This window comes from Nelumbo nucifera, chromosome 1 (genome assembly GCF_055504915.1).
Source record: "Nelumbo nucifera cultivar China Antique chromosome 1, China Antique-T2T, whole genome shotgun sequence".
NCBI lineage: Eukaryota > Viridiplantae > Streptophyta > Magnoliopsida > Proteales > Nelumbonaceae > Nelumbo > Nelumbo nucifera.
In genome coordinates, this window is record NC_142649.1 from 177322707 (window position 1) to 177387670 (window position 64964).

Consider the following 64964-nt stretch of genomic DNA (forward strand, 5'->3'; position numbering starts at 1 on the left):
TTTAGAAAAAATATGGTACGTTCGTGTGATTTTCTCTTTTTTTTTTTACCTTTTTTTGGTGAAACAACTTCTTGAGGAGGAGAAGGTGCCAACTGGCTCAGTTGGTAAGGTCTCTAGGAGATGGGCTACCCTGTTGATCAGTAGCCCCAGGAGTCAAACTTTCTTGAGGGTCATTTTTGTCTCTGACAACCCCTCAACTTTGCGAAAAGGCCAATTTCAAATTTCAATCCTAATGAATAAAAAGGGTCATTTTTTACTCCCATACTTTGATAAAAAGGCCATTTGTAGGTAAAAACAGACAACACTACTAAAGTTTGAAAATGGGTCACCTTAATAAAGTTAATTAAGTAAATTACTTCAGGGTATAATTAAATGACCCTAAAGTATTTAATTTACTTAATTAAATTAACTAAGTAAATTAAAAAAATAAATTAATATAATTAAGTGAATTAAGCAACTAAATAAGTAAATTAAATTTATTAAGAAAACAAAGTTAATTAATTAAATTTGATAAAAAAAGTTAATTGATCTAAATAAGTAAATTAAGCCAATTAAGCAAGGTTTTAAAAACCAACCCAAAACGGAACCACTTTGGTCACTATTTTCTAGGTCAACAGTTCAATTTTTGGTCCAAATGGATCATCAACCCATGACATTTTGAAAAACAAAAAATAAAATATAATTAAAAAAATATAACCCCAAAACAATTTACTAAATCGAACAATTTAGCAATTCAACCATTTTGGTCAACAATTTGTCAACCAAGTTAAAAATCCCGAGCAGTCAAAGTGTTCAACCTAGGAATTGGTCAATTGTCTAGTTCCATTTTAAACCTAGGTGGTTGAACCATTCAACCCAAGAACCAATCAATTGCCCAATTACATTTTATAATTGGCTCAGAATTTTTCAAAAAAAAAAACATTGACTTGGTTAACAAACCATTGTTCTAGATGGTTGAACTGCTAAATTTTTCGAAGAATTAATGGTTTTTGAGTCATTTTTATTTTAATTATATTTTTTTAAATACCATGGGTTGATTCATTTAGACCGAACAACCCAACTATTGACCTAGAAACTTGTGACCAAAGTGGTTCCATTTTGGGTCATTTTTTAAATTACCTTGCTTAATTGGCTTAATTTACTTATTTAGATTAACTAGTAATTATGTACATGCATTGCACGTGAAATTTTTTCTTCATAATAATTAATTAAAATTTAGATATATCATAGTTAAGATAGAAATTGAAAATGAACAAAAGTAACAATATGATTAAAATAAACTTAAATGCTTATATTAAATTTTATATTTTATTTCCATTGTTGATAAAATTATCTCTTATGTATAATACTTATTTTTGTTTAATATAATGAATGTATAATATTAGAGGTGTACCCAATATTTTACGTTTTATAAATATATAACATTAGATAGGTACCCGAAATTTTCTCTATTTTTCTATTTTTTGTGATTCTTTCTGTTTTCTATTTAAAAAATTAGTATTTGACTATGACATCATTTCATTTTTAGGTTGATTTTAAATTTGGCATTTTTATTTTTATCCTTAATTAAAATACTTTTTACATTCCATACTTATTTTGTTTAGCATAATGAATATACAATATTAGAGATATGCCCAATTATTTTTTTGTATTATATATTTTATTAACCCGTTTAACCCCAAATAGTTGCATTGCTTACCCACCACCTAGAGCTAAGAAAATGGTTTGTTTTCAAAATATTTATGTTTATATTATTACAATCAATGTTGTGGATATAATTAGTAGAATTTAATGAAGAGAAAAATGTATCTTAAATATAGGATTTAATGAGAGAATATCTTTTATATATGGATTTAATGAGAGAGAATAAGAAAATAGTTTTATTTCCAATTGGTTTTCAATTTTATATTCAATTTCCATCATTAATAAAAACATTTCTTATTTATCATACTTATTATTGTTTAATATGTCAAATATATGATGTTAAAAATGTTCTCAATTTTTTTAATTTCTATATTTTTTGCATTTTATCTATTTTTGAATTTTATTATTTAATTCTAGCAAGATGGATTGGCCCATTTGACCCAAAATGGTTTAATTTCATACCACCACCTAGATGAAAATACTATTTTTTTCTAGACAGATTTTAAAAGTATAAGTTTTTATGTTATTAGAATTATTAATTTATTATGTATGGATTTAATTAATAGAATTTAATTGTGAGAAGAAACAAAAATGACTTAAATAAAGGTGAATGCAAGTTAATACCTTGAATATTGGATTTAAGGAGATGGAATCGAATGCATTAAATATCTTAAAATTACCAGTTTTCAACTTATTTAATATCAATAACCCATTACTCTATTTGCCCTCAATTTGTATCAACATTAAATATGGAGGAGTAATTTTTGTCCTAAAAAAATTCATAAATATTCTTAAGGTTGTTGGTGCTTTTTAAAGTAGTATTGATTAGCCTTGTTTATTTAATTTAATTAAATTAATTAACTTTATTTCTTTAATTCATTTAATTGCTTAATTTACTTAATTATATTAATTAATTAAATAAATTATATACTCTAAGGCCATTTAATTAATTAAGTAAATTAAACTTAATTATACTTTAGGATCATTTAATTAGACCCTAAAATAATTTGCTTAATTAACTTTATTAAAGTTGCTCATTTTTAAACTTTAGGGTCGAAAGTGGCTTTTTTCAAACTTTAGTAGTGCCACATAATGTTGCCTAAATGGATCTGTTCGTGTTGTTTCCAAATGTGGTATGATTTTGCTTACAAATGGTCTTTCTATCAAAGTCTACGGTCAAAATTGGCCCTTTCCAATCGTTAGGATTGAAATTGGCCTTTTTACAAAGTTGAGGGGTTCTTAGAGACAAAAATCCATGAAAAAAGTATTACCAACTCAATTCCATGCCCAAGAGATGGAGAAGTGAATATTCCTCACCATTAACTTGCAAAATGTAAGCAATTTAGGGGATTGAAAGGAAAATTAAATAAAAAATTGAGCCCATAGACAACAAAGAGACTACTTCCATCATTTTTTGATACAGATATGTTATATTGATGCTTATCCTTTTTTTCCTGCATAATACACCACATGTCTAGAATATTGTCAATTCATGTCAATCCACCCCTCATTTGTAAAGGGTGTCTACGATTCGATTAACCAAACTATGGGCATATTTTGTAAATTGAACCGGTGGTACTAGTTTTTTCATTTCTCTAATCCGAAACCAAATCAGTACCACCGGTTAAATGGCCCTTCTATTTTTTATATTTATAATATAATTATATAAATATATGTATAATATTATATTATAAATAATAAATGATGCATAATATATTATAAATATTTTAAAAATATATAATATATTTATAAATAGATTATTCTAAATATAATATAGAAAATATGTGACATATATTAAATATATATATATATATATACATATACTAGTCGGTTCAATTAACTGCCAATTTTTTTGTAGGTTAACAAAAAATAGAACTGGTCCTTCAATTTTTCAAAAATTCTAAACCAAAACTGAACTGATCGGTTCGGTTAACCGCATTTTGAGATTCAGTTTTTTTCGGTTTGGTTTGGTTTGGTTTTTTTATTTTTCATGGACATCCCTACTCCACTGAAATGGGTCTCAAACACAATGTTCTAGATATGTGGCTTAAGATTCACCTATAAAGAAATGTATCCATGGCATTTCTCAAGAAGAAAAACACATTTAATGTTAGTGATTTAGTGTATGTATATATAAAAACAAAGCCCTTGGATGGGAAGGCTCCCCTTTTACATGTAGTCAAGCCAGGGCTAAATTAGCTTGCTTTTGGATATGCATTAGGATTTGTGTTTTTAAAGCCCTAATTTCAGGTTTTGTGTTTTGGGGCTTTAAAGCATTTTAATTATAAATGGACCAAATCATGATTTGATTCGAATTCAAATCCGATGCTATTTTGACGGAGTTAGATAGCCTTCTTCCCTATTGGATTTTTGGACTGGATTAGATCAAATAATAAAATTCTCAAATTTCATTCCATTTTGTATAATTATATAAGAATATTGTAATTTTTATATTACTTAATTTTTATAAAAAAATATGCATATATATGATAAAAATAATTGAAAAAATAATTGTTTTTTTTTGTTTATTCTTTAAATCAGATCGGATCAAATTTGGATATCCAACATCCTTAATGGATTCAAATTCAAATTGACCTTTGTGAAAGATTGGATCTTCGAATCTGATCAGACATGAGATTTATATTTCCGATCGGATTTGAATATAATCCCTAAGAACACTTATGAAAAGCTTAAAACACTTCTCGTCACAATTTTGTTTACCACCACGCAAGCTCAGAAGATGATGAAGAAACCTATCCAAAGGCTAAGTTTTGTCTTTTTGTGCTAGGCAAGGCAAGTAAGTAGGTTATCTACTCTATCAAATTTGGTGAATTGGTGATTGTGATATGTGTTTCCATCAAATAGAAAACTCCACTCAAAGGCTTGCTAGGTACTGTTTGGATAGTGCATTTGGAACAAAATGTATTGAATTATATTGATTTTTTATCGTTATAATATAGTTTATTTACCTATCAAAAATAAATAAATAAATAAATAATCCTTTGATGTAGCCATATTATTTATGTTATAGGTATGTGTACATACCAACGCTGTCATCGGGACAGGGTAAAACTGTTCCGAACCGACTACTAAAATCGATAGTACCCAATCGATTCTATTATTTCACAACCGGTACCGAACTGATGGATAAGCAGGACAATTGGGCCTAACTCGATTAGACCCGACCCGATTAAATAAAAAACGATAAGAGACGTCCAGACAGTAAGAGGAGCAATCAGCAACTCAACATTCCTTGGGGTTTCACGTCTATGTGGTTTTGGCAGACACATCCAGAAAACCCTAATTTTTCATCAAGTGGGGGAAGCATTTGTATATTAATTACTTTTGAAGAATAACAAATTATTGCTAATTTTGAAAATGCACAGAATCAACTAAAAAAAAGCAAAAATTAATCTAGATATGGATGAACTATCAAGTTTCAAATATTGAAATACACCCCATCTAATTCTTTACCAAAAAAAAGAATGGGAGAACATGAAACATGAAACAAAAACCAAAAGCCAAAGTACAAAAGTTCACCTTTTTCTAACAGAGAAAGTGGCGAGGTGAGGTTAAAAACTAAGTCTTGAGCTGAGATAGAAAACCAAGTTGCTGCAATGCTGCTTTCTCCTCTCGTTTTCGTTCAATCTTCAAAGGATTTGAAGAATAGCCAAAGGCCCGAAGTGAAGTTCAAGTGTGGTCCAAAGTGGCGAAATCTCAATAGAGGAAGTTGAACTGAATAGTGAGGTCTGAGAGTCGGTGATTCTATGATTTGGTGGTTCCTGAGAAACTTTCTCCCAGAAAGTGACAACTGACGAGCTGAAGAGCCAAAAGAGTTTGAGGGTTTTAGCCTCTTAGGTTTTACATGTATCTCTATACAAAATTATAAAACATATAGTATATATATATATATATATATATATATTCAGTTCGGGACAGCCAAAACCGGTCCCATATTATTCATGACACAAAAATTAAAATCAGAACCGACCTATCGGAATGAACCACAGAACCAGAACTGTTATAAATGATTCAGACAGTTCAGGTCTGTCGAGTAGACCCAACGAATTGACAGCCCTAGTACATACACTGATGCACATAATGGATATCCATGCATGACCGATAACCTAATAGTTGAGAAAAAAAGGAGGTACGGGATCAAAGTTGCAGAACTGCAAGCTCTCTGTGGTATGGGCCGTTTGGTTTGGTTGCAAGCTGTTTGACTAATCAAACTGACTTAGTGAGGATTGAGGAATTGGCACCTAAAATCTGTCAACTCGAATTGTATCGGTTTGATTGATCAATTCAAAAGGCAGTTCAAAATTAATTTGTTAAACTATGAAACATGTTTCACTAGATAAAAATTTTAAAACAACAAAGTTAATTAATAATTACAGAGATATTATTAAAAATTAAATTTAAAATCTAAAGTATTTTAAACTATGAAATATGGGAATTTTCCACTTTCTTATATTGAAAAAATTGAATTTAAAATATTAATATATATCTATAGTTAGGTTGGGTCAATTTTGATTGATTTATACACAACCAAACTGAAACTGACCCAACCTCTCGGATTAAGATAATGCATGAACTGAAGCTGATCGAAAATAGTTGAAAACCAACCAACTTATATCAAGTTGGATCAGGTTGGTCAATTTGATCAGTCTTACGAACAGTTCTACAATGGAGTAGTACCCTCTAATGTGAGTTCAATTGGCACCTCACATGCACATCTCAGTGTGCATTGGGAATATCTCTCATACTTTTCATAAGGAAATGCTATCAATGAAAATTCCTATAATGTATATTGTGTAACCAAAAAGAGAAAAAAATGGGTATCCATTTATGCATACATAAGGACTTTAATAGATATACAACAATAGCCATAAGCTAGATCAACATATTCCTTGAACAATGATCGTTAGGTCTTAAGAATCCATTCTGTTCTAGAGTCCAATTTTTTTTTTCTTTATAACTAATAATTAAAAAACTTACATATACTTTGAGGCTTACACCTTGCCTCTCCGTCTCACCCGAGTCGGGATCTACTCCTTACAGAGCGCTCCTCACACCGATCTTACAACATGTATGCATCAGCCGCACATCGGAAAACATCTCCTATACTTGTATGTTATTATTCATAGGAGATGTTCCCAATACACTGTGGGATGTGACTGTAAGGTCCTTACAGAGTGCTCCTTACACCAATCTTACAACATGTATGCATCAGCCGCACATCGAAAAACATCTCATATACTTGTATGTTATTATTCATAAGAGATGTTCCCAATACACTGTCGGATGTGACTGTAAGGTCCATGGAGGAGCGCTCTATGAGGAGCGAATCCCAATTCCCTCACCCGGCCTTTAGCTTTTTATAAGACCTACTCTTTTATATTGAATATTTGTATGTTATAATTTTTTTGGTATTTTACATTAGGTTGAAGTGGAAATGACTTTTTCGACTTTAGGATCTGTTTGGACCAATATAATCTATAGATAATATAAATGGAAATGTCACTATTGCCCCTAGTAAAACATGGGCAACAATTCTTTTCGTTCAATTTTTTTCTCTATTTGAAGAAGGAAGACATGATGTTGCAAATTAACTAATAACTTGGTATGCATTGTTCTCTGTTCTTCATTCTATAGAAATCAAACATTGTGTGGTAGATCTAAAAATCCAAAAATCAAACAATGATTCATTTTAAGAGCTCAATATGATGTATTAGGGATAATTTTGAAATAAAATAATATAGGCCCATGCCCTTGAACATTTTTCACACTGGCCAAGCTATCATTTTTCAAGCATCAATATAAAGCTAAACTATAAGATAGGTTTTAGTAAATATGTGAAACTATAGAAGTGTTTTAGTAAGTATGTGAAACTATAAAATAGGCTTTAGTCAATATGTGAAACTATAGAGGCGTTTTAGTAAATGACCCATTTTTTCCTCACATTTCCTACACGCAACTCTACCCATTATCCACATCTACCCACATAACATCGCAGCTACACATGGGGAACATCCCCTCCTCTTACATATTATTGTGCATGGGGAGATGTTCCCAATGCAAAGGGATAGTATTTTGTAGGTAGGCGTGGGTAGAATTATTGTGGGCGAGCAATCCAGGGAAAATGTGAAGTAGAATGGGACTTGGTGCACCTCAGAGACCAACTTCTTAATATTGTGGTGGATTTTGATAATATATGTACTAATCATATTAGAAAAACAGCAAATACTGATGCTCATGAACATGCGTACAATGCATGTAAACACAACCGATCTCTAGGAGACGGTAGTAGCAGAACCCATATATGTAATGCTTCCGCTATATCTTAATGAATTTTCAGTTTCTTGAAAGAAAAATGTGGGCAGGACATCCGGAGTCGCTTATATTCCCATGTAAATGCATGAATTCTCTAGGCGCCCCACAATTAGGAATGCAAATGGATCAGATCGAATTTAAATTAAGGTATATTCGAATCCAATTTGACAATGTTCATGTCAGATCCAATCCAATCCGACTTATTTTCTTTAAAAATTAATAAATTATTAAAAGAAAATTAAAATATATTAATTTAAATAAAGTAAAAATAAAATTACAAGTATTTTTTAATTATTTTTATCATATATATATATATATGTTTTAAATAAAAAATAAATAAATTACATATATATATTATATTTATAAATATATAATATATCAGGTTGGATATTCTCGAATCAGATAGAGGTGATCCGAATCTGATCCAATTTTTGTTTGGGTCATAGGACCCGATCCATTTTAAAGATCCAAACAGAATGATCCGAATCCGACCAAATAAGATCGGATCTCGGATCAGTCCATTTGCACCCTACAGTCCCATTCTAGTCATGTATTGAGAACATCTCTCAATGACATTTCATCACTTTTTCAATGCACATCCACCATTCATTGAAAACATCTCTCGTGAATAAAATAAGTACGGAAGATGTTCGTAATGAATGATTGGATGTGCGTGTGAGGCGCCTGTGAGACGCAAGGTGTGAGAAACAGATACGATCTCTGTGAATTCATAGCACGCTGTACCGAATTCGGTGCCACTCACCAGTTTGGCAGAACTCAGACTACGCACCCATTCTTTTTTTTTTTTTTTTTTGGCTCTTCCCCATAAATCGCACACTAGAATGCATATTTTCTATTATGCGCAGGTACCACTCGATCTTTATCCTTCACCAACACTATTCAAAGGGCCCCCACCTGAGGACTCTTTCCCCTCATGTCAGACACACGACACCCTCCGTTCATTCATTTCCGTACGCAAGTCAATTTAGTATTTACTTCAAACCAACGACCCAGATCAATTAATTAATGAACACCAACGTCTGACGTGTCTATATACATACAAGTCTTCATAGACGGTAATTTCCGTTTACAAACTAGGACAACAATAATCAGCCGTCCGATACAAGACATCATAAAACGCACGGCCTATGATTATCGTAGTACAAAGAAATCGAAGCCACTACCTCCGTTGACCACGATGAACAACAAGATCATCGTCGTTCGGTGTCGTTGCTACTCCATTGACTTTTGACCTTAAAAAGATCTCTTAAGCTGGGCCCGAACGTGGTCCCAGGCTCTCCACAATTTGTTTTTAATTGTATCCCAACGATAGATTCTGGTTCAGTCATCTGAGGATTACTAAAAATATTCTTGGACGTAATACATTACCATAAATAGTTTTATACGATATAAACGTCCAATGCCAGTAGTTACTAGATGCGCACTATGGCGTAAGTTAGCTTGATGAACTTATTAGTAATTATATTATTCTTTAAATATATAAATGATAATATTTTATAGCTCTGTCTCTTTAAACTTGAAGGGTCCAAGAAAAAAGTACACAGAGGGAGTATTTCATGGCAGTAGAGACTACAGATATATGAATATATCTCTGCTCGCAAAACCATAGGGAAAAAGTAGCTTTTTTTATCCATCTTCCTCCACGCCCAACAAGTTGGAAAAGGGAGAAGAGCTGAAAATTTTACTAGAAAAAGAGTTTCTTTCTTCAATTCCTTATAATTAAGAGGAACTTCTCTCGTAGAGATCTTTCATCCTGTAAGTTTCTCTCTCCTCATCCCTCTTTCTTCTATTTCTTGTTTTGCTTTTTTCTGTGGTTGGAGAGTCTTCACTGCATGTTTGTTCTGAAGTTTCTATTTGATGGCTGAGCTTGGGCTGTTTCATCATGTGGATATCCGTTTTCTCTGGTAATTTCTAAAGTTTTTGTTGGTTTGATTCATGAAACAGATGGCGTATTTTGTTTTTCCGCCCTGATTTTGAGGGTTTTTAGTTGTTACTCACATGGGTTTTGTTTTTCTTCTCAGTTTATGGGTTTACTTTATGAAAATTTTGGGTTTTTTTTTTTTAATCTGCTATATCACTAATGCACTGTGTAGGGTTTGCATTTTACTGTAGTTTCATGGGTTTGTAGATCAAGTTGTATTTTTGGCTTCCAGTTGAAGCTGTTTGAGGAAAAGGCTCGTTAGCTACTAGAAAATTTGCTAAACTGTTTTTTATAGGTGTTTTCCCATTTTATGGTTTTATGTTAGTATTGAAAAGTTAGGAGCACTTTCTTGCTAAGTCTATGGCCAAACTGTAAAATCTTCTGCCCTGAAACGGTTCTGGAGGAGGGGGGTTTCACCGTTTCAGTTTCAGGCTTCCACTTTTGGAATTTGGTTCACGTGTTTCTCATGGATCTTTCTTTATAGTCCCTCTGAGTCTGAAGTGTTTTGACTAGTTACATTTTGCCTTCATGATTTACTTTAGGGGAAATTTGGAATTTTTATTTTCAGTTGCATTCGGTGACTTCTTTTGATTATATCGTTTTCAGGTTTAGGTGTCATAATGATTTATTTGCCACTAATTCGTAGTTGCTTTTTCCTTATATTTCTCTGTAATTTCTGATGTTTATTTGTCAATACATCAATGTCGCATACAGTTATTTTACAGTATGTGGGCATAATCTATTTCCCTGCACAAGAAGTACGTTGAGGGTTGTTTTATTGCCAGCCTACATGGATGAGAAAGGTGGACTGGGTATTAGGAATTGGGATTTCTCAGAACAGTCTGTAGGCGTAGATGCAGTACTGAAGCCTGTCTCAGGAGTCCCAGTCCCCAGTGGAACATCTGGACATCAAGCTGCCTTTTTGAAGATGGGGGCATATGCCAACAGAAACTCCATGGTTCCTCAAGCTGATACAGGAGCATCTACCATGGAGTATGGAGGGCACTGTTGGGTTCATCCAAGAAACTTCCTGCCTCCAAACAAAGCCAATCCAAGTCTACAAGCAACTCCACTGAACACAGAAACGGGACTTCCTGTTGTTCCCACTGGTTTGGGTGTTCCAACTGATGGACACAATAATGAGTTTGGTAGTAAATCCACAAAGATAAGAAAACAGCAACCTTCTGCAAAGAAGGCTAATCGTGTTGCCTCTAAAGCCCTGAGACCAAAGCAACCCAAAAAGAAGCCTTCTGTCTCTACAACTACAAAGAAAAAGAATAATTCTATGTCAACAGCAAAACATGAGAAGAAAAATTTGGATATTGTTATAGGTGGAGCCACCCTAGATTTTTCACGGATACCTGCTCCTATCTGTTCCTGCACTGGTGTAGCTCGGCAGTGCTACAGATGGGGTGCTGGTGGATGGCAGTCCTCCTGTTGTACAACAAACATATCTGAGTATCCTCTCCCAATGAGTTCCAAAAGGCCTGGAGCACGCATGGCTGGGAGGAAAATGAGTAATGGTGCATATGCAAAGCTTCTTCAGAGACTCGCAGCTGAAGGTCATGACCTCTCTCATCCAGTTGACTTGAAGGACCACTGGGCTAGACATGGTACCAATAAGTTTGTTACAATTAAATAGAGACTAAAACTAGTTTGTTCTACATTTCTTTTCTCTACTTTTAGAATTCAAGTGTTCTCTGTTTAGATATGGGCATATGGCTCTTGCTTATCCCCGAGACATCATGTAAGAGCAGTTTGTAAAGATGGTATTCTAGGTCATATCACAAGGACCAGGACTAGGTTCTTCTGATCTGAAATTAGTCAGGTTTTTAATCTATCAAGAAGTGATACTACTTACATTGGTTGTAAATGATTTCTCCTCTATTCCATTTGAATTTCTTCATGCTATGCCTTACTCTTTTGTGGGCAAAATGGTTGCTTCTTTTCTTTTCTCCAGGTTTTTGTGTGTGTGTTTAGTGTGGTGTAGGGTCCTCAATTCACCTAGTATTGACAATGAGATGTTCTTTTCAAATGTCAACTGGGTGATATTTGTTACATTCTGTGTATAGTGGATGTTCCATTTCTCCTCTCTGAGTTACAGTGATCGGTTGATTGTAAAATACACAATCCTTGGCATTGATAATCTTCAACAAGTCTGTTACTATATAACAAGATGTTCCCACTTCACCATCACTAAAAGTTGCTTATATGATCCCAGTTGCTACTTGAAACACTGGAACTTTTAGTATAATGTAGGGATCATGATCATCATTGGTTCTTATGTAGTCAAGAGGATGACTGTACTTCTCCATCTTCAGTGTTGTTGGGCAGCTAAATGCTGTTTACTTTCTTCACAACTTGAACCTTTCTCAGGTGCTTGGGTTCTCTTTTTTTTTTTTCATTCTCCTTAATACACTTCTTTTTTATCACTGTTATTTATAAGAAAATATGGATAGTGATGCAGCCTAACCTCTAGGTTTGTGGATAAGTTGATGCAAAAGTGGTAAAGTAAATCCAAGCAGACTGAGGGAAAAGGGAAGGTTTTTGAGCTCTATTTTCTCAGTTGTTGAGGAAACAGGCTGGTTGTCTCCAGTCAAGGTATGCTCTAGAAATGTTGAAGGTCCTCACACAAGAATGGTTCTAGGGAAGGAAATATCTATATTAGTAGATTAGGGATTACATCATGAGGGTCATAGAGGTTCTTGTGGATAGTAAAGAATCATGCAGGAATGGCTGTTGAGTAATTATAATTAACAGGAATCTAATGATGCTAACAAAGCACATCCAATGTTTCATTGTTTTTGGGTATGAGAGAAAGCTGTTGGATGGAATATTTTTAATGTATCAGTCTTGTGACAGTGAGAAAAGAGTCTATAGAGGACGTTTGTGATATCCAAATACTGGATCAACTTTTATTGCAAAGTAGTTTCATTCCTTGAGTTTGTCAGTTATTCAGCTTTTACAGTAGAGACAACTATTGAAATTAAGTTCTTGGAAGAGTGTATGTCTGACTTTCAGTCATATCTTAGGGGTAATGTGAGTCATGGGACAGAATCCAATGTGGTCCTTTTAATGAATGATAGCAGCACATTTCATAACAGGTTGTATAGGGTTATCCATTGGATTTAATGGAAGGCCAAGTTTTAAGAAATTGGGTCTTAGGTGTGGTGGTGTTGAAGTTTTGAAACTTGCAATTCCAAAACACATTAATGTGCACAATCTTTTTTCTTTTTTTTGAAAAAAAAAAGTTATAAAAGGGCAAGGATACATCAGAAAATTTACAAATAAATAGGTTAAAACAACAAAAAGCAGCCTATCAAGAAATAGTTAAAGCATTTCACTATACAAAATATCCCTTCCCAAGACAGATTCAGCTAAAGCATCTGCTGTTTCATTTAATTCCCTGGAGATCCATCTAAGGATGCAGTTTAAGGAAGCAGACAGTTCAAGATTTCATAGAGGAAGCGAGCAAGCCTCCACAGGCCAGTCCCTATATTATTGGACCAACCTATCTTATTCCTCAAATCACCCTCCACCAGAACAGAGGTAGCCTGTGTGGATTGAGCAATCCGGAGGTCAACATGAAGGAGATGGACCTTTCAGATGCATCAGAAGCTGAAATAGGACGAGACCCATTCCAAGTTCCCATCAGATTTTCAAAGTAACTCCCTTGATACCTTCTGTCCAAAGAGACTCAAGAGAACCTTTAAAGCTGCCATCAAACTGTAGAATAAAGTTACTTTCAGGTCTCAGAAAGAGAGGGGGGGGGTTTGAGCTGAGGAGCTGCCTAAGGATGGATGGGAGAAGAAGAATTTCCAATAGATTTCTGTCCATATCTCCATAACTGAAACCTGATAAAGCCTGATTTATCAGCGTCCAAGAAAAAATGTGAGCCACAGCATGCCTTTTCAGGCCCTTCAAGGAGGAAACCCTATTTTAAATATTCTTTTATTATGCTCTTCTCATATTCTCCCTGTAATGCCGCGAATCACAGCTCTCCAGAAAATGTTTCCTCTCTTCCCCATCATACTCCTTCCATTGGAAGATAAAATTTCTTACGGAGTTGGGGGGACCTAATGGAAATTGCAAATCGCACATCAGGTCCGGAATTGCCACAATTACGAGCCACCTTGCAGTTTATGAGAAGGTGACGAATTGGTTCACCATCCTGTCGTCATATAATACAAGCATGTAGAGTGATGCAAAGCTACCCTTTCCTCTTCCTTTGTTATGTTGTCATAGGTTTTATTTAACCATGAGCTGCTCCCATATGTGAAAGGAGATTCTTGGGAGGAGAACTGAAGCAACCCATATTCTTTTGTCTAGGAAGGAAGAGGAAGTGGAGCCAGCAACCAGCTGACAAAAGTAAGATTTAAAGGAGAAATTCCCATGTATAGTCCGGGACCAAATCAACTTATCCGGATTAAAGCTGTAAGAGGAGAGAAGAAATCCCTGACAATTCAGGTTTAGTTAGGGCTTTATGGAATTTGAAATTATGGGATTTCCTCTGACTAGGGTGATAGATGTACGGACCAGCCTGAAGATGTGCATAATCTACCCTCCCAACTGTGCAGGGATCATCTTGCAAGTTGCATGTGTGTGGCTCTTTACATAAGCACTATAAATTTGCTCCTAGTCTTGGCAAACCTGTTAGAGCAAACAGTTCACAAGACTCTTGAGTGTATTCCCTTGCTCTCACGTTTCCTTGTTGCACATGATAAAATTTGTCCTAGAACTCTTAACAGAACAGAATGATGAAACAGCATTCATCTGGCTGACCCCATATAGTTGGGACAAGGCTTAGATGGTGATGATGATAATGAACTCTTGTTCATGAATATATTTAATGAATATCTGATTTAATCATTTTTCATCTTTTTTATGGCTGACCCCATATATTTGCTTATTCCATTCTTAATCATTTTTTTTCTTTTTTCTTTTTTTATGGGTCTAGATTCTAGTATTCACCTACTCGTTCCGGATTTACTTTATCATCTCATGGGTCATTGCAGTGTCCTCCAGAGCTTAGGTTGTCCTGCGGCTAAAATTGTAGCCTGAAATTACCTATGTAAAAAATTGTTGGAATAGAAGCTCTCTTGTGACCACACGCTTGTAATCATGGACCTATGTACTACTACACACCTCTATTGCAATCCTTTTATCTTGCTTTAGATGTCATGCTACTGCAGTCCGACATAACTTTGGAAATTAAAGTTCCTAACCCAACATTTCTAGCCTGAGGACAGCTTGTTTTGTACTCCAGAGGACCAGTTACCTTAATTTACATTGGAAAGGTTGTTGCCATGGTGAAAACACAGCTTTCTGTGTTTACCTTAATTTACCTTAATTTACATTGGAAAGGTTGTTGCCATGGTGAAAACACAGCTTTCTGCTATTGGTGCATATATGCGTTGATTTTCTATCTGAAACCTTCTACAGGATGCTATTGTCCAACTTTCCTGTCTATGCTGTCATGTCAGGATGACACATTATATTCTTGAGAAAAGTTTTTCTGTTATATTATCTCCTGCCACCAAGTGTGGGAACACATGGTTTCATTATTGTAATCCTGATTGCGTTGACCTTTGATGTTGCTCATCCATTCGTCTTTCATTTCTTAGGCTTCTACCTCTCACTTGTTCTTTATTCCATGATTCCGTCCTCGAGTATTCATAGGATGTGAAGTTTTGTTTAAACTTCTACATTCACCCATACGTTCCTTCCTGCTAGACCACTCATAGGTGCTTAGGCCCTGTTTGGCAATGTTCCCATCTGTTCTTATTCTTTTAGAAATTCCTGTTCCAGAACAAGAATTTTATTTCTTGCTCTTCAAGAGTAATAGATATATTTGGCAAATTGTTCTTCGAGAACGATTTTTTTTGTTCTACAGGAACAGAAATAGCATTTGGATAATGAAACTATTTCTTAACATCAATTTTGCAAATCCACCCACATTAAGCCTAAAATTAACCATAAAAAAACACGTGTCATTGTCATAGCGATGTCTTCATGTTGTCACCACCTAATCCTTGATCACTTGAGGATTAAAACAAAACATACAAGCAATAAAACAAAAGCCTAACATGCCATGATGCAATAACACCTGCAAGCAGTAATGGCTACAAATTGATCCCTATTTCGTGCATGTCTGCCACCATCACAGGGTATGAATTGGTTTACCCAAATGAAATCATTTTCGTGTGTTTGCTTATAAAAAAACTCCTATTAAATATCTAAAATATTTATAACAAAAAACATATAACCAATAAGGGATGTGCCACAGTGAGTAAGCAGAAATTTTCATTGAGATACAATAACAAGGTTGCATCCACATTAGAGTCTAAAAATTTCTGTTTTCCTTGTTTTTATAAATTTTGGTTCATAGGAGTAACCGAGTCATTTTTACATCCTTGATGAGGGGTTTTGTCATTGTTAAAGTTCATTCAAAATTTTAAAGTCAATGGTCAATAAATTAGAAGCTGCAATTTATCAAAAATAAATAAATAAATAAATAAGTTAGAAGATGCAGTGGTTTTGGTTTCTCTTAATATGGTATGCAGTAGCAATTTCATAATTACGGCAAACATTAACCCAAACCATCATAGTTAAGCTAGGCATATTTTTTACAATCTCTCCCTGGGGAAAAAAAAAATGAAAAATAGAATTTTCCAAAGAGCATGTCTTGGTGTTCTCTTTGTAAATCCTAATTTTCTTCTATTTATCTCTAATCTACCACTATCTTCTACTCTCTTCTCCTCCAACAATATCAAATCTAGTGATGTAGGATGAACCCCATAGATACTTATAACCTTTTATCCCACCAAATCTCATCTCCTGATTTCATAATTTTTTATGTTACTTCACAACCTAGAATTTTCATCCTTATGCAAGACAGACTCGAAACTACACCAAACTTGGTCAAGCATTTACATCCATCTAGGGCAAATTACCTACAATGTTTCATTGAAAAATTCCAATCATAGATGGAATTTGATGCCCACATCACTACTATGGTCAAAAGCATTTACATCCATATGGAATTACTACTATATCCCATCAAATATGGAATCCAAGGCAACTCATTGTAAAAGATGTTGATCAATCAAACAGAGTATCAATGCTTCACTGAAAAAAAAAAGAACAGAATAACCAAGACAAGTCATCACCATCAAGCAATTCTGAACAGCCTAGGCATCAATCACCTCTTGGTAACAAACCAAACGTAACTTGTAATGATTGAGTTTGCGGTAAGAACTCGGGTTTGCAGTGGGAGCAAAAACATATATAAGAAATTCCAGATTCCAGAAAACATATATAAAAGAAAAATTATCTTCTTCCGCCTCCTCTTCCAAAATTTATTCCCCCTCCGATGCCCCCTGACGGTGTGCGAGCTTCATCAAACTGGACTCAGAGAGGAAACATTACATCAGCCAGGGAAGAAGAGAATCTCTTGAGCAAGAAAACCAGTCCAAATGGCAACATTAGTAAGCTGAGTGATGAGATTTCAATTTCATACGGAGGAGATAACATTAACGGTCGTAATAGACTTTGTCAATGCGGTGGGAGCAAAAACGATTTCAGAGGTGAATCTGGCCGAAGTTTAAAACAGATGCCAAAATCCATACCCGTTGACGCTCGCCGTCCGGTTGGAACCAAGCTGAGATCCTCCTTCCTTGGAGATTTGCAGCAACGAGTTTTGGAAGAGTTCACTGTTGAACAAAAGGTTAGTAGGGTTTTCTATTGTTTAGTGCAAAAAACACCCATTTTTATCACATGGACGTCCATCACACGTGTTCGTAAATATGGGTTAACGTAGTAGGAACCATGCGTTCCCAGGGAACACATTTTTGGGGGCATCGATTTTTCACTCCTTTGGGTGCTGTTCTCACACGTCTTTTTATTTGTTTGTACCAAATACGTTTCTTCTCCATCAAAACACCGAGAATTAATGAATCATTCTCAGGGGAACGTTACCAAACAGGGCCTTGGGTTGACTGTTTTGTGTACTCTAAATGAGTGTCATACCACAATATCTATTTCACATTTATCAGTGTATGTTAGGCTGTTATCTCAAGTCTTACAGAAGCCTATTGGAGTGAAGTGTAAACAACTCAACTTCAGCTTCAGCCATTAATGACCTCACAATCTCCTAGATACCCTATTCACTAAAAAACAACACCACCTTAACCCTATCAGACGGCCTTTTTAAGCTGCGTTTGGCATTTCTTATTTTAAGGATTTATCTTCTTTTTATAGTTAAAATGTTATAATAAACACTTTAACAGCAAAAAAGAGATAAATCTTTAAAATAAGAAATGCCAAATGCAACCTTAGTCTAAAGCCAGAACATAATTAATATAGTTGGGGGCCTTGCATGTACAATTTTCAGTTTAGGACCCTTACCACATTCCCTTTTAAGCCTTTCCGTTACCATTTAAAATAAAAAATATAAATTAAATTTAATATAAACCATGTGTATATATATATATTATGTAAATATTATTTAATTGTTGTACATATAATGCGCTGATGTATCACGGTTGAACTGCAAACTCCTTTTCACGTCCGAAACTTGATTCCAATCCACTGCTGTTGTTTGTTGTCTTTACGTATCTCCACTCCACAGTCTCCACCAGACCAGCCTCAACTGCTCAAGCAAACTCAAACTCAATACTCAATGCCTGCCAGCGTCAGGGGCCCTTGATTTACTATATGTAGTTTAATAAGACTAAAGTATTCATGCTAAAACTACTCCCCACCTGATTCTCCGACCACAAATTCAACTTGCAAAAGCATTGCACAAATCGATCAGAGCACTGTTAGTTTCCATCTTACAACCAAGTGACCAACATCCTGCTACCCAATCAATCTAAATTCTAAAATATATGATGTTGTTTAGGGCTGCAAATGGATTATATCTAAATTTGATTGGTTCATATTTAGTCAAATCAGATCCAATCCATTGGATTTATATTGGGTTGGAATTGAATTAAATTGCAATTGGGTATTGTACAGTGTTAACAAATTAAACTAAAAGTGATCAAAAATATCATACATAATTAATAGGGAAATTAACTAAAACTCACCATGAGTTTTCAACATTTCTCTTAAACTCACCACAACTTTTCAAAATGTCTAAAACTCGCCATGTCAGTAAGTTTTTATTTTCCAAAACTCACATTCCGTTAGTGCATCACTAATGTTTCTTAATAGAAGTGTGTCCATGTCAGCATAAATAACAATTTTCATGACCAAATTACCCTTGAATGGTGAGTTAGAGGAAAATCGGTCTTTTCAGTTTTCAATTTTTTGTTTTTTTTTTTGCATTTTTAGTGTTTTGCTATAATTTCCAATGTTTTTTTATAATTTCTGTTTTTTACATTTTTCTATTTTCTACAATCTATAACTTTTCCTGTATTTTTGTTATTTATTTACAATTTTTGTGTTTTTCTATAATTTTTGATGTTTTTTCTACAATTTTTATTTTCTGATTTTGTTTTTCAATTTCTATTGTTTCTATAATTTGAAAATAATTTTTTATTTTGTTTGCAATTTTTATAATTTTTTGTGATTTCTATGTTTTTATGTATTTTATATTTGAACTTTTTCCTTTTTCATGTCTAAATATTAAAATGGTAATATATTAACACCCGTTAATTTATTTTATATATATTTTATATTTTTTATGAAGGTTAAAATGTAGCCGTTAATAAAATGACTTTGATTTGATAGTTCATGAACCAAAATGAATAAAAAATAGCATGTATGAAATTTGAACTTATGCCCGTAAAAACACAATATTTAAAGCAATAGATATAATATAAATTTGAAGTGTGGAATTTTATCGGGTCAGATAGGTGTGGATGGATCTAATTACAAACGGATCAAATTCAAATCATCCTTAATGGGATTGAATTCGAATTTCAATAATGGATACCATTTACAGCCCTGATGTTGCCTATTTTCTCATGCTGCTGGAGTCTGGGGTGAAGGGAGGTTTAAATTGAATGGCAGAGCGGATGCCTCAGCATAGGCTAAGTTGTGTTGAGGCACAATCATGGCTAGGTATTACCATCAGGAACATCTGTCTTTTTCTGCTAATTCGCCATTGGCAAAGTAATAGAGGCTATCAGCTTGGGGATTACAAAGCATATCATTGAATTGGGGATTACAAAGCATATCATTGAATTTGATGGTGCATATCACTCAATTCAACCACCTCTGCCCTAATGAAGGATTAAAATTTCGATATGATATACTCCGTATCGGTTATATTATATTATATCTTTTGGGTCCTCGTTATTATAACTGAAATCGAAAGCAAAAAAAAAAAGGAAGAGTATTGTGCTATTGTTATAAGTACCAATACACAGATGTATCTATACTTTGAACCTTTGCCCTAACCAGTTCTCCCCTATTGCCAACAAAGCCTTGTCATTTGCCTTCCGAGCAACCCCTCCTGGGTTACTTCTCCCTTTCAAATTTCAATGACTCAGAAGATTTTATCTGGGGACCTTGTACAGCTGTACCTCCTTTTTCCTCTGATGATTAATGGAACTAAAACTCTGGGATTCTGGGTGCCAAATAATGGAATAGGGGAATGTTGAGGCTACAATTTGGTCAAAACAATGGGCCTAGTGGTTTGAAATAGTTTTATATGTCAGACCCAGAAAGATGTTCCTTGTATGATGTGTAATCCATGTAAAAGATTTACATTCAGAACTCCATTGGGAGTAATCCTTATTTTATAAAGAATTCTCATTGACAACCAGAAGAACAAGAGGAAAAAAAGGGAAAAAAAAGAGGAAATTTGTTTACTATTTTGACAGCAGAGTTGGTTGTCATCTTTGCACATCTGAGACAACGAATGATGATGAAAAGAGAGGGAAAAGAATTGAGTCATACAAGTAGACATTTGGCCCAAAGAGTCCAACAACACTTCCAAAAGAAATGTGTTTGATCTTTGAACAGCATTCCATATCTCCTATGCTGCTCTCTATATTACAAATCTCCACAGGGTTGCAACAAGAAAATACATATATTCTCGATGTAGGGAGAGCCCTAACTCAACGACAATGAAGATGAAGGAAAAAATAACTCTGAAGGATGATAGGAGATGAATCTGTCAAAGCCCATTATTAGGCTTTGGTTGCTTCTAATGAAACTGCTGCCTGGCTGGAGGTGATCTGCTCATAAAGGTCTCTTATCTTTAACCCAATTATGGTCTGGAAGAGACCCGTCCCATTGCTACTACCTGGGAAATCTGCGTGCTTTAACATTTGCTGTGTAACTTCACCATAGAATTTCGTAGAGAGGTTGCTCAGATGGCTCTCCACATAAACAAGCTCATCTAATCTGTCGAACTGCCCATCCATCTCCAACACAGACACCTAGAGAAACAAACAAAGCAAAACTGATCAGGTTTCAATCTTCTCCATAGAATTTCTGTTCTGTTTGATGAAATTAAAGCAGACCCAGATCAGAATGTTCATGTACTGAAAACCTAGAATGGTAACCAATCTGATATTACAATGGGACCAAACTGAATGAAGAAAACAAGAAAAGAAAAGATTGAGTTTGAGAAGTTGGGGTAAGTTACCTCATTGTCAAAGTATGTGTCTGGGCCATAGATGAATTTGATGCCAGGATACGAGCAGGTCAGTTTCCTGCCACAGGGTATCCATGAAATAGTGGAACCCTCATCGAATAAGTAAACTGGGCTGAAAAACTTAACCCCTTCTTTCATTATTAACCGAACCCTCAGAACCTTCCCTTCGTTATCATCAGGGATAAGTTGGGTGGGCAGGACTTCAATCACAGCATCTGCATATTGCTTCTGTGGGTCTGCATTTTGAAACCATAAAATGGGAGATTGAGATCAGCAGAGATGAAAAGAGTTAAGAGGTATAGAAACCAGACTCAGAGTGGCCATGGAACTTACCAATGTAGGTATCAAAATCTGGTTTTCGGGTTTCAATACTGGCTTTAATACTTTCAAGACTGTGCCCACGTTCTGCCATGTCCCTCTGCAACTCGATATGATCAGAACCAAGAAAATGAACACCAAAAGATAAGCTCTAACACTCCATTACTGGATGCTACATGTTAGACTGCTTACCTGAATTTTCCATGCAAACTTGACCTCATTGCTGATGTCCAAGTAGATGCTGAAGTCGAGGAGTTCCCTTACACGAGGATCGTACCTAACAACCAGAAATCCAACCAACAAGTTAACTCTGCAAATCGACTAAAACACAATGGACTAGTTAGTCTGGATTTTGAATTTGCTAATTAGGTGGAAATAGAGCTGTCATTGGTCGGGACATGGTCGACCATGTCTATAATTACCTATGCTTAACATCTATAATTACCTATAATATAACAATTTGAAACTTAATGTGCAGTTTTTGCAAGGTGGGAACTGGCTGGTTGGTAAGGTCTCTTGTTGGTTGTAGCGGAGGCTTGGAATTGAATCCCGCCCTGGTTTGGGGGCAAGTGGGTTATGGGTCTGGGGGATGGGATACCATGTTTGCACCTGTTTATGGGTCGGATAACCTAACAGGCTGGCCCAACCCAGCCCGTTCTAAATCAGGCTTAGACAAAATTTTAAGCCTATAGACTCAGGCTAGGGCTCTAAATATCGGGGACCAACTATTTTTGGGCTGGGTTCAGGGCCTAGCCCGATAATATTATATTTAATAAAAATATATTATATATTAATAATAAACATATATATTATATAATAATAAAATTAATAGCAAAAAAAAAAGATAAAGCCCAGCCCATGAACAAGTTTACCCCAGTTTTGTAGCCCCATAGAACAAAACCTTAAAAAAAAAAACAATTTGGAACTTCACTTATAAATAGTAAACTTTTATATGTTGATAAAATTAAGTGATTTAATTAAAATTATTTTATATTATTCATGAAATTTTCCCTTTTAAACATATAAGAAAAGTTACAAGGAAACGTTGAGACATTTATATATTACTAGTAAGTGTGCACATTCTTTGCACATAGCAATTCTAAATGATGATAATGATAGTAATAATGTATCCAAATTTTTATATAAACTTTATGTATTTTTTATATTTTTTTTCTTTTATTATTACTCAGATGTATATTGCAAAATCCAAATCTTATTACATAAATATCTCATCCAAATATGTGAAAATTAATTAAATGGAGTTGTAAAGTTTCAAAGATCATTGCTTGGTAGACTCTTATTTTTGTAATGTTTTATCTCTTTGGTTTATCTTTTTTTGTTCATTTATCAAAAAAATGTAAGATTTAAATAAAGAAAATTAAATGAGGTGAAAAATAGTAGTTTAATTTGCAATTTAAACCTCACAATTAAATAGGAATTAAATTAAAAATGAGTACTTTAATCAAATGAAAGCTCTACAATCTTATTCATAATGTTAATAATAGCATAAATATAGAATTATGGATGTATTCAATTTTTTCTTTTTTGTATTTCTTTGTAAAAAAATTCTAATATGTCACACTTACTTTTTGTCTAATATGATAAATATATGATATTATACATGTGTTTGAATGGTTTGTTTACAAAATTATTTTTTATTTTATCAAGTTTTATTATTTATCTATGACATTAAGTGTTAACACATTTGCTCAAAAGTTGAACTACTGATCTTTGCCAAATAGTAAAATAATTTCATTTTTGGTCATTTCAAAATTATGTATTTCATTTTCATTATCAATAAAAATAGTTTATTTATTACACTTATTTTTTAGTTTGATTAATAAAAATATCATAAATGTATCTAATTTTTCTATATTTTTGTAATTTTTATATTTATTTTTATTTTAAAAATTTTATTACCTAACTATGACTTCATCGGTTGATCAATTTGATTCAGATGGTTGAATTGCTTAGCCACCAATTGGATAAACAATAGTTTTGTTTTTTTAGTCAATTTTAAAATATATAGGTTTCTATTGTTAAAAATGTTGAGATAGATCTAATTAATATCATTTATTAGTGAAAAAATAGCTTAAATATGAGATTTAATATGAGAAAATGGAAGTTAATACCTTAAGTATAAGACTTAATGAGAAATGATTAATTGAGGTGAAAATTAATAATTAAGTTACATTTTCAACCCTTACAATTAGAAATTGATTAAATACACAAATATGGACATTTTAGTAGCCATTAAAGCTATAATTAAATGACTTTTATACAATTTTTCAAACAAAGAAATAGATGATAAATTTAATAAAAAAAATTCTACTCTACGTCCGCACTTTTATATAGTATAGCTATAGATTTAATTTATTACTTGATTGATTCAAGTCTTTGACGTCAGTTTGGAATGTACCCACCCAATTATAAATTTATAATTGATTATCAGGTGGACCCAACCCATTGACAACTTTGTTGAGAATTGAATGCTTCTTTAAATAATGAATGGAAGTAATTTAGAGAGAGAGATTATAAACTTGTAACAAATATGTGATTGTCAAGGACAAGCTGACAGCTAATTTCTATGGCAAGTTGGTGTAAAAGAGAAATTTCCTTTTCTGCAAAAGCAGCAAAACTACAAATATATAATAGGATCTTTAATAAAATAATATTGGCAATAGAGAAAGTGATTTAGCATAGCATGACAATGTGTCACACTCAGAATCTCAGACCACCCCACTTGGGCTAGTTATGGTCCAAAAATAATGCCATTAGAAGAGTTATAACCATCTCAATAAAACCTCCTTTTTTCCTTCCGGTATTAATAGATCAACTTCAAATCATTTTAAATGTCTAAAATGGATGGCTGTGATTGACCAACCCAGGCACTCTTTGGGACCCACAAACCCCAATAGTTCCACATTTCTTGGTGAACCCAAATTCTAAAACTGCCAGCTTATCAATGCCTGATAGCCACTGGATTTGAGTTCTTTTTTCTGTTTTTTTTTTCACCATAGGTCCATAAGTGAGTCTGGACCAAACGCTGCTTGTTCCAAAACCAGGTCCAACATGGACCGGTTCCAAAACTAGGTTCTGTCAGTCCAGGACATTGTTAAAAAGAGGCGGAAAGAGATAGTTGTCCAACAGCCAAGGATCATGAGTTCACCTGATTTTGTAGGGTGTGGGTTGACAAGAGAAGCAGAAAAGGGTATCTGGGTCCCGCTAGTCCAACTACATGGTCAAACCCAGATCAAATCCGAGGGCTAAGAATCAATATTTACATAACTTTGGTTTTGTAAGTTTAACAATGTGCTGGCGAAAAGTTCAGCCGTCAGCATGCGGCGTGGCACCAACCCAATTGTTGAAGTACTCATCCTATCTACTTAGATGAAGGTCTTTCTTTGTGTGGTCGAGAGAAACCTGAGAGAGAGAGAGAGAAGGGGATCTCATAATTGAAGGCGACAGAAAACCCAAGATAGAGATAGAATTCTGTTGAATCTCTTCAACAAGATCTCCAAAAGAATAGTATCTAATGCTGCAAAGTGCAAAATGTAAGGTGCAAACTGATGAGATTCAAAGGCACCCCTTCAAAATGAAGACAGAAAGAAGGAAAGTGCAATTGTCATCAACAAAGAACTGAATGCAAATCCTTACACAACATATGTAGGAAAGGATCAAAAGACAACATTTCTGATATGCCATGAAAAACAAAAAATGAAGAGAGAGAAAAATAAATGTGGGATGTGAAGTAAAATAGAACTTGTGAAGGAATTTTAGAGACTCACATTGGGTGCAGTCCTTCAATGACCAGGATCTTGGGAGGTTTGATAAGCTCAGGAGGATCCAAGAGACCAGTAACATGATTGTAAATAGGCTTATCAACAGCAATTCCTTCCTTGAGAGCCTTGACCTGCTCATACATGAGATCGAAGTTGTTTGCTCTTGGGTCAAGTGCAGTAACTCCCTTCTCCTTCCTCCCTGTCCTATCAAGTGAGTGGTAATCATCCAAGCAAATTACAGTGGTCATGTCACTGATCAAGGTGTTTGAATCTGGGTTTCCACCCTTGGGTGGTTCTGCTGCACCACCAAACACACTTGTCAATCTCCTCATGAAAGTACTCTTCCCACATCCAGAATCTGCTGCCAACCCAATCACAACTGTCTTTGATTCTACTGAGCACGTGATCTCTGACGAGTTGGCGCTGCCCCTCCTGCTGGTTTTCTTGCTTGTGCTGTAGAAGAATACTTGTCTCTGGTGAAAACCCAAGTTAGTCTTGGTTGGGGTGGAGATTGAACAGGTCGAATTCAGAGAATGGGTTGTGTAGACTGTACAAATTGCCATTGTTTCTGTACAGACCTCTTAGAATCTTCTGAGAGGAAAGGATCTGAAATCGGTGCTAAGCTATCAATTCTGCTGCTTTTGTGAAATACAAGAAATGGGTTCTGCTTCTTTTCCTTTGAAATCAAAAGAGAAGTGAAGAAAATAGAAAGAAAACAAGAATATGGAACTGGGGAGAGGTATACACAGAGAAGGAATAGAAACTAGTTGTGAAATGGGTTCTGCTTCTTTTCCTTTGAAATCAAAGGAGAAGTGAAGAAAATAGAAAGAAAACAAGAATATGGAACTGGGGAGAGGTATACACAGAGAAGGAATAGAAACTAGTTGTGAAGGAGAAAAAATGGTTAGTTTTGATGGAGTGCTGAGTTGCCGAGGTTTGTTTTTATATGTGCTTGTGACTGCCCCTGGTTTTGGGCAAAATTGGAGGAGATCTTAAAGTGGGAAGAGAAGACATGGTGAGTAAACAAAGGGCGCTGTGAGTAAAGTTGTCATTTTAATTATTTATTTCTTTTACGCTCCCAACTCTATATCTTAATATTTTGTTTGCTCTGTGTTGTCTTTCTTTCGTCTGCAAGTAAAAGTGTAAAACTATTGATTAGGTGACGTTTGTGATTACCAAAGAACGCGCATGGAGAAGAGTGGTCGTAAATTCCTCCACATAGGATATGAGTATGACACGTGGCAGAGGATGGTTGGTTGGAGATGAGATGGGAAGGGATGAGAAGTGAAAGAGATATGGGACCATAGATTTCAGTCCACTAACTTTTCTTGCTTGGGTTGGACTATGGAATTCTCCTCCTTATGTTGTGTGTGAGGTTTTGCTTCTGGAACCACCAAAGTCCACAGAGCCACAGAAAAGATGGGAAAATAAAAGACACCGTCAAAATTGACAAGAATGTTTTATTTTCTGGGTCTGAGTCCAAGGCTCGCTTCACTGGGGTCTGAGTCCAAGGCTTGCTTCACTTGTACAAATCAATCTTAACAGTGGAAGTTAACTGAATTCGACATAAACTTCTACAGTCGGTCTCAAAGAATTAAGAATGTCTAGATGCAGTTGTTCTGCGCATCGTAAGCTTGAACTTAAAACCCTTCACAAGAAATGGATGTTCCTTTATAGGAACACAACCATGAACGTTCGTCGCAACCCGCAACTCGCGCGTTTAATAGTCAAAAGTTTCAGGTGCCATCTACATTATTAATTACAATGACCGATCCAAGTACGACTCTAACATCGTTACGTGCAGTCTCGGAAGCAGTTCGAAATGTTTTTTTCTTTTCATTTCCGAATCGAGGCTTTCTGTAACACAGATTAATGTTTTTTCTTATGACATTTTTTAAACCAGGTTGACCAGGAACAATGTAGCTCCAACCTCCAAAATCCAACAACAGAAGCAAGTCAGGAACCCCAGAAAACAGGAAAAACGAGATATATATCCAACTTGTAATGACGCAGAGTCGTCAACAGGCTCGAGGGCCAAACAAGAGGAGTCCATTCTCGTTAACCTAAACGAGACTAAAGCTAAACTTGTAACTTGGGTGTGCCAGGAATGCTCCACTTGAATAAGAACCCTTTTCCTTGATTCCATGTATTATGTGAATAGTAGTAATCAGTACAGAAAAAGTAGACATGTGCATTTCCTGTTTCTCCTTCCACTCTCCGCAGACTAGGAAAAAAAAAACCAAGATGAGAAAACAAACACTATGGGCTGCTACCAACATTCTCCGGTTTTGGATATAGGGCGGGAGTTGGGACGTCTACATTCCCCTGCTTTATTCATGTGACTGCATTTTGCATGCACATGCTATAAACATCAGATCCTAGACATGTATCTGGAGTTACGAAGTTGGAAATTAACGGGGGATAGGATACCTATGGCTATGAGACAAACTGCCTCACACTCAGTGCCCCAGAAGTCAAATCGGATCTATAGCGAACCAGACAATCCAGGCTGCACCTGCACTGCTCCACTTTTGAGGGGCCCTTTATGGTCTATGAATTGACAGGGGAAAGGAAGCATGAAACCTCAATTTTAAGATATTTTGCCTTCAAAGCTACCAACCCAGTTGCGACTTGCGAGGAAGCCCACCGATTGGGCAGCCCCAAACCACCTAGCTCTTATTAATCTAGGGGAACCCACGTAGATTCCATAAAGAAAATTTTCAAACTGACTGCTTCCCGATGCAAAGACAAGAGGTCAAGTGATACCAGTGAAGGGATCATACATCATACCAGATGGATTGTGGACGCGTCGAAGTGGAACCACCCATGTTTAACGTGTCAATGGGGGCTTTAGCCTTGGACGCTTTAGTAGTTGGTACGTAGCGCGCATGCTTTACAGCTTTAGTTGCTTGTTTATCATTCTGTTTCAAATTTCAATCAAGTGGAGATTAGAAGTTAGAACCACCCAATTCCTCTGACCTTAAACCCAGTTCCATCCGGATGATGATCATTAAGCTCACTGTGAAACCATCGGCCAGCTCGAGATCATCCATCCAATCGCAATGTGTTTGGTCTTTGGGGTAGGGAGAATGGCAGTGGAAAGTGGACACACATTTGAATTGCAGTATCCCTACAATGAGCTTACCCTGTGCGCTAAATGCTTAGTAAATGAATTGTACAAGATAAACCCATAAGAGAAACAAGTTCTTATACATAGATGGATGCTTAAAAGAACAAATGACCCACAAAAAATATAGCCTACCCATTAAAACATGCCACTCGTGCACCATTTGCCAATATCCATGTTCATCAAAGAACCAAAAAACAAACAAGGGGAAAAAAACATGCCAGGAAACCACAAGCAGTAGCAGCAGCAGCAACACTGAAACTTTCATGTGTTCGTGGATCGCAGCATCAGGTTTCACTTGTGCCCTCTGAAGTACATGTAAACTTTCTGTACAAACCAGGGAAAAAATGTTCCTTAACAACTAAAAGCTAGTGAGGAAAAGAGAAGGCATTGGCTGTCACATAGTTCATTAAAAGTACAAATATGCACTACATATCTGGCTTTCCATAACCTCATGTGGAAATAGTGTTTTAATATTGTTAGGTTTTGGCCCAACATAAAATAGACTTTCAGACATGATCTAAACTATCTTTTTGTACGAGTATTCAAGCAAAACGGTGTGTGCATGTACTATTGATTTGTGCTCGAAGTGTGTTATTTTCCAAGCATTCTGTAAAAGTGTAAAGTTGATTTGCAAAGCCTATGTAGACTATGACTCGTGCATCATCATCTGCTGTCATTTTGTGGTTCCAAAATTTAAATTTAACAAGCTCTCTAAAGGTGCCAGATGGATCATCTGATCAAGTCAGTGGATGTAGTTCCCCCATCAAATAGAAAAAAAAAAAAAAAAAAAAAAAAAGAGATTATTTTTTGATGAATAAAAAAAAAAAAAAGAGATTATTCAAAGACAAGGAACAACAACCTGAAATTTTGATAGAGCTAATTCAGGTGAAAGCTGCTCACTGGGTGATGGTAACTAAGAATTTAAAGGGAGGGATCCCAGCATGCGACATATTGAGGGGGTGGAACTTATGGTGGTAACTTCTAACAGTAAGAAAGAGGATGGTACAATGGAATCCACCAAGAACAAGCTTGTTAAAGTTAAATTTTGATGGATGCAATGTGGGTAATTGAGGTGCCTCTGGAATTGGTGGTTTAGTGAGGAACGAAGAAGGAAATATTATGCTAACTTGGGTTCAGTGGAAATGGGTATCTCTAAGGGTTGAACTGCTAGCAGTGTTAAAAGACATTCATCTTGCAGCTGAGAGCAGGTTGGGTGATTTGGTGATTGAAGGGGATGTTTAGTTGTCATTTCTTGGATAAATACTGAAAAAGAAGCTCCCTGGGCATTCAGATTCTTGATCTGTGAGGTCCTGTCCTTGGGAAGACAACTGGACTACTCATCCAATTAGGTTCCAAGTGCAAATGAAGTTGCAGATAGATTAGCCAATCAGGAGGCAGGAGCTTCAAGATCTGAATTCATTTAGGGTTGCTTAATGTCAAGGGTCTTTGTTGTAATAAGGTCATAGAATTCATAATGTGTTTGCTGGTCAGCTAAGGCTGCTGTGTTCATAATTCTATTTTATTTTTTGAATGAAATTCATCTCTTTAAACTATCATAAATAAATAAATTTCATCAAAATCAATTACCTGAAAGTATGCCAAACGATACATTAATCTCTATAAGAAATTTCATAGCACATCTAGTAAATTGTTTTTCTTGGTTTTAGTGGGAGATAGAAGGTAAAGCCCTGATATTTCTGTCTATAACGTGCAATAGCATCCTCAGACTCATTTCCATTAATAATAAATTCCCAACCATCTCTTCCATAACTAATAAGCTAATTCACAAGCAACAAGGAACTGCTTATCACAACCTATCACAACCTGTCACTTACTAAACCTATCTCACACATCCTTTAGGAAGAAAACCTCCCTCTTGACCATCACTCATTTAGAAGGAAGGAAGAAAGAAAGAAAGAGAAAAGGATCATGATCTAAAAAAAGGCCATTACCCAATGTTGGCCCTAGCTAGCTTGGGTCTTGTGAGGGGTGGACTCACCTTTGGCTCTTTTTCATTTTTTTTTTTTTTTTGATGATAATAGGTATAACCTTTGCCATTTTGTGCACAAAGTTACCATTGGCAAATCAGTCATTTTTGCACAAAAAAGGTAAAAATCTATGCCTACAATGTTTCTCAGGCTCTTTCAAACAATGAAAATAAGGGTCTATTTTCATCATTCTCATTCAGCTGAATGACCTAACTTGTCCTGTGAGGACCTCTCTGAGTCCGACTCTTCCTGGGGAACTACTACAGTTGCACTTCTAAGGCTAAGGCTGTAAAAGGATCACACTCACCTAAATCCGCATCCAATCCAATTATAGAACCATTGGATCTGAATCCAATTCGAAATCTGATATGTCAAACTCGGATCAGATTCAGATATAATCCACATTCGACTTATTGTGTTTAAAATAACAAAAAAATTAAAAAGTTTTTTTTGAAGAATAAAATAGAAATTTTATTAAAAGAAAAAGATCAGTTACATGTAGTAGGTGACAAGATGGCACCAAACTAACAAAACAGAACAAAACTGCACTAGGTACAGCCCAACACTACGATTGGTACAGATACATCATTGAATCTCAAGCAAACTCCAGAAATTTTCCCCCAAATCTGGTCTGTTTACTTGATCAAAGTCTGGTAACACCCAAACCCAATCTGCAATTAACTTCCCAACCAGAGCCACCAGAACTTCTGTGTTCTTGAGTTTGTCTTCAAAGATCCTTCTGTTCCTTTCGTTCCATAGTGTCCAGCACACAGCAAATGGGATGCAGCTCCAAACTATCCCTGCTTTCCTACCTCCCCCAATTCTTGGCCAGGTGGAGAAAACTTTCTGCTGCTGATCTTGGCTGAATCGCACTTTTCCCAAATAAAGAAGTGTAATAACTCCAAATTATTCTTGCAGTCTTGCAGGTGGAAAATAAGTGCAGAACAGATTCTTCATCTGCACTACACATGACACAAAAGTTTGCCATATGAAACCCTCTGCTCTTCAGATGATCAGATGTTAAGATGTTGTCCATGGCAACCAGCCAAGCAAAAGCTTCCACTCTAGGTGGAATGGGGTTCCCCCAGATTCCACCCTTGTAATCTGATCCCCGCCGGTCCTCTAACATAGCTAGATAGAAAGATTTCACTGAGAAAACCCCATTCTTGCACTCCTTCCACCACAAACCATCCCTCAAGGAAGTGGATACCTCCACTTTCTGAAGCAAGTTCAACAACTGAACACATTCTTCTATTTCCTGGTCTAGCAAGGGTCTTCTGAATTTGGGACACCATACAATCTTTTCTCTGCACACTTCAAAGCATTGATCAATTCTAATCTAGTGTTCAGACAGCCTATAAAGTTCCGGGCACACTTCGCACAGCTTCCCTACTTCACACCACTCATCTTCCCAGAATCTAATTCTTGCCCCATCTCCCACCTTAAATCTGACTACATCTTTAAACTCTTGATTGAACAACATGATCCCCTTCCAAACACTCACTCCGTAAGAGTTGGAAACCTCCCTTGACTCCCACCCAAACCTCACCAGCCCATATTTTCCTGCTACAACCCTTCTCCATAGGGACTCCCTCTCCTTTTCCAACCCAAACCTCCACAGCCACTTTCTCAGCAAGGCCTTATTGAAAGTTTTAACTCTTCTAAGTACCCAAGCCACCATGCTTTTTTGGCCTACACACCTTATCCCATTTCACCAAATGAGACTTCCTTGCACCACCAACTCCTTCCCACATAAAGTCCCTCTGAATCATTTCAATTTTTTCCCCCACCTAGGCTGGAACCTTCAGAAGAGATGGATAATAAGTCGGCAGACTTGAGAGAACACTTCTCACCAGTGTGATTCTGCCCCCTAGAGATAGGTATTTGCCTTTTCATCTCTCTAGCCTTTTCTCTACTCGTTCAATCACTGGCCTCCAAATCCCTGCTTCATTAGTTCTGGATCCTACCGGAAGTCCTAAATATAGGAAAGGTAGATCACCTGTTTGGCATTCAAAAACTGCATCAAATATATAAAATTGTATATTAGATAAAAATTAGTTCTTAGAAACTAATTATTTTTAACTTATACATGTATAAAAATGTCTAAATATTAAACATTAAATTTATTAGTTGTAAACTCTATATAATTGTATATTGTATATATAGACATAATTATACTACAAATATATAAAATAATAAATTTTTTATCAGACTCAGATTTTAATTGGATCGGATGGGGTTAAATCCACATCCAAACTGATTATTAACCAGATGCAACTTCTAACATCCAAATCTGGGATAATCAGATTCAGAATCAAATCAGGTACCGAACTTTTGGAGTCCATTGACAGCCCTACCCACTCGCACCCTTTTTGATCAATAATTCACTCCCACCCTCACCACAATAACCTTAAGTTCTAAGATCAAGAATATCCTCACAATATCCTGTAGCTACAGGTATCAGTTAAAAGTATACCCAATGCCATCAACTACCTCAAAACAAAACAACCAAGGCAAACTTTTCACAACTAAAAGAGGAAAGCTAATTTCCATGTGTATGAAATTAACAATAAATGCAGCATAGAGTGAAACCAGCATCACAAACATATGACCAAATACACCAGATCCTGCTCATTTCATACTGAAAACTTGACAACACAGTACTATAAAAGTAGCAGGAACCTCTAAAAACACGTGAAAAAACAAGATCAAGAAGTCAAAACAAAGTTATGCAATTAATGAGCATAACCCTCCAGAAAGGCCATTTAGAAAATATATAATTTGACTGATTGAAAAGAAAAGATCAAAGGTGTTAGAAATTAAAGAATATAAGTAACAAAAATAGCAATGCTTTATAGAACTGACCTGAAGTACCCACAAGCTTAGAAGAGACTCTAAACAGAAGAACCCAAAGCCAATCAAGTAGAATATCTGCAAGAAAGAAAAACATCAACTGTATGCTAATCTTCCATGTAACAACCTCCATGATCAGAAAAAAGATATCACCATGGCGTTTCTTTTTAATGGGTAATTCAAGCTCCTTATTAATGATAAAGAGTATATAGACAATCATGAAGTTCAAGTAAAAGTATAGAATGACAAACAACATAGGACATCCCCCCAGTCTTTACATAAGAATACAAAACACCTCCATTAAACACAACCACTTGCATTTTCTTTTCACAATTCTCAATTGCAATGCCCAAGGAATGGATGCCCCCTCCCCCAACATAACACTTCTCTTTGAATACCCGACCTGGCTAAGCCAGCCAACATACTAGCAGATCTCTTTATCACAAATGAGATGTTAAACCTAGAAGAAAGGTTGTGTCTAAAAAAAGTGTGGCATCTACCACAATCCTTCTTTACTATTTCTTCAACTAATAGAAACTTGAGAACCCCCTTCCATTTTTCAATTTTTGAAATTCCTAAGAATACAATAACCTCAATCCTAGCAATAGCCAATCTAATGGCAGTCTCAAATCCAGTCATATCTGAATAGACATAACTCCATTTTAATTTCTAACACCAGCAGTATCTGAAATCCATGGGTTTCCAAAAGAGAAACCATCAAAGTTTAACTTAATTTCTCCCTGAGGAAACCATACTTCCACTTGAATGTGTATTTCAATAGAATATTTAGAGATTTGAATCCATGCTTCCATTGCATCATCCACTGAATATTTGGTGAACACTTCTCTATATAGGAGTATAGGACAAGATATGAAACCCTCAGATGTATCATCCTCATCATCATTATAAGCTCAGTTCCAACTATATAGAACTGGCTACACAATCCTGTTTCAACGTTCTATTCTGTCCAGTGCCATATCCATCATTTAACTATAGACTCTTAAATAATTTATTACTACTTCCACCCAAGTCCTTTTCAGTGGTATTATGTACAACAACATTTTAGCTAATTCTTCTTCGGTTGAAAAACTACGGCATCCAAACAGTATCTGCTCCAGTACACCTCCACATGATTTTCCCTCATTTAGTTCAAGGAAAAAATATAACAAAATGGGTCAGGATATCAGCTGGAATACCACAAAGCATGTGAAATTATTAGCCCTCTTTTTTGTAAAGATATAGTTTGAAGGAATCTTCTCTCAGAACGCTTAATTTTGGAGTAGGGGCTAACAGCCCTAACCAAACAGTTTGTACAGGAAAATACGAATTTGATAGAAGCAAAGGATATACAACCATGAGGGTCAGCAGACCAACCCTATCCTCACCCATAGGAGAGAAAAACACCCAAATTCAATCCAATAATTCAGAAAGCTGTTGCATTTCATGATCCTTTAACCCACAAAACTAAAAATTGCAAAGGAAAACCATAAGTGGCCAATCATGTAAAAAGAAAGAGGAAACTTTAAACTGCAACAAAACCTATAAATCAGGGAAACAAGAGGCCAAAGAAGCATCACCCTGCCACATGTCATCCCAAAAGTTGACTTTGGACAAACTCAAAGGATCACATTTGATGAACTCAGAAAAGATTGAATAATAGAATTAATAGCTTTCCAAATAAAAACTAATGTAATTATTTCTCCTTTTGCTTATTGTTCATGTCTTTACTGGTTTCTCCTGGCCCACATTTCCATAAAGGTATAAATATGAAACAGAACATACTTCTCTCTCCAGGGTTAAGCCCATATTTTCAGTATATAATGCTGATATTTTAATTGGCCTCACATCCAACCATCCTAAAATTTTAGTCAACTTGGTAGTAAGACTCAACTAGTATAAAGATTATGAGAAGCACCAACTTAGTCTTTACTACAAATTCAACTATAGTTCAGAAACACACCAAAACCATTTAGGTAATTTCTATGCTACAAAATCCATAGGTACATGATTCATCAAAAAAAAAAAAAAATCCATAGGTACATGGCTTCAAATGAATCAATTGTGCCGAACATGTTTTCCAGTGCTAGATAGTGAATAAAAAAGAAGCATACTTTTAGTACTGATATTTTCCTTCATAGTCTGTAATCTTAAAACATTTACTGAATGCTGATATCTCCAACAAAGTTTCCCATTTGAAGTTATCTCAGTATATACTTTTTATCAGTAACAAGATGAAATGAAATTCATCGAAGTGATATGAACAATGAAGTAACCCTCAATATCTATCAAAGGAATTTCAAGAATTACAAAATCCAATGAAATATTAGTGATATTCCATTAGTCAATAGTTATCAAAAAAATCAGGAAATATAACAAAAAAGTTGAGAATTTGGATTGTAAAATTTTCAGTTGAAAGTTGAAACGAGATGCATTTTAACTGAAAATCATATATACATGTTTGGAGGATGAAAAGATGTTTAAGCATTAAAGAACTCACCCCCACAAATACATGGTCTGAGAAGACATCAATTGCAGCAAGGATACCCCTAAGATAGATAAGAAAATCTTACTTCAGTTTCACATGAATTAAACGTTCTGTTGTACAAATGATAAACAGATAATATAGCATAAGAACAACCTACAACCTTAGCCACCTGCACAAGGACAGAAGAAATTTGCTTTTTTCTTTTTTTTTTTTGAGGGGGGGGAGGAGGTTGCTCACAGAATCATCAATATGTTCATCTACAGCAAAATTATTATATAGGAGAATAGATGCCAATAACAATACAATTAAAATCATCACAAAAGAAATGGCCTTCTTTTCTTTACCAAGCATCACAAAATACCATAATGAGCATACGATGGCTATTTCTTGGAAGAAGCAACACTCTCATCTCCAAAAATGTCATCATTTTCCTCCTAAATGCTCCAAGGACAAAGGTTTTGCATAGTTATCCAGAAAAAGGGGGAAAGGTTTTACATTATTGCACACGATACTTTTGTCGATGAGTTCAGGTACATCCTAACCCACCAAGCTTTGATGAGTTCATACACGGTTATATAGAAATTAACAACAAATATGGCAGGCCAACTGGAAACAACATTTTGGTCACTTGTCATCAATTTCCCCAAGCTATGACAGTAAAACCACGTGTTTTCTTGAATCTAGATTTATTTGATTAAATCTAATTTTAAGTACTTAGGAATGAAAAAAGAAAGGAGACAGAGAAGTAGAGATAGAAGAGGTGTGCACCCCCTCTCTTTTATTTATATTGATCACCAATTTGCACTTTTTTTATAAATAATTGCACTAAAATTTTTTCATCAATCAAATTGCACGCAAAATGAAAATAAGACCCCCAGCCATCTAGCTCAAAGAAGCAGAAAAGGACAATGGGAAGAAAAATAAGAATAGAAAATAAACCAAGAAAAAAATACACCTCTCACTTCTCCCCCTCAAGATGAGCAAATCAATCACACCCACCTTTCATAAATCTGCCTCTAGGTTAGACTTTACTACTACTTTCATGAAAAAATCAGCTAGATTTATTTTAGAAGTGACAGAAAGCAAACAAATTTTATCAGAAAACACCCTTTCATGAATGGTGCCTCTCCACCTCAACATGTTTAGTACTTTAGTTCTATCGTGTTGTATTGGATTGTGTGCAATACTGTTTTTTTTTTTGATAATTGAAATAATTTTATTAATCAGCAATAGACAATAGTACAAAGTCCCCAAGGCACGAGTTGCAACCTCTCCGGGCTAGTTAAGTACAGATTTCCAAACTAATAACAACTTACAAAGAAGCACAAAAAAGATCTTCCCTAGAAACCCCCTGTTTGGCTAAAGCATCAGCCAAAGAATTAGCAGACCTACTAACCCATTTTACCTCAACCCTCATATTGTTGGTTAACCACTTTACTTTTTTTATGAGATCTTTGTAGCCCCAAATGGTGGTATCCAAGTTTAGGAGCCACCTTGTTACCACCTGAGAGTCCCCTTCAACTAGGAGATGCTCCACCCCAAGCTGATTGGCGATCTGAATTCCTTGTACTGCAGCAAGGATTTCTGCCCTTGTGGAATCCCCACTCCCACCGGTCCTAAGAATAGGGAAATTATGTTGCTGTCCTTATTTCTCAAGATACCCCCTATACCTGAAGGCCCGGGGTTGCCTTGGCTGCTTCCATCAAAGTTCAGCTTGATGACACCTTCCAAAGGCGGAACCCATTCTGACAGAATTCTATCCTTCTTTGTTGAAGTGTTAGCTATTACTAGCCAATTCCTCCACAAGTCATCAAAGGAGAAGTCATCAAAGGAGAAGCCATCAAAGATATCCACAGTTTTCAGCCAATGGATTGCTCTTGTTAGGATACAATCCTTCATTTCATCTAACCCTCTTTCCTTCTCTAAGAAAATTCTTGCATTTCTTTCCTCCCAAAGAGTCCACAGAGTGGATGCCCCGACACATTTCCACATGACCTTACCTCTTCTAGTGTGCCAAACAAAGACAGATGGGTTGAATAACAAGCTTAAATCAGAAGGCATAGACCACCTACCTCCAAATAAACAAAGGCTCCACCTCCATATAGCTGTAGCAAAGGAACAGGAGATCAGCAAATGGAAACAGTCCTCATTCTCGGCCTTACACAAGGAACACCAATTTGGGGAAAGACAAAGCGAGGGTCTCTTTTTCTGTAAGTTTTCCAAAGTATTGATTTTCCCATAGAAGACTTCTCGGCAGAATACAACAATTTTTGGGGGAATAGGTCGCGCCCAGACTTCTTTGACAAAGAATCCTTGGGAGATGGGGTTAGAACTGAGGGATTTTAGAAAAGAAGAGCAAGTAAAAGTACCTTTTGGAAGAGGAGTCCAAACCCTTTGATCAGAAGAAGTGGGGTCCAAGCAAACAGATTCTAGTAAATGAATTAGCTCAATAATACAACTCGACTCACCATCCCTTAACCCTCTACGAAACCCAAAGTCCCAGTTTAATGATAAGGGGTTTAACGGGCTCGGGAGAAAAGTTGCAATTGGCTCATGTTTGTGAATGGAAAGGGAATAGAGCGAGGGGAAACAATCTTTGAGGGGTTGAGTACCCACCCAAATATCCTCCCATAACAGAATAGCATTACCAGAACAAGCATCATACCTGATGAATCTGAGGAAGCGAGGGAGAATACCATGTATAGCCTTCCAAGGTGTAGTAAGGGTAGCTCGGCGAGATATCCTGGAATCCCAATCATTTCCTACACAACCATGAATGCTTGCCACCACCTCATGCCATAATCTCCCTCTCTCAGGGCCATTTCCATAGCCACTTCCCTAGAAGGGCTACATTCCTTAGCACTAAGTTCCCTATCCCTAAACCCCCTTCTTCCTTTGGTTTGTTAACTATCTCCCATCTGATCAAGTGATCCTTTTTCACCTCTCCTGGTTCCCATAGAAAGTCCCTCATTCTCTTCTCCAGTTTCTTAGCCTCCCTTGAAGGAATCCTGAACATTGAAAGGAAGTAGGTTGGAAGGTTGGCAAGTGTAGCCTTAATTAAAGTCAGCCTACCCCCTATTGAAATGTAATTCTTTTTCCAAGCCACCAAGCACTTATCAAATTTCTCCACAATAGGGGCCCAGAAACTACTTTCTTTAGGGTTGGCTCCTAAGGGTAGCCCTAAGTATGTCAAAGGCCAAGAAGAAATATTGCAACCTAAGCATTCTGCAATGGATTCAATCTCCCTATTCTCCAAGTTTACTCCAGCCACACAACTTTTATCAAAATTTACCTTCAAGCTGGAGACCCTCTCAACAGTACTTATTAAAATCTTAAGGTTCTCCACTTTGCTCAACTCATTCCCTTCACAGAAAATAACAATATCATCAGCAAACTGAAGGTGAGTTACTGGAATGCCTCTGCTCCCTATTCTCCATCCCTTTATTTGGCCCTCCTCAACTGCTTTGGAGATCATCCTACTAAAGACATCAACAACAAGTGTAAAGAGGAAAGGGGATCCCCTTGTCTTAAACCTCTATTGGCTGGAAAAAAGTCCTTAACCACCCCATTCACCAACACTGAATAACGACAAGAGTTTAAGCATCCTCTTTTCCAATTACACCATTTATCCCCAAATCCACGTCTTCTTGACATCTCCAACAGGAAACTCCAATCCACTAAGTCATAGGCTTTCTCCAAGTCCAGTTTGCAAACAAATCCTTTCCTGCTCGATCTCCTTATCTCTTCCACACTCTCATTTGCAATAAGGATCTGATATGTAATTTGTCTATCCTGTATAAAGGCTCCTTGTGCTTGGCTAACGAGAGAGGGGAGAACTGCTTTGATCCTCCTAGAGAGCACTTTTGCCAGAATCTTATAGATGCTCGTCACTAGGCTAATTGGTCGAAAATCTTTGGGGTGTCTGGCATCATTCTTTTTGAGAATTAAGGCTATAAAGGTGGCATTGATTCCAGGACTCACAAAATGTTTATCCTCAAATTCTCTAAATACTCCAATTAGGTCTTCTTTGACTATGTCCAAACAGTCCTGATAAAATGCCATTGTAAATCCGTCAGGACCCGGTGCCTTAGCCCTATCCATAGAAAAAACAGCTTGTTTAATTCCCTCTTCCTCAATCATTCACTCCAGCCATCCTCATCTGTTTGGTTCAAAGTGGGCCAATTCTCCTCCCCTACTATTAACTGATTCTCTAAGGGTCTTTGAAAGATGGATTTGAAGTGATCCACAATCCTACTGGCAATCTCCTCTTGAGAAGTTATCCCCACACCATCAACCTCAAGCTTTAGTATCAAATTTTTCCTCCTCCCATTAGCCAAAGCATGAAAGAATTTGGTATTCCCATCCCCTTCCTTGATCCACTTATGTATGGATTTTTGTCTCCAAGAGATCTACTCCCTCAACAAAGTCTCCTCTAACTCCTTTTTCAGTTTCCTCCTCATTTCTCTGTCTTGCTCATCCATCATCCCTTGGGATTCTTTTGCATCTAACTCCTCAATCTGAACCAATAATCTAGCTTTTACCTCCTCCACTCTTCCAAACTGATCCTAATTCCATTTTTTTATTTTGCCTCTCAACCTTTTTAATTTTTTGTGGAATCTAACCCCATCCCATTTCACTTCTCTCATCTCTTCACTCCACCATTCCTTAACCTTAGGCAAGAAGTCTGGGTGTGTCAGCCACATATTTTCAAACCTGAATGGTCTAGGTCCATCACCAAGAGGTTCTTGTCCTACTTCTATAAAATAGTGATCAGAGGTTATCCTAGGTAGGGCCTTAGCCACCAAACCTCTCCAATGGCTCTCCCAACCCTCATTAAATAGGAATCTATCAAGCTTTGAGTAGGTTGGGTTTTCTTGGAAGTTGGACCAAGTGTAGGTAGCCTGTAGTAAAGGAAGCTCCCATAACTTACAGGAATTTATGAAGTCATTCAACTTCCTCATACTAGTTGAATTGGCCTGCCTAGGATTATTTGACTCATTTGTGAATCTTATTGCATTAAAATCCCCCCCAAACACCAAGGACCTTCCCACAAACCTTGAATTCCATGAAGCTCCTCCCATAACTCATTCCTCTCTCTGTGATTATTTGGACCATACACATTTGTTAGCACCCAAATAAATCCATCTTCCACCATTCTGAATCTTAGGGATACAGTGAAGTTTCCTATTAGCTCCTCTACTGGTTCTACGAAGTCCTCCCTCCACAAAGTTATTATTCCCCCTGAGGCTCCCCACGACGGAGCTGAGCACCATCTTACCCCTCTTATTTTCCAGATCTCCCTGACCCACCTTCTATCCAGTTCAACTAATTTTGTCTCCTGCAACGTCACAATATCAGGTCTTTCTCTCCTAAGTAGCTCTTTAATCGATCTCCTTTTTTCTGGCACTACCCAAACCCCTTACATTCCAACTTATTATCTTCATTACCTTTCAAGAATTTAGCCCTCCGATATAGTGTTCCTTCATTTAGAACCCTTCTTTCTTTCCCCTCTGCCACTGAACTCGATATCCCCTTCAATGTCCATTATTAGTCTCTCTACTTCAGACTTTTTCTTCTTTTTCCTACCCTTATTTCCCACTGACTTCCTATTCTGCCCTTTATTTCCTAATTTCTGCCCCAATCTATTGGTTCTTGCCTCTGATTCAGGGTTTTTTGGAGCCACCTCTATCATTTCCTCCTCCTGTTTATATTCCTCCAGCAGGGCACAAATCTGCTCCCAAATCCATTCTAACTCCTCTTGTTTCCCTTCTAACAACCCAACTCCCTTCTCTGATTGGATTCCACCATTATCAAACGCCACTTCCCTGCTACTAGTTGGTTGGTCTGGTTGGGATTCCAGGACATCTGTTACAAGCAGAGAACCCAAGTTAGTATCTAAAACCAAATGGACAGGCTTACCTGGAATTAGCATAGATGGCTGCATGTGGACCGGCTGTTGGGTATCAATTCTTTGGGTTAGGACTAGGCCCTTCCCCTTTTCCGGACTCAGCCGTGGAGGCGGACTAGGTACAACCAATACTTCCTCACCCTCTACAATCATAGAAACTTCACTTCTCTTTCCCTCTGCATGAACCCTTAGGTAAGGCTCCAAGTCTGATTCCTGTCTCTCTGGCCCGATGTCCTGACTAGACTGCACATATGGAATGGCCTCGTTTATTGGTCGGGATGCACTCTGCCTTCCCTCTTTAAGTGTTCCCAACTCCACCTGTCTTTTGTATAGCATACCCAGTTTGGGAAAGATTTGTTCTCCACTGCTAAGGCTCACTCTTCTTTGCGTTTTGATATTACCAGAATCTTGCGAATCCGTCTCCTACTCTAGGAATAACAGTTCAGTGTTTAGGCTACCCTCTTCCAGTATATCTCTTGGATTTTGGAGGTCGATACTTCCCAAGCTAATGGTTTCTTCCAAATCTGAATCGGAATCAGAAAGTTCTTCATCGTCTGTCAATCTTTCCAAATCAGAGTCAAAAACCTCACTCTCTTCACACTCTTGGGGTTACGGCGTTCCTGTTCCTTATGCGGCATCTTCTTCGAGGGTCTCCATTGTAACAAGCTGGAGACTTTCGCTGAACTGTTCAAACGGGAGAAAGGGCTTGAGGAAGACGATGGTATACAGATTTTACTGTCTACCTGAGGAGCCAACCTTGTCACGTGCTCCTTTAAGTTGTCACGCACCCCCCTCACTCTTGGGTCTTTTAAGCATAGCCCACTTAACTTTTCAGGCCTACTGGGCCCAAAATTACAATTTAGAGATGGGCTTGCTGGTTGGACCCCCATGCATATTCCTGAGGCTACCAATACCTCTGCTTGACCCGATGAATCACCTCCCTCCTCCCGTATTGCACTCGGACCAATTCTCTCCACTGGAGTAAATTGCTTAGGTCCACAAGCAACTGCTTAAGCAAAAGAAACTTTGGTTTTCCCACCGTTGCCTTGTGTAACACGTCTAACACTTCTAATGGTTTCCTGATCTCAGTCTTTTGGCCTGCCTAAAGGTTGTGCTTCCATTCTTGTGAAAACTCCTTGTTTCTTTTTTACAGCCACTTTCAGACCGCCACGTAGCTGCAGCTCCTCCACCACTTCGTCTTCCTCCTGCCTTGCTTCTCTCCACAGGGTAGCTTCAATGGAGGACAGTAACCACACTGGGAAGAACAAACCCTCCACAGCTACATTCACCTTCCTTGGTATATCTTCTGGTTTTACACCACCTAGTAGAATGGCTGCACTTCGCAGGTCTCCCCAAAAAACACCATCAAGGCGAGCTCCACACAACAAAGTAATTGAGTTTGCTGTTTTTTTATTCCAAAGATGGAATGGCAACCCAAGCACTCAAACAATTACATTATCTTCCACTGAGAACACTTTTGAATTTGATGAAAACGACCATTTAAAAACCGAGAAGGTTCCCAGATCATCTTGGATACTCGGGGCTCTAACATTTACCTGGTTTTCAAGAGGGTCCAACACTGCCTTAGCAGGATCGAACGGGGTCATAATAAAGGTGCTTCTTAGCTCCATCTTGCTCTTCAACATTTCTGCAACTTTCCACCAGTCTGTCACCACCCCTCCAGCTTCAACCACTAGCATTCTATCCCATTTTCCTTTTGTCCCCTCTGCTACCAATGAAGGGTCCCTCCTACTATTTGCCACGGCAACAAACTTTTTGTTTGTATCCTCTTTTTTACACAAAAACTGGCTTCTGATTTTTGGTCGTTGTCCCCTCTCATCAACTTTCATATTCTCTTTATTCTCCATTCTCCTTCTATTTAGAAAATTTGTTAGTGTCCCAGCAATCCTTCTCCACCCTTGATCATTCTTCCCTTGAGGAAGACAAATCATTTGTTTCCTTCCTTTAGAGAAATATTCAGTTAAAGAAATAAATGCACCTTTTGCATTCTTCTTGTTCTCCAGCACATACCTCCTACCCGATCCTGAGAAATTTTCTTTCCAATATTTCTGCTTCCCTTTAGCAGCTGCATCAGAGACAAACTCTTTCACCCACTCAATCATTTCTGAGCCTTCCACAAGGATCGTGGCTCTCTTCTGTTCTCTTACTTTCAAACCCATTCTTCCTTTGATCCGTATCTCTTCAAAGAGAAACTCTTTGGCCTCTATCCTCAAAGCTGACCTCCATCTTACTTTCTCCACGAAACCTCCCTCAACTTTCTCCACGAAGCCTCCCATGGAAAGAAGTCAAAAGTGTTCTGTTGCACTAATGTTGATACATCTGTGCAATACTGTTGGAAGCTTAATTATCACAGTATAGCACCAATGGCTTCCCATAAGCCATCCCCAGCTCTCCAAATAAAGAATCAACCCACAAAACCTCAGACACACCATATGCCATCCTTGATTATGCTTTTGCACTAGAGCTAACTAAAACAAACTGCTTTTTACTCTTCTAATAAACCGAGTTACCACCTACTAAAGTGGAATAGCTTAAAGTAGAAGGCCGATCATAAATGGAACTAGCCCAATCTACACCTATAAAATATTCTATTTTCATATGACCATGATTGGCAATATAATATACCTTTTCCGATATGTTTCTTCAGGTAGGCCAAAATCCTTTCTAATAGCACCTTGATGAATACTACTTGGTACATGTATTGACTGACTATGTTAACCACAAGTCATGCACAAACACAAGAATCTATTAACCAATCTCTGATACACCCCTCTATCCTTCATAGGCTTTCCATCTGTGGCACTCAACTTGTGGTTCTAATCAATCAATATGTCCTACCAGTTTAACTTCCATTTTCTATGTCTAAATCAAGTACATATTTTCTCTATGATATAAAAATGCCATGTTTAGACCTAGTAACTTCAATGTGCCTATGAAGAACCAAATTATCTTATCAAAAAAATAAAATTTTATGAAAGTCCTTTATTTCGAGTTCCTTGATTAAAACCAATTAAGTCAAACATAATACCCAAATCTCTTTTGCTGATTTCATCCACAAATAGTTTCTGCTAATATGAGGAAGCATGGAACTACATAACCAGGTCATGACCATGTAGTTCTCCTAAACTCAGCCAACATGTGTGGGATTTATAGGATCTGACTCATTCACTATGCTAGTTAGATAACCAAGTTTACCTCTTCCACCAATGGGCATCTGTAAAGACTACACTCACTCCAAGTATTTTGTATCATTGAGTTTCACAATGGTTATCTATAATATTGGGATTCTCTCCAACACTACTTGAAACCATAGTTGTCAGGGCACCACCTAGGTGACTAGGCACCCTTGGTTGGACACTTCATCTAAACACCTTGACTTGTAGCAATAAGGCACCCACCTAGACAACAGAAATGAATATCATTCATAGTGCTAAATCTTACTAATATGTATGTGTTAATACATTCTATTATATATATATATAAAGTGCAGCCCTGTGCATGAGGAGGTGTGCACCTAGATAGATAGATAGATAGATAGATATAGATATTATTTACACTTTGTTTGAAGTTTGACTATTGAAATTTAAAAGATCAAAGGTTTATCAGAAGAGGTAAGGAAATAAAGAATAGCAAAAAGGTTGCTTATTTTTTGTTTTTTCTCTATTCTCTCTACCCTTGTTCCTTTTCTTTTTTACCTTCTATCTTAAAATTTTCTTATATATAAAATCATAGCCTTCTTTAGTTGCTATATGATATGAAATTGCTCTATTAACACATATTATATTGGTATCTTTTGAAAATATTGAATGTAGTATATGTAAAATGGCTTTCAAAATAAAGAAACTAACATATTTAAGACTTTTTATCTTTCAGATATGATGTTTTGAGAGGTAATTTAATGTTCTTAATAAACAGAATCGCTATTCTTTATGCTGAATGGTATATATAAAACTAAGGAACTAGCCAAGTGTTAGTTTTTTTTATTTTATAAATTCTTAATGCCTGAAGGACTAGGCACCCCAGATGCCTTGACAATCATGCTTGTAGCCATCCCTCACTTAATGCCTACTTTAAAATCATTTCCAATAGGATCCATAACAAACAAAAAGCATAAAGCCTTCAAAATCATAACAAAAAAAACAAAAAAAAAAGATAGGAAATCAAATTATAAGTTCAATCTGGACTGCACCCTAGGAGAGAAACCTCTACTAGTAGAAACAAGATTACCTATGCACTCTCTCCAGGGGCCCCAAAAATCAACAAAGTCAAAACCACCCACTATATATATATACTTGCAAAGTAATTCCAAATATACCTAATAGCCATTTCAATCAAGACTAACAAGTCTCCAAAAAAATCCCTCACTTTTGGGAAGAAAAGTCCAAGACTACTCCTTGGGCAGCAATCAGTCTTCTATTTATTCTCCAAAAATCATCTAAAACTAAGCAACTTACAACAAATCAACCAGCACCTTCACTTTTCCATGCAGTTCACTAATCTAAAGCTGCATGAGCTTCATCAGATAAGAAGAGAAATTGAGAGAATAAGAGAAGAGAAATCAATTATGAGAAAAACCATAAAGTAAGAGGTGTATGGCTTCTCGCAACAAAAGTAACTATTATAAATACACAAGTAGATGTTTGCCATTTCACATTAATCATTTATTCACAATGGGAAATTTTTGCAAGAATATCTTCCTTTTTTTCACTTGATATCTAACAGTTGCATATTTAAATTGACAATTCTAGACTAGAAGGTTGTGGGGATTGACCACCTCCATATTTAATTTCCTTTAAGTTGAAGAAAGGAAAAGGAGATAAGAATGTTAACAAAGCTTACGTTAATGATTTTCCATGGAAGACAATTGGAGGGGCTATTGCAGCAAATATACAAAAACCAATATGGAGCTGCACCATGCCCACAACATAAGCATAAAAAACTTGTTAGAAAGGAAATGATTAATTGGATGTATTATGTATATATAAACATGTAGAAGAGAAGTATTAAGTTAGTTGTTGAACATGTAAAACTCACCAAATAGAATAGGAAAAACCAACTAAACTTCAGGGCGCTATCTGTCCTGTAAATCAGAAACAAATAGCGATCATGAACAACTTAGATTCATTCCAGCCATATCATACCGCAGAAAATGTCAATATGTCATACAGATGAGTCTCCCATTTCTCCGTACATATAGAATATTCTTTGTATTAATTACTAGAAGTTAAAACCAACCCTATGACATTATATGATTTCTCATCCATTCTGTATTATCATATGAAAGAACTGGCCCCACAAGATTCTCATCATCTTCTGAAACTAGAAGGTTCTGACTTCTGACAATTTGGGATCAACCAACCAGAGAAGTTCTAACTTACTGATAATCTATGATACCCAGATACCTTACAAGGGTGCTGTATCATATCGGATACTTGAATTTTTAGTGCAAATTCCATATCCAATACTGTATCCAGCCATCTCCTTGCTGTATATGGGTAAATCAAAATAGCTTATAAGGAACTCCTAAAAATAAAATGTACTGGACCTATGGGTTATCAAGAAGTGACGGTTTACAGTTTACTAGCTCTGTAGATGTATATAACATCAACTGGCATTGATAAGAAAAGGATCCAGAAAATATGGGTGTGATTAATTGGAAAATTACCTCATTGCACGATATAGAGGCCTGTACCACAGGACATATGAAAGAGGACATCCAAGCAGAGCATAGATTGTTGCAAGGAAAAAGATTTTGACACCTGCAGATTGCAAACCCTAATCTCAGAAACTTCAAATTGAACAGAGTTTAACAAATAGTTCTATCTGAAATGTAATAAGTGCAAGTTGTCAAGTACAAGAACTTACCTCCGCCTTTAATCCAACAGACAACAATTGCAAGAACATTGAATACAAGACAAAGAACTATACCTGCAACAAAACCATTAGCAATTACTTCTCCCAAAAAATGGAAGAAATATTACAGAGGCTGAAAATGAGCCCGAGATATTTGATCTCCTTTGCCTAAAAAACTCAGATGAATGATGCATCACTTGTCAACATGAAACAAAATTAAAAAAAAAAAAAACAGATAGCATGTTACAGCATGCAGTTATTTTGTCCTATGGTGTTATCCATTGGGCGTATTGTATCGTTCTGACAGGTCACTGAAACACCTATCTTAAGGCTTTTTGAAAAAAAAAATGGTGTTCATTTAATGTTAAATAACAATATTATAAGCCCCTATAAAATATGAAGCTAAAAGATTTAAAAAAAAAATAACTCGCCTGATACACATGTTCATGCGTATCGGGTGTATTGATACTTTGAACCTTGCCTATCAGTTAGGTTTTGAAGTCTTCAAAGGGTTCAAGAAAGCAGACACCAACATGTGTGTCAACTAATTCCTAACAAATAAGAAAACAATAAAAAGAAACTGGTACAAAAACCCACAAAATTATTAATTTAGTTTATAATGTCTATTTTATTATTATGATCTCAAAAATAGAATACCAAAAATAGTTTATAGCACCATGTACAAATAGCTAAGTGCTTAAGCAAGGCAACCCTCCATGAGCGCCTTGTCAATGCTTCACAGCTACGGCTTTATATTCCAGTTCATTGGGTTGGAGAAAAAGGAGGTCTAACTTGGCTGAAGGAAAACTAAAATGGCTACTTAAAGCAAAAATTACAACACGCCTTGTCAATGCTTCACAGCTATGGCTTTATATTCCAGTTCATTGGGTTGGAGAAAAAGGGCTCTAACTTGGCTGAAGGAAAACTAAAGTGGCTACTTAAAGCAAAAATTACAACCTCTAGTGCCAGTAGGAACCAAGGTATGGAACAAGTAGGCATTGCAAGTCTCCAAGAACAAAACTCACCCAAAAATAATCAGGGTCCTTTGATAAGTGTAGAGGGTGATGGGTGAATACTTCAAACCAAAGGTTTCCAGAAATAAAGATAACTTCCTCAACAATGAGAAGATGGAACAAATTTAAATTACATACCTAACCAACTTGCAAAAGCCAGATACTGCAATCTTTGAGCATGAATTGGTATTTCATTTGCTATGTCATGATGAATAATAGGAAAGAACGGGGGCCAGTTTCTATCATCTGTAGGAACGCCAGCTGTGTTGATAAAACCAAAAGGCATGCATTAACTACTAACAGCAATATCAAGCAAGTACGTGTGTATAACAGCATCTTAGGGTGTAACTTGAAATCCTACCTCTGGCAACAGCATCTTCTCTCCGTTTTATGTCCTAATATAGACAAGTAAGATTGTTAAGAGAACCAGAATAAAAATTGAAAAAAAATATATCCTAAAGAAAGCATATTTTGAGTGATTTCTATTAAAAGAACTGTATAGTTGCAAACAATCATTTAAAAGATTAGCTTGCCAAGGATAACCTGTTCCCTCCTTTTCAAATCTGCTTCCCAGGCTGCAATCTCTTTCTGTCTTTTCTTGATATCCTGTTAATATCAAACTACCTTCTTGTAAACAACTTAGCTCTCCCAGGAGTAACTTGAAGATATAATTAACTAATTATCTACAGTTGATGTTCTTACATTTGTTGTATCTAGTGGTATGTCCACTGTTGCATCATGTTTGTGGCCAAAACCCAAGGATTCAGGTATCAGTGAAGTAAGGCGTGACTTTGAAGCAGGTGCAGCACCTTTCTGTAAGGGATCATAAAGTGGCATCAAGAAGAGCAATAAAAATCAATAGATAATACAGAAGCCCATTATCCATGAGGCACAATTGAAACATGTAAGAGTATAAAATGGACTGAGAAGCAATGCAATAGATTGGTTTACCAGCTCGAAAGCCAAGATAGAAATTTCGGATGCCACACCATGGTGCATTGCATGCTTGCAACACCAACTGATAGGTCCTTATGTACGTATGCAGCCCTAAAAGTAAGTATCCTGTTTTCTAATTTTTCAAAAGGTAACTCATTTTCAGAGAATAACTCTTTCTGCCTATTGGAAAAGCTAACTCTTTCTTCCATAAAAGAATAACTCTTTCTGCGCAAGGTGCCAACCAGCTGGTTGGTAAGGTCTCCTGCTGGTCGTAGCAGAGACTTGGGATCGAATCCCGCCTACACCTATGATGTGGACAGAAAAACAAATTACATGCAACACTTCAAGTATACAGCAATAAGCACAAGAAATACCAAGCTGAAACAACAAACAAGTTGGATTTTTAGGGATTTCAAATCTGAACCTGAAGTAAAACTCCTCCTGGAACAGTTCTACTATAGTAACAATGGTAGCAAGCTGGCCTCCCACGCAGAGGCGCAGCGATGGAGGGATTGGAAGGTGCCAAAATGGATCGACTCCTCAAAACCCAAGCTCCCAATACTTGAAAACCCTAGATGAGGCTGAGCTACAGCTCAAACAAGAGAGAAAGAACCAAAAAGACCCCCTATAGAAACAGCCCCCATCTCTTTTATATGACCCACTGGCTTGCTGGACAAGCCAGTTAAAATATTTACACATGAGCCCCTAGAATGTTTCCCTCTCACAAGCAACTCCTTGAGAACAAAACTAACTTCAAATGAACCCCCAAAAGATATTTTTTGTTACAAAAAGACCCAAGAGACCAAAACCCAACAGATATGCACCCAACTGCCCCTGACTAGATTGCCATAATCTGACTTATAAAATGACGAGAATACCCCTGGTCCCAAACTGTCAACAAAGCTACCCAAAAACAGAAATTTGGGATCCTACTACAAAAAAATATGCAAAACAAAATACATTCACATTTTTTTCATTCTTTTTTTTTCTTCGTTTTTTGCCTCATCATTCCCACCAGGTTAAAAAGAGCTCAACCCCTTGCGAGCAACAATTTTAGCAGCCTTGCACATTTCTCCATCTAGCCTCATAAACTCCCTTCACTAATCAAAGAGTCCTCAATTGATGGATTCCCTTTCCACTTGACCAAGAACCTAAAATAGGCCCCATTTCGAGTGTTGGTGACTCGAACATCTTCTACACCCTCTACTTGTTCAAACTCATTAGAACTACTGACCCTTTGTGCTTGTCTTTGCCCAACCTTTGTTGCTGGTTTTAGATCCTCATGGTAATCAAAGGCCCGCTACATTAAAAATGGGTGAAATGGAAAAATCAACTAGTAGCTCAATTTCATATGCATTGTCACCAAACTGTCACATGGACCAATCTTTTTCTGCTTCAACTTATGGTAAGTCCTAACGGGAAACCTCTCAGGCCACAAATAAACCATGACTAGATCACCCTCATGAAACTCTTTCATCCAACAATGCTTATCCTTAGCTTCTTTATACCTTTGAATGCTTTCTTTCGGCTTCCATCACACATTCTCTTGAATCGCTCGAATGGATTAAGCTAAAGCTTCGACATCATCACTCACTCACTCACCGCAACCCTATTATAGGAGCTAGATCAACAATACCTTTAGGTGACCGACCTTACACAACCTCAAAAGGAGTCTCCCCTGTAGATCTATTAACTAAATCATTGAAGGAAAACTTAGCTTGTGGTAGGATAAGGCCTCATTGCTTTAAGTAATCTCCAATAAGGCTCCTCAACAAGTTGCCTAAGCTTCGGTTAACCACTTCAATTTGTCCATCTGTTTGTGGGTGAAATGTACTACTATATTGTATGGTTGTACCCATACGCTTCCATAAAGTTCTCTAGAAGTGGCTAAGGAATCTTGTGTCACGATCTGATGTGATAGATCTTGGCAATCCACACAACCGAACAACTTCTTTGAAAAATAAGCTAGCTACATGAGAAACATCAAAAGTCTTTTAGCAACCAATGAAGTGGGCCATTTTAGAGAAGCAATCAACCACAACAAAAATAGAGTCATTACCCCTAGTTGTTCTTGACAACCCCAACACAAAATCCATAGTAATATCAGTCCATAGTGCTTCTGGTATGGGTAAGGGAAGATACAAACCTGTACTTTGATGTTGCCCTTTACATGTTTGGCACTTGTGACATCTATCAACATAGTAAAACACATCCTTTTGTAGCCTTAGCCAAAAGTACCTTTTGGAGACCATTTCAAGTGTCTTCTTGTGACCAAAATGTCCCTTACGATGCAAATCAGCAATGAGTAATGCCCTCAAAAATCCCGGTGGAATACATAATCTATTGGCCATGAATAAGTAACCATCGTTCCACACAAACTTGGCTCGAATGTCCTTGTCACCTGCTGCATAGCTTATACAAACAGGACCAAAATAAGGGTCATCTTGGTATTGGTCTTTGATGGAGTTGAATCCCACAACATTAGTAGACATTGTGGTCACCAAGTGAACTCTCCAACTAAGTGCATCGGCTACCTGGTTTTGTTGCCCAGCCTAATGCTTCAAAACAAAGTTGTATACTTGTAGAAAATCAACCCATTTAGCATGTCTTCCCTTTATCTTCTGTTGGGAGTTAAGGTGTTTCAATGCTTCATGGTCTGAATACAACACAAACTCCCGTTGGATAAGGTAATGCCTCCAAAACTTCAAGGCCTATACAATGGCATAAACTCAACATCATAGATGGAATACCTCCTTCTGGCATTATTGAGTTTCTCACTAAAGTAAGCAACTGAACGGCCTTCTTGACTAAGGACAGCTCCAATCCCAACATGGGATGCATCACATTCAACATCAAAGAGCTTGTTAAAATCAGGTGTGAAGTTAGTAAACTCACCTCCTTTCAAGCATTCAATAGTGGATGCCACAATAGTGTTGAAATTCTTTATAAATCGGCGATAAAATGTTGCTAGCCCATGGAAACTACGAATTCCAGTTAAGGTTCTTGGTGTTGGCCACTCTTGAATAGCTTGAACCTTTTCTTGGTCCACTTCAATCCCCTTGGCTGAAACAGCATACCCCAAAAGCACCAACATATCTATAATAAAATTACACTTTTTCAAATTTATATATAGCTAATTTTGTCTCAAAACTTGTAGAACTGCTCTCAAGTGTTCTAAGTGATAGTCATGATCTTTGTTGTGGATGAGTATGTCATTAAAATAAACTACCACAAACTTCCCCATTAATGGTCTTAGACAACCCAAATGGCATAACCAACCATTCATATAGACCTTCCTTAGTCTTGAATACAGTCTTCCACTCATCCCCCTCTCGGATACAAATTTGATGGTACCCACTCTTCAAATCTATCTTTGAAAAAACTTGTGAGCCAGCCAATGTGTCTAACATGTCATCAAGGCGAGATATGAGAAACCTGCATTTAGCAGTAATCTTGTTAATGGCACGATTGTCAACACACATACGCCAACTACCATCTTTCTTTGGTGTGAGCAAAGCTGGTACAGCACATGGGCTTAAGCTCTCACAGATCAGCCCCTTCTTCAACAACTTTGTTACTTGTCTTTGGAGCTTCTCATGCTCCTTAGGACTCATTCTATAGTGGGGTAAGTTAGGCAATGCTGCTCCTGGCACTAAATCTATATGATGTTGTACATCTCTTAGGGGAGGAAGGCCATTTGGTAATTCCTTAGGCATCACATCAACATACTCATGAAGTAGCTTCTTCACCATCTCTAGAATAGGTGTTTCTTTGCTAGCTTCTTTTGCAACCAGCACGTAAACAACATCCAAATTTCCTTCTTCTTGAGCCAATTTGTTTGAGGTGAACGGAGTAGTGGTTGGCTTGGTTTCCCTCTTTGAAAATGAATCAAGTTGCATTGGTTTAAGAGTTATCTTCTTGTTGTTTTTCATAATATTGTATGTGTTCTTGTCCTCATGGTGAATAGTCTTACGGTCATATTTCCATGGGCGTCCCAAAAGAATATGGCATGCATCCATTGGGACAACATCACACCATACTGATTCTTCAAATGTATTACCAATAGAGAAATTAACTAAGCATTTAGAAAAAACTCTTACCTCATTCCCTTTGTTGAACCATAAAATACGATATGGTTGGGGTGGTGAATAGTTTTGAGCTGTAATTTATCCACCATCTCTTGAGAAACAAGATTCTCACTACTTCCACTGCCAATAATCAGGTTACACAACTCTCCACCAGTTGTAAAACGTGTTCCAAAGATATTCTTTCTCAACCAATCCCCTGGTAGTGATTCTTTAGGTGCAACCATGGAGTGCCACATCACTAGAGCTTTACCCTCAATGTCCCCATCCAAGTTTTCTTCCTCTAAAGCATTAGCTTCAGTAGCTTCAGCCGCTTTTCCATCCTCAACATGGCCTATATCATCTTGTTGTTCATCAATGACTTCATCACCAAATGTGTTTGCCATTCAATTCTTTTCTTAGGACATTCATTGGAACGATGTCCCAACTCCATACACCTAAAACATCTAACAGTAGGCTGCCCTTGATTGCTCTTGGTTACATTTGGAGTCCCTTGGATTGTAAGTCGTGTTTGGTTGACCACACGACCCTTACCAACCCCAACACTTCGGCCTACTGAAGAAGATGTACCTTGGACAGCACTTAGTTTTCACCCCAAGCTCCAACTCAATTGAGCTTCAACTTTCAAAGCTAGCTGATATGCATCCTTTACTTTATATGGGCAATATAAGCTGACTTGATCCTGTATTGGTAACCCCACACTATTGATATATCTACTAACTTTTTGCTGTTCAGTTTCTGTCATAGAGTTAATCTACTAAACTTTTTTGTGTACTCATTTATACTATTTTCCCGTTGCCTTAAATTTTGCACCCTTTGGTAAAGAATTTGCTCATAATCTGGTGGTAAGAAGTGGGATTTCAGCTTCTCTTTCATTCTTCCCCAGGAATTAACCTTTCTTTTCCCCTTCCTTCCTCTACCCCTTTGGTAATTTTTCCACCAATCCAAGGTTGTCCCACGCATCTTTGCTGTTACAAGTTTCACTTTTCTTTCTTCATCCATTTCTTTCCAATCAAAATAATTTTCAATGCTGTCCAACCAATCCAAAAACTCTTTAGGTTCTAACTCACCATCAAACTCGTTAATATGAAGTTGAACACCATGACCTTGATTGGATTGTAAAGCTTGCACTATTCGGTCTTCCCACCACTGGTTGTTATTCCTTTCATGTTGATCACCTTCAGGTTCTCAATGTCTTCACTTGATTCTTCACTAATAACGTCAGTGAGCTGTTGAATCACCCCATCCCCATCCCCGTTGTTCATCAACTCTAGGAGCTTGTCTTCTTCTTCCTAGCCCCAAATCACTTGCTACGTCACCATCCCTAGCAGCATTTTGAGCTGCATGTTGAGAAAGACTCTCAATCTGTTTGCAGCCCTCTTATAGCCTCCTAGAAATCCTCTACGGTGACATGTTGTGGTCTTCTACCACCCCAAACACGTCCACCCCTTGCAGCTAAGGGTGTCAATGGACCGGTTTTGGATTGGACCCTGTCCAGTCCAAAATCAATTTGGACGGATTGGACAAACCAACAAGACATATTGGATTAGACCAATTCGGTCCAAAATATTTATTAGATTGGATTGGACCTGGTCCTTCCATAACAAATTTTTATTGGATTTGATTGGATTAAGTCAATATCTGGTCCATTGGTATAAGATAAGAATATATGTGTCAATGGACCGGGTTTGGGTTGAAATCAATCTAAATCAAAATGAATTTGAATAGATTAGATGGTCCAGACATTGAATTGGACCGGTCCAAATTGGTCCAAAACATTCATTGGATTGAATTGGATCTGGTCTATTTATAATGGACTCACATTGGACTAGATCGGATTGGACCAAATCCAATCCAATTGACACCCCTACTTGCAGCCATAATAATATAGCAAAACACAACAAGGAGATGAACTTTGAAGCAAACCCAAGGAAAGAACTTGCTCTGATACCATTTGATGTGGACAGAAAAACAAATTACATGCAATACTTCAACTTCAAGTATACAGCAATAAGCACAAGAAATACCAAGTTGAAACAACAAACAAGTTGGATTTTTAGGGATTTCAGACCCGAACCTGAAGTAAAACTCTTCCTGGAACAGTTTCACTACAGTAACAATGGCAGCAAGCTGGCCTCTCGCGTGGACACGCAGTGATGGAGGGATTGGAAGGTGCCAAAATGGGTCAACTCCTCAAAACCCAAGCTCCCAATGCTTGAAAACCCTAGCTGGGGTTGAGCTACAGCTCAAACAAGAGAGAAAGAACCAAAAAGACCCCTATAGAAACAGCCCCCTTCTCTTTTATAAGGCCCATTTGCTTGCCGGATAAGCCAGTTAAAATATTTACACATAAGCCCCTAGAATGCTTCCCTCTCACAAGCAACTCCTTAAGAACAAAACTAACTTCAAATGAACCCCCAAAAGATAACTTTTGTTACAAAAAGACCCAAGAGACCAAAACCCAATAGTTATGCACCCAACTGCCCCTGACCAGAATCTAACTTATAAAATGGTGAAAATACCCCTGGTCCCAAACTGTCAATAAAGCTACCGAAAAACAATAATTTGGTATCCTACTACAAAAAACATGCAAAACAGAATACATTCACTTTTTTTTTCATTCTTTTTTTCTTCTTTTTTTTGCCTTATCAGGATGGGCTGGGGGATGGGTGTAGTCCTTCAAAAGATTAAAAAAAAAAAAAAGGATAACTCTTTCAGCCAAGATGAACTTGATTAACTAATAACAAAACCTTCTTCAAGAATGGAATAGGGCAGGACAGACAATATTGCTCAAATTTCGCTTAGGTCTCAAATTTACTTCCTATTTTGAGGGGAATGTGTTTGAAGATGGATTGGGGCTGTCTGATAACTGCTGAACTGGATGGACTGAATGACTTTTTGATTTGTCTTTCAGTGGATAAAATAATTAAGTTATAAAATATTTGTAGGTATAGAAATCAACCAAACTTCAGATTCAGCTGTTAATACGTGCGACTGCATTAGTTTTTTTTAGTTGATAACTACGAGAGTTTTATTAATTGCGTAAAGAATAACTATGCACAAGATGCCAAGCATCCCAAGAGAAATAAAATTTCGTGCATCCCTCCAGTGGGGCTGGCATTTGCTGCTCCCCTTACATTTAGTACCTTGTTGGAGGTTACCCCCAAACATATATGCCATGTTCACCACTTGTCTGGCCATGGCATCAGCCAGCACATTTGCTGAGCTATTGGTCTAAATAAAACTTACATGCAATTCCTATGCTAAAGCTCACAGCTCCTTCATATAGTTCTAGTTCCAATATTGCAATGAGCCTTGTTTTTTGTGATGCAGCCATTCCAACATAAATTTTGAGTTTCCCTCCACAACAAGTTTCCTCAAATTTGGAGTCCCTGCCAATCTTAAGTATTAGAATTCTGCCAACAACTCAGACATCATGGAGTTCCCTTTCCCAATAGGACCTGAAAATAAAGTAAACATTATCCCCCTGTGATCTCTAAGAGCACATATATCTGATGCTCCAGAATTACCAAAATGGTGTTAACTTTTAGATCATCCATCAGCTCCTTTTTTTCCCAATTCTCTCTTGTGTGCTTTCATCCTAAGATGAAAGTCTCAAGGTGCATGTGTACATGCATAGACCAGTCTGCCCTTATTGGTAACATCAACTTACAGCTCATGGGAGGCAACTTATTGTCCAAAATACTGATGAACCTTAGGGTCTTCCCATACAGAAGATGTTGGTTGACAATAAGGAGGTAGTATCTCCATGTTTAACCTCTATGGTCAAACCTACTAGTCAGGCCAATTAACCTGTCACCCTGCCAGAATTTCGGATCTATTTCACTACCAAATCATTTGTCTAAAAAAATATTGATTCAGCCAACAACCCAGCTGGTTGAAACACTGAAACATTTGTCCTGGGTCAGTGGATCACAGGTCAAGCATTAATTCTCTATTATTCCTTTTTTTTTGGCATATTTAGTGATTTTCATTGTTAATAAAAAATAATATTGGTAACAATTATTGTGTTTAATTCTCTATTATTCCTTTTTTTGGCATATTTAGTGATTTTCATTGTTAATAAAAAAATAATATTGGAAACAATTAATAGATGAATATATAATATTACAAATATGCCCAAATTGCTTTCTACAAATATTCTGTAATTTTAAATTTTTCTCTATTTTTATATATTTATTATTTAATTACCACATCACAAATTGACTGTTTGACCTAGACACTTAGACAGTTTAACTGCTGATAGGGGTTCAAGTTGGGTACCCAATTTGAATATTTTACAGTTCATCAGACTCGGGCTTATGGGCCAGGCCCATTCAAATTTTAATAAAATCCCAAGTTCCCAACCCAAGCCTGCCCAAGTTGCACCCCTATCTGCTGCCCACCACCCAGATGGAAAAGCAGGTCCTTTTCCAGACCACTTTTAAAGACATTATGTATCATGCCCCAGCTAAGCAAAAGATAATGTCAATATAGAAGTTTGCATTCACTTCAATGCTCCAATAACCAATATGATACATTCTGAAGAATACAAATTCACAGTCATTTTCAGTTGGTTTTTTTCTCAAGCTTGTGTTAGTTTTTTTTCTCAAGCTTACTTTAGGCATCATTCAAATTTTAGCAAAATCCCAAGTTACCAACCCAAGCCTGCCAAAGTTGCACCCCTATCCGCTGACCCACCACCCAGATGGAAAAGCAGCTCCTTTTCCAGATCAGTTTTAAAAACATTAGGTATCATGCCCCATCTGAGCAAAAGATAATGTCAATATACAGGTTTGCATTCACTTCAATGCTCCAATATGATACATTCTGAAGAATACAGAATCAGTCATTTTCAGTTGATTTATTTCACAAACTTACGTTATTATAGCTTCTAGTTGTTTTGAGCTGAGTCAAAGTAAAGAGTCATTAAGGTTCAAAATTAACAATTCAAAGTTGAAGCTTGAAAGGTGCAAACTATTCCTTTATGGATAGAGACTGTTTGAACACATCAAAATTATAATAAAACTTCTCTTCAAACTTCATGCTTTATGTGTACAATGAAGGAATAAAGCATACAAAGAAATGATTATGTTATACTATTTTCAGAACCAAGAACTATGATATACAGATACTTGTATATGCCTAGCTTACTGTTGTTGGATGCAATACAAGATATTGCATAGAAGCTACTAAATGTGCTTTATAGCATTAACACTTTAACACTTTTAAAAAATGTAAAAAGGGCATCCCAGCGCACGAGACTCCCACCAATGAAGGGTCTGGGGAGGGACAGATGTAAATATACTATAAGTCTTACAACTACAAGTAATCAGGGTTTAATGCCTGTGAATCAAGAAAAGATGTCTGACTATCCACCCTAGTTATATTGTTTATTGTGGTTCCACTCAAAGGGTCATTGCTTGATGCACTGATAAAATCTCAGGCTGACAATTGTGAGAACACAGGTTTGAATCTCATAGCAACCACTTATAACAAAAAAAGGCTTGTTCATATCAATCCAACCATCCCAAGATTCCATATAGCAAGGACCATCATTGGACAATGGTCCTTTTATTGTATTTCCTTTCAAGTATTTTTTTTTCTGGAGTCTGAACCATCTGTTTCTAAAATTCTGAACTCTTTTTTTTTTCTATTCTGGGATTGAATTTGAAATTTTACTCCCCCGTCAATTGAAGTCTACTTGACCAGAGCTCATATCTTTATCCAGTTTTTCCCTTCTATACTGCATATCTACAATCCTATTAATGTATTAACTACAATTATCTTCAACTCAGCCCATCCCATTTAAGTAAACAAACTCATAATTTATAGCATTTTTCCTCCAAACTGGCAAAGGACAACCCAAAAAGGACAAAGTGAAAAGCCAAAAATATTATACTCAACCCAACAAGGCCTTGTCCCGGCTATATGGGTCGCCTACATCAATTCTGCTCTGCCATTCAGCACTATTAAGCACCCCAGAGGAAAAAAAAAGTAATTCTCTGCTGAAATTTTTGGAGTGCAAACTAGTGTAACTACAGAAATTTGGACCTTCCGCTAAGTCTATTATGAGGAGGTCACAATTAAAATGGTCATGACGGAACCTTGTTTTAATGACCGAGCGTTTGCCCAACAAACGGCAAAACAGTCTAAAATTCAAGGAATTGTGACAACCAAGAAAAACACAGTGGATGTGAAAATCGAAATTAACCTCAACCACAACACTAAGAATTACACCAAAAGTGCTCCTACTTATTACAACTCCAAAACTACAGAGTTACAGATATGTTATAATTGTTCAAAGTGAGCCATTTCTTGAATACCGAATTCATCAACCATTAATTGTTCGGTTCATTTCCATATCACTTTGACGGACTACAAGAGAGCCCAAACTCAAAGAACTCCAATTCCCTGAAGCAGCACTAATAAAGCACCGTTCTCAAATCCAGATCCAACCAGCTTCGCCAAAAGACTCGATCAAAACCATGAATCAAACACATCATACAGATCAAAGAAACAGAAATGGAGATTTACAACATAGAACTACATCAAAAGTAGATGGGGCAAAGAGAAGGAAAACACGGACAAACTGTAGACATGGAGCAACAGAGATATTCTAGTGTAGTTACCGCGAATGGATTGACCTCTTCTTCATCGAAGGGGTTCGGATCGTCTCGCCGATTCATTCTTCCCTACTCGATTTGGACAAAAAAAAATCCGCAAAGAGTGCCGAAGCCACACAGAGGAATTTGCCTATGTCTCTCGCTCGCTCTTTCTCTGTGCGTCGCCTTTCGAGTTCAAAAAAAAAATGAGTGTGTGTGTGTTCGTCTGTACGTGCGTGTTTGGTATGTAGCTTATATACGACGCGAGATATCTGAGTGAAACCGGTTTTTCATTTGCCCCTGTGATTGAGATAATATTACGATTATACCCTGCCGTAATTAACAATATTTCACTTCCCCGTTGCTGCGTGGCCACGCATCATGTTAATGTGACTGACGAAAATGACCTCAAACCGACTCTTCAAGCTGCTTGGGTGTGTGTCGGTGAAAGAGAGCGGAGTCGGGACCCACCATTCAAATAGATCCACCATACGATAGAGGTTTACGCCCTGTTTGGCAACGTTCCCAATTGTTTCCTCAAGAAACGGTGGAAAACAGCTTGAAACGTTGGATATATTCACGGCTTTACTGGTACTCCCATGTACTCCGAGGCAATGTTTTCAACCCGTCATTGACCTAGTTGGTCGAACTGTTCAAACCGTCTCCCATTCAGGATTTTGGGTCTGGTTCAGTTAAGACTTGTTAAATGGTCAAAAACCATTGACTTGGTCAAGAATCATTTAACCCGGCCAATTCAATCGATGACCCATTCGACCTGGTGACCGAGTCGCGGGTTGCACACTTAATGCATGTAAAACTTTCGGAGGCCATAATTTTGCATCCCGATGTTTGATTGGGGTATTTTTTTATTTTGGGTAACTTTTCGAGATGCGTCCGAAGGTGCCATGAAAAAAAAATAGGCACCTTGCCCACTATTTTCATGAAAAAAAAAACCTTTTTGTCTTAATTTGTAATTTTTAATATTTTTTATAAATAAAAAAAATAAAAACTGAATTAAAAATATATAAATTAAATATAAAGAATACATATAACATATCTAAAACATATTTATATATTATTTATTGCTAAAATATATATTTATACACACATATATATATGTGTATAAATATATATACTTATATACAGATACATGTGATGACGTGGCATAACCTGAACCATTCAGTTCGAGCGATCGAACCAGTGACCCACAACCCGGAGGCAAAACCGGTTCAACCTCTAGATCGATTTTTAAAACACTGCTTCCAAGGATTTGGTACGGTTTGGGATGGACGTTATTTTCTTAGGAAACAGTGCCACATCAGAACTACATCAAATAATTGTTTTATGAGAAAACGCCTACAGTTTGATTAGTCATTTTTCAAAACAATCTCATACCATATCTTGAAAATCAAAAAATGCGTGGTCTAAGAAAATGTCCTTTTTTATGTTTTTCCTTTTTCTACTGTTGCTAGCAATAGCGTGCTAATGTAGCATTGAAAAATGCTATTATAACAACAACAATGTTACTAAATAGGGAACATTTTCTGAAAAAACGGCATACCATGCTTATACAGCACAGTTTTCTGAGAAAACGCCTCTCAAAAAATGATATTGATCCCAAACACCACCTTATACTTCCATGGTTCATTGGTTCTATGGATCCGTGAATCTGCTAATAACAATAAAAGGTTCATGCCACCAGTTAGCATTTAGCAACACTTGAGGTTGTCACCTTTCATAAATTCATTTCATCTATTTGCTGAGCCAAGTTATTGGTTGGGGTCTTCCTCCCAACCTCCAACTTTTCCCATAAACAAGGGTAGCCTCTCCCTTATACCCACAATCGGGTTGGGCTAATACACCCCACCCCCACCCCCACCCCAAAATTTTCAAATAAAATGGTGGTGGATGGAATTATATTAATTCTTGATCTTAATTATGACTCAGTTTGACTTTGTCGGAAGCTTAATTATAATTATAATTTAGTTTTTTTTTCTATATCAATCTAATTTGTTTGTATTTGTATTTTTAGGTTGACTTGAATTAAATTGACTTATTTGAATTCAACTGGATAATGCATTCTTAGCCCAGCAGAAGTTAAGTATATGGTTCATATTTGTTAACACTGACATTAAGAGAAACTTCAAAATCAAGCTTTTTGATTAGATTCTAGATGGAGAATACTTCCCATGTTATTTAACACTATTGGTGTGAAAAAGAGTACAAATGCAAATACGTACAATATAAATGTATATAGAAATAATATAAAATACAAAGTTTTGCAGGGTACGTATTTATATTTGTACCACACAAATTTGTAGAATGCAAAAACTTATATTTTGTATTGTTTTATATGTATTTGTACTATACATATTTATATTTGTATTCTTTCCAAACTGGGCTTATAGAAAAATTTGTCTGACTTCCATTTTCCGTTCTTCATTCTCCCACACCTCTTGACCCCCCAAGGGAAAATTGAAAATTCCTAGCTCCACCATTGATTTAACCTAATACATGTTCTAAAATGCAATTATCCACCTCAAACTCTTTATATTGTTCCCAATCCCTTTAAGAAATTTGTGGTTTTTTAATTTTTAGAATAATAAATTAAATATAAGGCTTTCAACGTGAACGTCTTTTGAACACCAACCAATGCATCATACAAGTCCTTTCTAGTTTACTGCTGAACAAACTGCTTTGGTACCCATGAATTCCATTCCCCCATTTGAAGGAATGGTCATTCTCGACCCCTCCAGTGAAAATGAAATCCCATTTTTATTGATTCCAAAATCCATTCTCATTGTCTGAACCAAATAGACTATGATAATAGACCGTTATAATTTTGATTCCAAAAGATTTTGATCTCGATTCCTATTACAAACCAAATAGACCCTTAGTTTTTATGTCAAATGGATTTCTAATGTAATGGAAAGAGCATTAAATTAAATACTAAACTAGATGATGTGGTTAATGCACATTTCAATTGATGCCAACTGAATTCATAAAGTCTCTTGAAATTAATGACAATTGAGTTACTAATGTCTCTAATAACTTTTGGTTCATTTGAATTCAAAAAATACATAAAATTTAGAGGGATTTAGGAGAACCTTGAGAGGCTACTATGATGTAGATAGATGGATGCCTTAAAATTGTGAAAGTTGTAGAAGTCGATTAAGACATTTATTAAACTCCCCCCCTCTTAGTAGTGTTTCATGCTATGGCTATTGGTAGAGGTGTAAACCGGGTTGTATTGTGTCAGCCCGTGGGATGAGCCAACCCGTGCTTTCCTCTCCCAAGATACTTTAGGGGGTTGGCCCAGCATGGCCAGCCCGAGCCCATGCATGCCTATACTGTGTTGTGGACTGGGTTGGTTTATGGGCCAAGCTTTATTTTTTAAAACTTTTGAAAAATAATGAAATTTTTAATATAAATTAAAAAATAGACAAAACAATTAAAAAAATCTTAAGATTTTATTTTACATGAATTCTAATGTATACAATTTTTATATGTGTAATAATAATATGAAATAATATATAAAATTGAAAATATAATTTTATATACATATTAATATATTATATAATATATACATATTATATATATTATATAATTATTATATAATATATACATATTATATATATTAATATAATCTCTCTCCCTATATATATATGGTTGGCTCGACCTAATCTACACCTCTAACTATGACTTTATAAAATTAAAGTCCATTTAAAAAGCCAATGGATGTCTACAAGCAATGTTTGGTGAAAAATCACAAGGACAATTTGATAACAGCCAAAGTGGATGATTAATACAAATTGTTATTGTTATATTAAACATCAAATTTAATGCTTTACTCAAAACATCAAAAAGATTTGCCTTTATAAAATTAAAGCCCATTTAAAAAGCCAATGAATGTCTACAAGCAATGCTTGGTAAAAAATCACAAGGACAATTCGATGACAACCGAAGTGGATGATTAATACAATTCGTTATTGTTACTTTAAACTGTTAGACAGTTTTATATGCCCTTAGCTTCAATCAGAATGATGTACTTTATGAGTTTATTGTAAATGAATAAAGATACATATTTGATTCATATTCCCTTGGTATGTTTCAGTGTAATACCCTTAAACTGGACACTTAATGAGACTCGTGTTAGTTTAGAATGCTCACAGCCAGTGGATCGGTCTGGGGAGACCTATCCTGACAAGGCTGACACTGTGGTGCCACCAAGTCGGTTGGTGTGGCCTATCTCAGCTGCCAGGGTGAGACCCTAGGCACATACAGTGTAGGATTAATTGAATCTTTGATCTGGACCAGATTTCCAGTATTGCCCTGGACATTAGAGATTGATAGGCAAAACTGGAAAGTTGCACCCGACCCCTAGACTCGATTATGATACTGCACTAGGTGTCGGATTGGGCTATCTTTGATGTACCAATCAATGAGATCCTTAGCGG

The 64964-nt window shown here is 36.6% G+C and overlaps 3 protein-coding genes across 5 annotated transcripts; 1 reads left to right on the top strand and 2 right to left on the bottom strand.

The window, feature by feature from the left end:
* The first annotated feature begins 9495 nt into the window (after positions 1–9495).
* On the top strand, positions 9496–11830 carry LOC104600398 (protein BASIC PENTACYSTEINE7-like). 2 transcript variants are annotated; one of them, XM_010263322.3, is made up of 2 exons: positions 9496–9753; positions 10634–11830. In XM_010263322.3, the coding sequence occupies exon 2, from the start codon at positions 10710–10712 to the stop codon at positions 11559–11561; it is 852 nt and encodes a 283-aa protein (XP_010261624.1). In that variant the 5' UTR covers positions 9496–9753; positions 10634–10709; the 3' UTR covers positions 11562–11830. The 2 variants fall into 2 exon arrangements, with proteins under 2 accessions (XP_010261624.1, XP_010261623.1); XM_010263321.1 differs by lacking the exon at positions 9496–9753 and adding an exon at positions 9760–9902.
* An 8801-nt stretch (positions 11831–20631) lies between these two features.
* On the bottom strand, positions 20632–26657 carry LOC104600397 (phosphoribulokinase, chloroplastic). Its single transcript, XM_010263320.3, has 5 exons — positions 25637–26657; positions 22041–22125; positions 21864–21948; positions 21522–21766; positions 20632–21312 (listed from the first exon to the last, which is right to left on the bottom strand). Exons 1-5 carry the CDS (start codon positions 26191–26193, stop codon positions 21061–21063), a joined length of 1224 nt encoding a protein of 407 aa, XP_010261622.1. The 5' UTR covers positions 26194–26657; the 3' UTR covers positions 20632–21060.
* A 2122-nt stretch (positions 26658–28779) lies between these two features.
* Positions 28780–60748, bottom strand: LOC104600396 (secretory carrier-associated membrane protein 4). 2 transcript variants are annotated; one of them, XM_010263319.3, is made up of 12 exons: positions 60535–60748; positions 49584–49694; positions 49425–49487; positions 49243–49276; positions 49020–49142; positions 47881–47943; positions 47681–47774; positions 47050–47095; positions 46855–46922; positions 36099–36147; positions 33614–33679; positions 28780–29084 (listed from the first exon to the last, which is right to left on the bottom strand). In XM_010263319.3, exons 1-12 carry the CDS (start codon positions 60589–60591, stop codon positions 29052–29054), a joined length of 807 nt encoding a protein of 268 aa, XP_010261621.1. In that variant the 5' UTR covers positions 60592–60748; the 3' UTR covers positions 28780–29051. The 2 variants fall into 2 exon arrangements, with proteins under 2 accessions (XP_010261621.1, XP_088751525.1); XM_088895399.1 differs by lacking the exons at positions 46855–46922; positions 47050–47095 and having other exon boundaries at positions 60535–60745.
* Between the last annotated feature and the right edge of the window lie 4216 nt (positions 60749–64964).

What these genes read in the sequence shown, in the direction of transcription:
- LOC104600396 (XM_010263319.3), bottom strand. Translation starts at nt 60,591, where the DNA reads ATGAATCGGCGAGACGATCCGAACCCCTTCGATGAAGAAGAGGTCAAT. An exon ending in CTGTTGGATTAAAGGCGGAG is followed by an intron (nt 47,775 to 47,880) that starts GTAAGTTCTTGT and finishes TGCAATCTGCAG; the next exon opens with GTGTCAAAATCTTTTTCCTT. An exon ending in TTCCATGGAAAATCATTAAC is followed by an intron (nt 36,148 to 46,854) that starts GTAAGCTTTGTT and finishes TATCTATCTTAG; the next exon opens with GGGTATCCTTGCTGCAATTG.
- LOC104600398 (XM_010263321.1), top strand. Translation starts at nt 9,856, where the DNA reads ATGGCTGAGCTTGGGCTGTTTCATCATGTGGATATCCGTTTTCTCTG. An exon ending in GTGGATATCCGTTTTCTCTG is followed by an intron (nt 9,903 to 10,633) that starts GTAATTTCTAAA and finishes TGTCGCATACAG; the next exon opens with TTATTTTACAGTATGTGGGC.
- LOC104600397 (XM_010263320.3), bottom strand. Translation starts at nt 26,193, where the DNA reads ATGGCAATTTGTACAGTCTACACAACCCATTCTCTGAATTCGACCTGT. An exon ending in AGTTTGCATGGAAAATTCAG is followed by an intron (nt 21,949 to 22,040) that starts GTAAGCAGTCTA and finishes ATCGAGTTGCAG; the next exon opens with AGGGACATGGCAGAACGTGG. An exon ending in ACACATACTTTGACAATGAG is followed by an intron (nt 21,313 to 21,521) that starts GTAACTTACCCC and finishes TTGTTTCTCTAG; the next exon opens with GTGTCTGTGTTGGAGATGGA.